General features: G+C 42.7%; 1 long non-coding RNA gene across 4 annotated transcripts; it reads left to right on the forward strand.

The window, feature by feature from the left end:
* The first annotated feature begins 43,964 nt into the window (after positions 1-43,964).
* LOC137471605 (uncharacterized) lies at positions 43,965-59,729 on the forward strand. Of its 4 annotated transcripts, none has more exons than XR_010997718.1 (5): positions 43,965-44,242; positions 44,448-44,677; positions 45,841-45,912; positions 53,371-53,518; positions 59,498-59,729. It is a non-coding gene; the product is annotated as an uncharacterized lncRNA (long non-coding RNA). The 4 variants fall into 4 exon arrangements; XR_010997716.1 differs by lacking the exons at positions 53,371-53,518; positions 59,498-59,729 and adding exons at positions 46,331-47,346; positions 47,460-49,241 and having other exon boundaries at positions 45,841-46,149; XR_010997714.1 differs by lacking the exons at positions 53,371-53,518; positions 59,498-59,729 and adding an exon at positions 46,331-49,241 and having other exon boundaries at positions 45,841-46,149.
* Positions 59,730-67,972: the final 8,243 nt, after the last annotated feature.

Genomic DNA, 67,972 nt, shown 5'->3' on the forward strand with positions numbered 1-67,972 from the left:
CAAGGAGCTGATCTTCTCCCATAGTGGACATGTCTGGTAAATAGAGAGATCCACTTAAGATTCCCAGTAAACTATCTTCTTTACACACTCTTCATGGAAGAAAGCTACTTCCCATCCACACAGCACTCAAATTCCTGACTGGTACTCACTAGATTAAGATGAGCAAGTCATAAGATGCAGTTGTGTAAACATCAAAGGAAAAACAAACATTCAAGTGTTTTGAAAACGCTTCAGAGTGAAGTCCCATTTCTCATGTGCCCTGAGTGCAGCTTCACCCCCACAAATAAGTTAAACAGCTCCCTAATAGCATTCTGAACTGTGTAATTGCAGGCAAAATGCTTGACTTCCACCCACTGCTTCCCATGCTCTCAACACGTGCCACCAATCATTTCCATTTTGATGTAAAGTTGCTTTTCATTCTAAAGGAGGGGTTTATTTTGTTGATGTTGCTTTGCAATTTAAAGAAAAAGCAACTGAAGACTCAAAGCATGGGCAGCATATATTAGATCTTGCCCTGGTACAGACTATCAAACTACTGCAGATGATGTGAGGAATCATCAGCTCCATGTAATTTCCTCTTTCACATCTCTCCTCAGCTGTGCCTCAGAACTAATGTTCCCAAAGAGGGTCCAAATACCCCCGCCCAAATTTAACCACATGCTGGTGGTGCCCAAAAGTGAGCAGCAAACCCCTGAACTAGAGGCTGCTTCTGAAACCTGCCCTGAACTAGTCCAAGGCACTGAATCCAATGACATTTTCTACACCAGGCTTGAACAGAAGGTGCTGTGCCCATTGCACTCTTTGACAACCCTTGCCTCCTGCTATTTGCAACACTGCTTAGCCAAGGTGAAGTCTGAATGTCATGAGAAAAAATAGGACATTTTCCTGGGGTTTTCCTTTCTAAGTATTCAGCTGGAGAGGACAGTAATTATTTAAGTGGTATTTTTAGCCGTATTTGTGACCCTTGGGATTAGATAAATTTTTCCCATTGCAGCAGGTTGGTTTACTGCAAGCAACACACTTGAATGATTTTCCTTTCACCTCCATTATCGTTTAAATGCCTCTGTGAGGCATTGCAGTCAGCTCCTCTGCACAGAAGTGGAAGAGTACCACAAATGACTGTGCATTAATAAAGAGGCAGAAAGCCCCGCAGTTCCTCCATTACTCTGTCATCAGAGATATCTGCTCTAGGTTGTGCTCGGAGCATTAGCCCATGTAGCCTGATATGAGTTCACGAGGCTGGAATTCAAAACACTAACCAGCTGTGGGAACCCGGGAAGGAGGCTGTCACACTAAATGGTATCCAGATTAGAGCTGTGAGAATTTGGGAAAGCCCGTCTAGCAAGCATGATCTCTCAGGGGGAGGGAGGGAGAGAAACAGTTCCCAAGTTGTTAGACTCCTAAGCCTAAAGGAAACTAGGGCTGTCTCTTTAGATACTGACACTGAAAGGTTTGACTGGAACTAAATCTGTATCAGTGGATATTTTCCCAGGGGAAGAAGTACAGCAAGCTATTTTATTGAATTGAAATACTGATAATTACCTTGAAGATGCCTTTTTCTCCACTGTGCAGTGTGGGGCTGGGTGCACATGACTACCTAAAGGATCTCACTGTGGCAGAACTGAGGGGAATCGTAGTCCAAGGGATGGACCCTCTGTGTCACCTTGCACATGGGGGAGTATATGACATGTCTGACATGCAGGTGCTTGATTTAAAATCCCCACCAACTAAGCAGCCAAATTCAAGAGAAGACTACACAGTGAGATATGGAAAGAAGAGAGAAAATGCAAATAATTTATTACTTTTCTACCTTACAGCTGATATTCCACATCGCTATTGGAAAAGGGGGGCAGGAAATACTTGCCTGTTGCCAGCTCTGATGCCTCAGGTGATGTAACAGGGAGAAGTTTCTTTACAACCAAACATTGCAAAACTTTTAAAAATAGATTTCTTTTCCAAGCCTTGCTAAGGTATGGCAGACCTGAGGACCAAGTCCCAAACTGATATTTACTTGCCCCTTTATAAGAGTCTTTCAAAATTCTCTGAGAAAGTAGGACAAGTGAGAAGTCTTTAGACAGGACCACAGGCATCCTGCTTGATTTCCTTGGATGCTGCCACACTAGCTCAGCCCTCCAAAGACAGTGCCCACACTGACAGGGCAGATTCAGGAGGGGAGGGTGCTCAGTGAGCTGTGGGCACATCCATCAGCCCGGGCCGGAAAAGCAACGCCCTGCAGGTGCTGGCTTTGGAGGAACACATCAGGGGCTGGAAGGGGCCTGTTCAAAGGCAGGGATGCCTCAGGAAGTGATCCTGCTCTGCACACCCCCTTAGTGACCCTGAACGCAGGAGCCATGCAGATGGTGTCAGACCCCTGTGGGACCCCGGGAGCAGGGCACACAGCCTGATTAATGTCACACCTGTAGGGCTTGTGGGAGCGACTAATGACACGTGTCTGGTGAAATCCCCACTGCAGCTTCCTCTCCTGTGCCACAGACAAGCCTATTTATCTGCTCAACTTTGCTCCAGACTCAGAGGGGAAAAAAAAAATTCCACAAGTGGTTCTCTTCTGTCAACATGTTAATTGGTCTGATTATGAAAGTAAACAATCACAGGGACAACAGGAAAAAATAAAACAAACAAAAAGGGGCAAGACACAGATTCTGTACTATGTATAGCGCTGAGGCAGCAAACCAAGTGAAGACAAGACCACAGCTTTCTTCCTCTTTGTTAATTAAAGTGACTGGCAGCAGTCAGGAAAGTGTTGATGCTCTTTTGTCTTCCAATATATTTTGTTTCTTCAGCAGCAACATCAATGGCAACAGCCACGATATGACACATTTTTGTTGTTGAAAGTTTGCTTTGTAGAAAATGGGCACTACAGTCACATTTTCCTTCTCATCAGAGGGAACTCTAAACTCCCATTACTAGATGCTTTTTTCTCCCTTTTCTGTAACAAAACACTAGACCAGAAGAAATCAGGGAAGAGAATGGCCATTGAGTCTTCTGAAAAATTCTAAGCATACCCTTCCTTCCCAGCTCAGAAGAGCCTCTCTGCAGAAGTGACAGAAACCAAAGTAACTTAACTCACACATTCCCAACTCCCTCTTCCTAAATGGGGAAGTTCACACTTGCAGGGATAAGCAAGTCCTGGCTGCCATGCCTGTTTTTACCTCCAGCCCAGCTGAACTCTTCACTTGGGATACCCACCTCAAATGTGGTTTTAGCTGCTTCCTAGGTGCTGTAACACCAGGTCCCAAACACTTTCATATCTTGCATGTTCACACAACAGAGCCCCTCATGCCATGGGAACCCCCAGACCAACCCAGGGCACTTCTCCAGTCACACAAGAGACAAAGATGCTGGGTTTTTTTACCCTGAAGTTTCTTTCCCCTCTAGGTAAAAACAACACAAGTTCCTGCAGAAACCCATCTGGCAGTCCTCACTCCTGCAAAGCCTTCCCCATCTCCCAGCCCAGACACAGACTACGGAAGGATGTGCAGGATTAGGCTGCAAGATTTAACCTGAGGGGAGCTAATGTGACTCATGAAACGAGACATCAATTACTGAGCATGGGAGACAGATTAAGGGAGAAGTGGAAACTGTTTCTTTTCAGTGACTCGTTTAAGCTGTGTTTGATTTAAGAGGTCCTTGACAAGAAATGCACTTAAGGGTTTTAATACTTCAGCCATTCCAAGCTGCAAGTGAATAAACCCAAAGGGCAAAGCACCTTGACCCCTAAACAGCAATCAGCCAAAAACCAGTCAAGATATAACATGTCCAGCCCAACATCCTTTTCCCAGATTTCAGCTGGAGTACTACAAAGATTCAGGCTGTCATGATAAAAGATGGCCAAGCAACTCTTCTGGCTTTCTCTGAGCCCACTGCAATGATTAGCAGCAAAACATCTCTTCCAGTGACATAGTCAAGACAAGTTCACCTTTCAATCTGAAATCCTGATTTTAGATGGTTTTCAGCTGCCCAGTATTTATTACAGGAGCCTGCAGACACTTCAGACATGCATGAGGACCCCATAAACTTAATATTAAATACAAGAAGCTTGTAGGAGCCTGTGCAGAGCACGCAGAGATTTTCTGCCAGATTTGAGACAGGAAGGGTCCTCCAAGATGAACAGATAAGTGGATGGGAATCACTGTCATTCGAAAGGCTCCATCCTGCCTCTGTCCCTCATCTCCAATATATCTAGAAAGATTCACTGATTCTACACTTCCCCAGAATGCTTCAAGTGAGGTCTAAAAGAAAATGAGCTCTAAAAATACAAGGATGCCTCTGCCTGAAAATATTCACATACATCACAAAGAAGGGCCTGACCAGTGTTTAAATAAGTCACTTGAATTTTTAGACACTATTACATACGGGGGTTTTAGTTGTACTGCTGCTTTTGATGTTTATTTACTTACTAGCAAGTAATTTTCATCTGTTCAACATTTGCATCTTATATGAGAAACATCAAAAGCTTCAGACCTTTGATGACATTTATCCCCACCAGTGCACAGCAAATTACAGTGAGGAAAAAGAAAAATCCAAACACAAGGCATTCAAAGCAAACGAGCATGGAAGGCAGAAATGCATCTAGCTCCAAGCAATTATATCTTAATGAATAAACATTGTTCTCCACTGCTACCTCTTGCTAAGAGATATCCAAAAGGCAGCCAGCACAAGCTTAATTCTTTCCATTCGTCTTCCTTACAGCAGCCTTGTAACTATTGTTACAGCCTGAGCTCTGCAGCCCTGATATCAGCTGGGTGTACCCAGCACTGATGGGAACATGGGAGAGTTTCACCCCCAGGAGCAAAATCCTACAAGGTGGGAATTAGAAAACCTCATCCACAAGATATGCAAATATGAGACACTCACTGTTCAATTTGTAGCATCCACCAAGTCACACATTTCTGAAAAGCCCTACATGTAAAGAGGGACATATTAAAACCAGTGAGATGTTATGAGAGGGGCAGAGGGGAGAGTAGGGGAGAGGGAGGCAATTGAAGTTCCCATTAAGTATAAAAGTGCAAGATTTTGTACTTTAACTAGCTCCAAAAGTTATGTTAATGGAAATTCAAATATTGACATTTACCTCCAGTGTGATACCCAAAGATGAGAAATGCTCAACTAGTGATGAGCACAGCTTCTCTTTTCTAAGCTGACCTTAAAAAAAAAAAAAAAAAAAAAAATCAATAAAATCACTAATCTTGCACATACTTTTGCAGTTTATCAATTCAACAGAGGTGTTACTAGAAGCCTCTAGCAGCAGCTTGAAGCTTGTCTCTGGAGTTCCTCTGGTGACTCTGGCAGGTGGAATGCATTAGCTAAGTATTCACCTATGTTAGGCAGGGAAAGAGGAATTATTTCAAGTAAACAAATGTGGCTTTCTCCTGTAAGAGTATTGTAAGCTTTAGAGTTCCCTCTACCTCCCAGGGTAAACACAGGTTTTTGTTGTGCTAAACCAAGCCTTTATTTTATCACTTGTACCATGAAAGCTGCTCTGTAAGATGAGTAGGAAATTTTCTTTTCCACCTAAGGATTGGTAAGCATCACTTGGTGGCAATCCCTCAGCAATATGTAGAGGTAGATGTAATTAGGGAAATACACACAGCATTCAATCTCAGGACTGAACACTACAGGACCAGAGTGTGGAAAGAGACAACCACTTTATTCTGAAGCAAAGGCACCACAGTGGAGAAAACCCAAGTCTCTAACCCAGGATTTCCTTCATGCTCTGCCCAAACAGCAGCAGCAGCTCCACACACCACTCTTCAGTGAGGTCAACAGCACAGCTACAAGCTTGCCCTCCAGTGAAATAAGTAAAACAATAGTTTCAAAGTCTCCCAGGAAGTTTAAATCCCTGGCATAGCTCATGCACAGCAAAGAGTTTGCACTGGCACGAACATGAGTTCTGTCCCTACATAAGTGACAACAGTGGTTGTGTACTCCAAACCACCCTAGCTCAGATCCTGTCACTTCTTTACCCAAATGTTCCATCATTCACATGCTCAACAACCCACAGATTCAATAGGTGGAGGGTTAAAATCAAAACAAACCCACCAGACAAACTGCAGGATAAGTTTTTTTCAGCTTTCTAATGTTCATTAAAAATCAGAGTCAATAAAAATGACTACATTTTTAACAAACATAAGAGGTTGTCTTCAGCATTGATCTAATAATTTGAGTGAAATATTTCTAACTGCAGTTTCAACACAGCCTCCTGAAGCTGTGTTTTGCACAGGTTTATGCTGAATTAACAGTATGATGAATGCTTAAGAGCAGTATTCCTAAAACTACTCATGTTGAAGAAATTAACCTATGGATTGAATGTCTTTCAGTTGACAATTAATGCAATCATGGAAAGAAAAGGAGGAAGCATGAGTGCCAAGGGATGGGAAATGGGAGGCTTGATTTCTTTTGCAAAATTAACTCTTGGGGCTGAAATAAAATTCAACCTGTTGGCTTAAATCTGCCTTTTTTCCTATTCAAATACCTTTCTAATCAGTTCAACATGTTAGATGTGTCTCAAACTGGACCTTGCACCTCTGGGGGGAAACACCACTGTTGAGGTCTTGATCTGTAGGGTACTACCAAGAATATTCTATGCATCCCAGCCTTTTTCTGCTGTTGATCCAAACATAGCATTAGTACACAGAAGCAACACTAACAGATAGTGCCAAGTCCTGACAAACAATGTCTAAAATATTTTTCTAATTAGCAAGTAGTGAGGTGTCCAAAACTGAAGTCAGCAAGAAGCCCTTTCAGCACAGGACAGGGCAGGAATACAGAGGAGGTGGAAGTAATGTGCAGAACTGTAACTTGGGGCAGACACATTTGCAAGGGAATAGAATCTCACAACAACATTTTTCTCTGATGAAGCATTAGAGCACTTGCTTTTAAGCACATACTTAAATCCAATCAGCATTAAAAAGCATTAAAGAGTGTGTTGAAATTCTTTGCTAAACTGGGCTTGAGAAATAACTCACTTCCATAAGTTACTCTGATACTGGGGTATGATACAAGCTGGAGTTGTCCACACATTCCTGCCTCCAGAAGATGAAGAAAGGCTGAGAGAAGTGGAATTCTGGGAAGCCTGGAAAAGAGAAGGCTTTGGGGTGAAGTAATTGCAACTTTCCAGTACCCAAAGGGAGCCTACAAGAAAGGTGGAAAGGGACTCTTTACAAGGACAAGGGATGAAGGCTTTAAATTGACAGAGGGTGGGTTTAGATTGGATATCGGGAAGAAATGTTTTACTCTGAGCATGGTGAGACACTACAAAGGGTTCTTCAGAACAGCTGTGGCTGCCCCATCCCTGGAAGCGTTCAAAGCCCAGCTGGATGCTGCTTGGAGGAGCCTGGTCTAGTGGAAGGTGTTCCTGCTCCAAGCATTCTTCCTCCAATACCAGCTACTAGCCAGGATAGCTGTACCACTGCAGTCACTTCATCTTTAGGGGAAACAAAAAAAAACAAAACAAAACAAAAGCCCAAATCAAAGAGCAGAAACTTTCTGTTTCACAGCCTGAAGAGCTGAGGGAAAGCAGGGAGGGATTTGTGCTCAGCAGCGTGGCAGTGAGTCACGCTGCCTCCCAGGGCTGCTCCTTGGGTGGTACAGTTTACACACCACCCCTTGCTCAGAGGATGAGCCTTGAGTCCCCATCCAGCTCCTTGGGAAGGAAACAAACACGGATTTTACATGCGCATGGTCACATGCCCTGTGTGATGTTATCCAACGTGCAATTACCAAAAGGAAATTATCTAAAGCTGAGCCTGTTTGCTTCCAAAGGGATCCCAGTGGAAAACATTTCTACTTCCACATTTCCCTACTTTGACTATCTCCTTGACTATTTCTTCTTTTTCTTTTTGCTTCAGTTTTCCAGGTCCTCTTATAATTTATCCCACCTACTCAGCAGGTTTCAAAGCAGTCAGTGCTGACTGACCACAGCCACAGAGCAGCTCTATGCTCACGCCAATTATTTCCAACAATATATGGATTAGATTACACACACACTGCCAGAAAAAACGATCTACCTCAGATTTAAATCATTAAGAATGGCCCTCTGGAGACAATAATCTCTCCTCAATGTGAAGGCTACAGACAAATGTCAGAATTCTGTCTGGCCTAGGAATGTTTCCTCATAACAAGGCTGGTTTGTGCAATCAATGAGGCTGACAAAAATCTCCGATATGCTCTCAGGGCCTGATCCAAGGCACAGGGAAGTTTATAGTAACACTCCCATTGACTAGAGATCTGTGGGAAACCTTTTTTTTGACATGACCCATTAAATTTTTGGGATTTTGAAAGCTTTTTTCCCATCCTGACCACCACAGAAAAGTTGAAATCTCAAATTTTCGCAGCCTGAATATCTACTTGCATCACTCCCAAAAAACAGACAAGATTTAAAATAAAAACCTGATTAAAATATTTTGTTCAAAAGTGAAGGGAAACAACTGAATCTTGAAATCAGATATCATTTTCAAAATCAATGACTTTGTATTAAGAAGTTGGCATTTTTTTCAACAAAACTGAGACATCAAAAAATTGTTTAACAATTCCAACATTCACCTGAACTGTAGAGCAGGTCTTTCCTGCATGAGTGAGTTCACCTGGGATATTTTTCTCTTTAAAAGCAGAAATCCCTTATACACAGGGACACTATTCGTCTTCCTAACAGGCATAATTTATGTTCCAGCCACTGAAGAGGGATGGTCTCTCCTTACACACCAAGAGGTGGAAACCATTTGATTGCAAGGAGAATAAAACCTCCTCACAGGTAATTGCAAAATGTAAACACCACATCTCACTTTAAATCAATTACATTTCCTCCTGCAAGGTGATAAGTGCCAAATCATCTGTTTCAAGGCTGCATTTTCCATCAGCCCCAAAGGTCTTGAACCCCAGTGAGGCAAGCGCCACATTCACCTTATGGCCAAAGCCACTGGATGGAGCTGTTAGAAACAGTCTCACAAGCCCCAGCAGTAAGCTGTGCTTAGTCTTCAGGAAACCTGCATTCATATTATCTCCAAGACATTTCCAATGGGAAAGGCCTTGCGAGCAGCAAGGAAGGTTTCTCTCTGTTTACAATATTTGCACATAGCTCTTGCTCAGCAGAGAACATACACAGGGACACCCTCCAAAGGCCCTGAGATATTTTGTGGAATATGAGCAAGTAACACCAAGAACGCATAAACACACATCTGCATCCCCACACCAGTTCCATTTCTTGTGAGGGGAAGCTGCCCTGGACCCTCAATACAGATTAGCATTCAAAAAGGTAAACAGAGCAGGACAAAGCCCACTCCAGGTGGAGAGCAGAGAGGAAATGGAAGAAAAGACCAATCAACCTACTGCAGTGCTAAAAAGAAACTTGCAGAAAAAACGGGAATTTAAATGAAAAAATCCTGATAGCCAATGCTAAGGCATTCTCCTGTGCATTAAACAGTTCCTGCCAAGATTTGAGTCATTGCAATCCATAATTCTTAAGGACAGTAGTTTCCCAGACAAAGCATCACTGGTAATAGTCATGTAGAGCTGGAGTTCATTATTCTTCCTATGCGTGTGTGTGTATAGCTAGAGAAAAACACTGACAATCCAAGAGCTAATAATAAACCAGGTGACAACACCTGCAAATAAATCGTTCCTCCATGGGAACTCCTGAACTGATATTTTCCAGTCTCTGACTCCCAGGGCCACGTGAACTGTCTCGCTTTCAGAACCTGGAGCACGCTTTTCCACAAGACACAGAGAGCAGAGCACCCAAGGCTTCAGCCAAGTGTCCAAAGAGGAGCAGGCCACATTCAGGGACCCCTGGAGCAGCACAGTGTGCTCAGTGACACCAGCCATCAGCTGTGGGATGTGCCATTCTTGGAGCACCTCTGCATTTACCAGGCAGTGAATTCCAGTGCTCCCCCATGCCACTGACTGGGACAGCCAGCACAGTAAGCTCAGCTTTGTGTTTTTCATAATAACTTCAAAATAAGAGCCTGTGTCAGCTCAGTGAGCCATCTACCCAGGTATCTCCCCCTCATATCTCTGGCTCTCAATGAGCTGTCAGGAAATTCAGGATAGCAGTCAGGTCCCTCACTTCTAGTCAGAGCCTGAGGGTGGTTTCACAGACACTCCTTTACCCTCCCACTTCAAACCTCTTGCTGAGTGGGCCATGTTTTCTGTCACCAGCCACCTTTCCTTGGCTATCATCTCAGCTCCCAGAGTAGGCAAACCCAGCAGCTTTCCCAGCACAGGAGCCCTTGTGCAATGCTTCCTGGACAAAGTAGCACTTGAGGTTCGTGACTGCCCCAGCCCCTTATCCTCACATCCTTGCACCTATTCACTCTTTCACGTGCATCAGGCCAATTCACCGTCCCCTCACCCAATCACCAGCCAAATGCAAAGCCTCATCTGTTGCCTGAAAGGTTTTCAGATGGTGCAACAGATGGAAAAAATGCTTAATTTGTCTCCAGTTTGTTGTATTGGTGCTATGCATTACATTTGCTGTTAAAATAAGAAATGGGGGAGTCAAAACATGCTCATCTTGATCCTTCATGGGTTGTGGGGTCCTACAGGGCACAGGAAATACTGGGCCTCTCCTGAGAATAACTGCATAAAGTCAGCTTGAAGACTCCAGAGAGCAGGATGGGTCCAGCTAAAATTGTTAGACAGGAAGCAAAAAACACAAAGAGAAGCCGGCAGACTCCTGAGAGGAGTGGGAACTCACCTATTGGAAAGACATTTTAATAGAGCTTCACTTGTGGGATGGTGTGAAACACTGAGACTTCATAGGGACTGCATGGAACTGGCTACAACCTCAACAGTCACCAGCAACTCAGATACAAAGACTGAAGGGCATAAAGCAAACTGAAATGTTGCAGTAGGGGAATAAGTGAGTTAAACTGGATCCCTCTTGGAAGCTGTGAGCTTCCAACACCAGTGTTTTCTTGTCATTTTTTTAAACAGATGCAAGGCCAAAAATAATGAGGTTTTTGGTATCTTCTGGCACATGTGTAAGACAAAGTGTCATAGTTCTGCCTCAAGAATAATGCACCATGACATTACAGAGTGGCTGGATAGATTATACATCTATGAAGACTAAAACAAAGCAGAGTCAAAAAGCCACCAAGAGGTCTGTCCCACAAAAGATGGAGAGAAGGTTAATGTATGTACCTTATTCAGCAGGTTAACTGATGTTCAAAATATCCCTGAAAGAAGCACTTCCACTAATGGATAATCTCAACTTTGTCTATACAACAGATGGGGTTTTATTCTCAACCTGCATATTCCCATGCATAGAAGATGGCTGAACTTGAAAGACAATGGATAATAAGTCTATCACTTCTCCATTAAACTTGGAAATTAGATGCCTGTTCCATCATTGGTATTCCTCATTTTTTTGGGTTTATTCTGGATTTTGGCAGGGCTGAGCTTGGGGCTTTTGTTAAGGAAAGCCAACTGAAATAACTATATTGTTCTACTGTGGAGAGAATTTCCACACTGCCATCAGAGCTTTATGAATATGTACATACATACAGCTGCTCATGCCACCAAGAGCATGGAAAAACTTTCTACCCAACTTTGGAAAGCTTTTTTTTCCCCTTATGGAAATGGTAAGTTAAAGTTCCAAACTTTGAAAGGCCCTTTTATTCTTTCTGTCTCCAAGTTGAGACTAAGGAGAAAAGGCTAAAGGGTGACAAGAATAAAAAACAAAAAGGAAAAGGAAAAAATCAGGAAGGGGACAAAGTTTGAAATCCGAACTCAGAAGTTCTGTCAGCTATTTTCCAGGTGTAAAGAATTCTTTCCTGAGCTTATTTGAAAAGGAAAAGTACACTGACATCTCTTAATTTTGAAGGCTTTTCTAGTCTGAACTTGCACTATTAGTACTCTTATGCTTGTTACAATGCAATCTATCACCAAAGGCTCAACAGCTATTAAGTTATTGACATAAAATCATCCACATATAACAATGCATGCTATAATAAAAGGCATCTTCTTAGGAATAAAGTACATCTGACACATGAGCACTGAGTCATTTGTAATGTGTGTTCTTGGTTCCTACCAATTCTGAAAATGCAAGAGGACAGGAAGATTCCCCCTAAAATACATCAGTTCTGTACGAAAAATTGAAAGTGTCAGTGAAAGCATTCTTCATCCCTGAAATAAAAGGGCAATTTGTTTTCTCTGCTCTTTCCTCAGACTTGCACTCCAGAGGACTGAGCAATGCAGTGAGTTTTGAAATCAGAGACACCAGAACCTCTAATAGTTTTTAAGGCTAAACTCACTTTTTTTTTTGGCAGGAATATAAGATAGCCCCATTCCTGATGATTAATGATCAAAAGAAAGTCAGCTAAAGAAAAAAAAAAAATTAAAGTGCAAAGTCTAAACTTTATGGACTTAGTAACTTTTCCTGACATGCTGGAGGAAAAAGGAAGTCAACTCAAGCCACTGAACTCTCTGGATTGCACAGGCCTGTGACAACAACCTGAATCTCATCTCTGGCTTCAAATGTACACCAGAATCATGATGAAATAATGTATTCAACACTGACATTCTTGAGAGGGCACTTGAGGTTAAGGCCAAACTTCACAGGTATTGAAGACATACAGAATTAACTAGGATTAAAAATATCCTGGGTTTTGTGTGTAAAACTGTTCCTCCAACATCCAAGCAGCAGACAGGCATAGATGCATGCACTTGCTCCTTCTCTGCTGCTGGGAATTCTGCCAACACATAGGATTAAACCACACATGCATATCGTTCCCAGATGTGCAATCAGGAGAACATCCTAGAGCATCACCTCCATAGCTTGCCCCAGGAATCAAAGCTGTTCTCCATCCCACCCACCACTAACATCTTCTCATAATTCATCAGCCAGCGATAAACTGAAACACTGCACAAACTCAGCCCTGATTTATTTCATTTAGTGGGTTCTGTGACTGCAAGACCTGCCTCTAATTTACCATATTTTAAACCAACTACCCCAAAGCAGCATGTGTTTTCCCAGGCTCCAGCCACACTGTCTGGGGCCATCCATTCCCTGCAGTATTTTCCACTGGGAAAAGGAAAGCAGAGGGATGCAGCTGGGAGGTTTCAGCCCATGCCTGACCCTGGGTCAGCAGCAAGAGCCCAGGAGGTGCTGGAATCCCTCCTAGCCTTCTGGAGGATTTCCACAGCTATGCATTTCTGCAGTGGGACTTTCCTCCCCGCCCATCCCAGGGAGCATCCCTGGCATGGCCTGAGAACAATACACCAATGTGATTTCAATTAGGGCAATAACAAATTCATGGCGGTTCAGCCCTCACCATCTGTCCAAAGGGAGCAAGGCTCTGGTTTGGGGCTTGGGGCTTTCCCCCCCTCTTCCCATCCTCATTTCTTATGAATCATTTGACAAAGCCATCTACATAACAGATTTAATGGGGTTTGTGGCAAAAAAAACAAAGGAGAAAATGAAGGCAGTTCCACTATTAATTCCCACCACATTGGAGCATTATGTAGTTTATCACTTAACATGTACATAATTTAGCATAATTCAACATCCAAGCACATTAAACAAAGACAGGAAAACAATAGTGAAAGCTTATTAATAAGACTGATTCTGTCATTCCAGAGGAGTAATGTCTGTCTGAAATCACAGTTCCACTAAAACTTCAGTTTCAGAAGCTTAGGTGCACTTTGCAGTGGAAGACAAAAAGTGGATCAATCTATCTGAAGCAGAATAATGAACAGGAGGAATTTTATAGGTTACCACATAGCTGTCTCAAAATCTTTACTTCCTGTACCCATACATAGAGGCAGTAAATTAAGATTTTAAAGCCATTTGAATCCTGAGGGACCCTGCCAGACACTTGCCTTGTGCTGCCACTTTCTAAGGCAAAAGGTCAGGCATGGTTCTGCCCCAAAAACCAGTGCCTAACCCCATGGCTATTTCACATGTGGCAACTACCACAACCCCACACAACTGAATTAACTGGGGTTGTTTGTGGCCCTGGGCCATCACCCAGGGAACTGCATGTTCAGACCTCACTTCTGTCCTGTGAGGAGAAGAAAATGAAGTGCCACAAACCAGGATGCAGCAGGGAGTCCAGGGCACACTTACAGTGAGGGATGGAGGGAAGTACTGAGATAAGAAGGCACATCCAAGGTAATCCCAAACACCTGGCTCCAGGTGTGTTTTGGGAAGCTTTGCAGAGCCTGGCCCATTACAGAAACTGCCAGAAAAACATGTGGGAAAGGAGGGGGAGGGTGGGGGAGAAGAAAGATCTTTCTTCCAACGAACTGAAACAATTAATTAGAGCAGATTTAATCATTTCACTCATGTTGAAGGGAGTAAATTCATGCTAAACTTGCCACGCTGAGGATACTGGAACAAGTCATGGGAAGGAAGATGTTACTGAGTTAAAGAGCAATGGAGAAGAAAGCAGCAAAATTCTTTGCTTTGTTTTAAGATACTCTGTAAGGTTATGTCATCACACTGAAATGTAGGGATGAACAATCTAGTCAGAGCATGGATTTCCCACCCAGATCTTTTCTAGCTTTGTCTCAGTCAATACAAAAAAAATTGTATTTCAACATCATTTTTCAAAAATATGGCGATTTTCTATATTAAGAAACAGCTTATTATTCTAAAAACTAATACTCTTCTACATGGCAGCCAAAACTCACTGTTTATTTCCCTTCTTCACTCCACATCTGCAGCCTGGAAGGCACCTTTGCACACTGACATGGCTGTCTAGAAAGTGGGACTATACCAGGCAGCAGAGCTCTTATATATTATCTGCCATCTGCAGGAAAGTAAGTGGACATCACCCTTGCCCTTTCATCACCCAAAATGATGGTTGCATACAATCACAAATGGAGACAGACTAAGAGATGAGGAAGCAGAGGGGAGCAGAAATCAATTCTTCCACCTACAAACAATTAAGACACAGAAGGATTGACCCCAACTTGTAGTGATATCATTCAGTGCAAATACAAGCAACAAAAACCAATTAGAAAACATGGAAAAAGTATTGACAAGTATTAGAGTGAAATGGGCATAAAGGAGCTTTAGTATGGTCTTCATGTGAATCATGACTGGGTGCAAACTGGTTTTGAAAACCTGTTTCTAGACCTGTATTTCAGCAATATTTAGTAAGTCAGGGAAATCCATTCAAACCCAACTCCAAAATCCACCTCCCTGACAACACAGCACTGGTGACTCATCCTGTTCTGGATGACTATAGGACCAAGCACCACAAGAGCTGCAAATCTATAGTTTAAGAACATTCTTGCCTTGATTGTTCCTGGTCAGTGTGAAAGGAGAAGAGTGAAGAATGAAACCATAGCCTGTCCAACCATATCTGTCCACATAAATCACTGAAGTGGGCCAGACCTCTCCAGGAAAAGGTGCCTCCAATTTATTTTAACCCTTCCTTTGTGGGAATAGGAAGCTCTCACCTCAAATGCCTTCCACCAGTTCAGTTATTCCTCCTTTTCACCTTAATGACTTCCGAAGGTACCTTGGAGTATTGGAAAAGCCTGCAGCCATAGCAATGAGAAAATATGTTCCTAGAAACCAAACTCAGAGTGCTACCTTTAAGCCTTGTAACAGAATATTTCTCTACAGCACTCTGACCACACTGAATTGTCACAGTTGGCCACAATACACAGAGCATCACCACACAATTTCAGAAAGCGTCAACTCAAACAGAGTAACACCACACCTCATCAGAAGGCTTCAGGCATCTGCCCAAACAGACTAACATCATCCCACTTCAGGAGGCTGCAAGCATCTGCCCTTCTTGTTCTTTAGTCCAACCTTTTATACCCTCACTTTCATGCATTGCACCTGTGTGCCCTCTGTTCCCTGCGTGGTTGGTCCGTGCACCTGGGCACTCCATGGCTCATTACCTTCAACACTGCTCACCTGTCCTGCACAGCTGTACCCATCAGGGATGAGGCTGGGCCACAGCCCCACTGCCAATCACCACAAACTGTGTGCCTACACTGAATATTAACCAGGAGGGATTGACTTGAAAATAAGAGAAAAAAATCAAATTTTTTAAAATAACTTTGTGTACTGAAGTCAATGTAAGTTTTGTTGTCAATTTAGAGAAAGCAGAATTCCATGTTTGGATTGTATCTAAAGGTACAGATCAGAGTTCAATGACATTTCATGTTTTGACTACTGACAACTTTTATCAGACATTTCTTATAATTCATTGCATCTACTGTCTACAAATATCTTTTGCAATGAAAAAGCCTGTTTGCATAAATTTGAGGATGCTTCAGTCCATGGCACCACTTGAACAACAGCTATTTATGAAAGCCTATGGAAGAATTTATTTCACTACATTTTTTTGTCAAATAATGAAATTCTGATGCACAAAAAAAATCCCCCAATTTAAATTTGTGTCACGTTTTTCAGAAGGTGCAGAAGTCTGACCACGTCCTGGAGTGCTGTTAAATATAGCAGGCCATGATGAGAGGTCAGGTCTGATACATTGTCAGACAAGGACAATTTCATACCTTTCCAAAGTATTATTTTAATTTCTAATGGGCAAAGTCAGCAGGGCTGAAACACACAGTCTGTGGGATCAATGTCCAATTTTACTAAAGGAGCTTTGAATGCTTCAGAAATTATTATGCAAAAATTTTAAGCCTTCTGGACTTAAATATAGTGGCATTTGGATTGATTTGACAAGTTATATGATGCATCTTCTTTCTGATAAGGCCAGAAATTAAATTTCTTCAGCAAAATGTTTTTGCACCTGTTTTAACCTGACAGAGCACACAGGTATATGAAGGCATGACACAGAACTGCTTTCTTCTCAGATCTTCTTCAAAATATTCCAAGAGTTCACATAAATTCACTGAAAGACATGAATGAAGTTCTAGAACAATTCTGATTTTCTTTAAGGCTATTCACACCACTGCCACCCTTCACTTAATCATACTGTTGTTTAAAAAAAAAATCAGAGTGCCTGAAAATGTATAGAATTTGTTATGTGGGAACATGTTTCAAATGACACCCAGAGACTGGCTTTTAAGTGTGCCTGGCACTCAGAAGCTTCTGGCATAAAATTGAACATAAGTTTTTCAAAGGAAGATGAGCATTCAATACTCAGCAGTTTCTGAAAAACAAGCCAGTTTGAGCCTTTCTGAAAGTCTGTCCTTGGTTATGGAAACTCTGTAATATCAGTTCTGAGAAGGGAGACTCATCACCACTCACAAAACTCTGCTACTGGACCACATCAGGACTTGGCAAGAACAGCCTACATTCTTCACTGTCAGCTTCAACCAGGACTAAATGGAGACAAGCCTTTCAGTCAAGGTAAAGGTTGGATTTTTAATATTTAATAAAAGCACCCCATTCCTACAAACCCATTAGCTAATAAAAAACAGCTCTGCTTTCAGAGTTAGAAGATAAAGGAGAGGAGTTTAAACTTTAAAGAGGATAATGCTGTAAATTATTACATTCAGGAATTATATCCTTAACTGATGCAAACTGGCACAAGTTCAGCAGGGCCCTGTTGATTAACATCAGCACAGGATCTGGCCTAACCTGTTCAGCACCCACAAAAACATGCACCCCTGTGCTGCTGGCCCCAGAATACCTAAGGTTTGCTTTCAGCGGGGACTAGTCAAAGAGAGAGACAATCCATAAATTGTAAAGAACAATACAGAAGTTTTTCTTCATTTTGTATGGACTCCAAAAATTTATTTTCCTTTTCTTGTACTTTGGTTATTTTTGCTTGTGGAGGTTTTGGGACAGCAGCAGTGGAAACTGAAGCTGTCTGGTTAATCTGAGGTCAAATTTTGTGTAGGCAGCTGCAATCCAAGCTTCCCCACCCTGCCCTACCACTAGACTGAACTCCGACCTGCTGGGACCACCCCCTCACTCCTGCAACAGCTCGAGCCACGTTTCTACCAAGTGAGCACAGCCAGTCAGCTAAAATGCCAAAAGATCTGTGTGTGAAAATAACATGTGCACACTGTCAGGTCTCTGTGACTCTCTTGTTTGGAAAACATCCAAGACCACCAAATGCATTTGGCAGTCTGGAATCTACTGATGAACCAAGGCACTCAGTGCCTGTACTCTGTCCTTGGGAATGAGTTAGGTTTTTGCACTGAAGCAGTGCTTTACAGGAAAAAAAAACAACACATGCACACAAAACCACTGACACCCCGCAACCCCGAGCATCTAGAGCAAGGCTCCCAATCTATCTAAATCTGCCAAAATATTAAGCCCCCAAATTCATATCTGCCATATTCACAGCAGACTGCTGGGTGGTGAGCACTTCTGAAGTCGAGCCACTGATTCAGGGGCCTGAATACAGATTTAAAATTTGAATGTCCTAGGCTGTCTAAGTGATCAATTTGTTATTGCCCCGATACATAGACATGGCCTTCAGGAACTTTGAAAATCCCACCCTAGAAACCTACAGTAAATTGTGGCTTCTGAGCATTTAGATTACACACATATCTTTAACTCTGTAGCTCGTGATCAAGAACAGCCTCACTGATTCCAGTGCTGCAGCAGAGCACAGAGAAGGCCAGCTGTGGAGAGCCAAGCCCCTGAACGGCCAAGCCAGAGGAAGGGCAGCAGGAAGTTTGACCATCCTGATTTTACAGGTGGGAGACTGAAGCACAAGGAAGCAAAGGAGGGGCAGGAAAGATGTAAGTGATATGCTCAAGGCCACCCAGGAAGGCTGCTGCAGTGAGTGCATGAATCCCCATTTTTCACTCCACCCCGCTTCCCTCCTCTCTGCACACACAGCCTTCATCTCAGAGCTGTGGCAGAGGTTCTATGGGACAGTGCTACTGTGGATGGTGGTCACCCAGAGGAGCCCATGGCTTCACAGGTGCAGAAGGGTCCAAATCAACTTGCAGCTCTTGAATCCATCCAGCAGAGAAAGGAACAGTGTGGAAATGAGTACTCACATCCTGCTCCTGAGGCTCTAGGAGACAGAGCTGACAACGGAGTCCTCAGTAAGGACCACACTGAAAAATTGCAGGGAAGGATGGTCAGTGAGAGTTTCCTGATCAACATCACCTGCTGCAGACACTGGAGGAAAGGAGGCAGCCTAAATAAGCACTTTAAAAGGCCAGTTCTGATGATTTCAGAGAAGGGAGAACAGCATAGGCCAACATGAAGACAGTGCAGCTCAGAGACAGAGAATGAAGGATTTAAGTGCAACTGGGCAGATGACTCCTTGCACTGCTTTTGTGCAAATCACCCCAACCCTTCCCCTTCACTGGTTTTAAACTATAAATGCCTTGAAGCAAGGATTGTGACCACATCTGTCTTCATTTCACACTCAGCTGTGGACAGTCACCACACTTGAGTTTGAACCTTGTTACCATTCAGATGAAAGTTTATAATACAAGTCTGGAAGCTTTTTAAGCCAATAACAGCTTTTGAAGCTAGAGGGTCGATTTAATCCCTAAACATATATTAAAGAGTCAACCACAAGAGCAGGCAGAATGGGAGGGAGAAGAATCACTGAAATACTTGCAACTTGTGTTTCCTAAATCACTCCCCAAACAAGAAAGACATTTGTCCCTGAGTGGCAGGGGAGAGCCCAAGGATCAGATGTCCCCAGGTACACACAGGTGGAGGCAGGCACAGAGGGCAGCTCCACAGGCTCTGCTGTGGAAGCACTCACTGCTGGCACACACAGACCCAAGTGCTGGCTGTGCAGGTTCACAGGGGAGACACCTGTGTCTCTGTACAAGGGAGCCCCAGCAGCTGTGGCATTCAGGAATCACTATTACAGGGTTTTACAGCCACAGGAAAAGAGCTGCCTTGGTTGTCTCCCAGCTAACTGGAAACAAGGCACAGGATCCCAATTCAGAGACATCCAACCAGTCTTCAGGTAATATCTGCAGTGCCATGGACAGCCCAGCTGTTTGACAGAGCTCCCTGTCTCTGACAGGCAGGGAGGGATAGCCTTCTAGAACACTCAGACCAGTAAAGCCAAGATTAACATAGTCTGGCTTCTAGAGAACACAGAACATGACATCCACCTCTAGGCTTTGGTCTACACAGCCAAGGCTGCCGTTGTGAGAACCAAACATTGCACCCATCCCAGCATTTGTACTCAGAGCAACACAAATTGAGCTTTGAAGTTTTGAAGCAAACCCACTGTCCCCACGGATGATAAGGTGCTGTTAGGTCACAGGCTGGACTTGTTGATCTCCAAGTTCTTTTCCAGCCTAGTTGATTCTGTGATTCTGGAACACATCCAGGCTTGCTTCAGCATGGTTTAGTCTGGCACCTTCTCTCACAGGTTTTGAACCACAGGCACTGGGATCTATTCAGCACAGAGCACATCTCCCCAGCAGCACACACAGCTACAGGGGCTCAGCTCTGATCCACTGATGCTGCACCAGATTAACCACCAACAAAGTCAACACAGCTTGGGAATTACTGAGAACTAATTGCCCTGTTGATGGGAGCATTTTAGTAAGAAATAATCACCACAAGCAAAGAGATAACAGTGAAAAGCAAACTACAGAATGATTCCTGTGGTCAGATAAGAATGGCAATATGTGTAAAGCTGAAAATGTAAAATCCAAATCACATCACTTAAGCCTTGCCTGAACAACTATGAAAATAGTTTTCACCAAGAGGTGGTCTTCAGGCAACAGCCGAGTTCTCTTCATAAAACAGAACTTAATTCTCCCTCTGAGAAACAGGTTCTAAATGGATGTTTCCTCTAGAAACACAAATTTCAATTATTTTTGTATTTTTTTTCTTTAGAAATAAAAGAACCACTGAAGGCATGAAGAGTCTGAAGTCAGAAGATGAACACCGAAACACAATTTTCATTTTATCTAGATCAAATGTCAGGCTGCTTGAATTTTGGCTTTACTAACGTTTCAAGTTTTTGTTCCATCTTACTGGCAAGGCAGCCTAAGAAAATTAACCTCTTACAGGAGGAATGGTTATCACCTACACTCCCAGGAGAAACAGAGAGTAACTATCATTCCTTATAAAAGTGTCAGCTGGTTCAAAACTTACCAGTGAGCACAAGATCCCCACACACTTCTTTCCCCCAGGTAATTGACCCAAATTCTGAAAAAAACAAAGCCAACAAGAAAAAAAATTATTAGGTAATTAATTAATAATGGCCTCAAAATTCCCCCAGCAGCAGTTTGTCAATATTAGCCTCTTAAATAACAGCCAGTCCACACAAAAAGCAAGATAAGGAGAAATTCTGGCTTTCTACTGATGCCACAGTAGTGAAGAAGGCAGAGTACAATTCAAGAAAACAAAAATTAAAAAATCTCAGCATCAAACTCCATGCTCATACTTCAGCCAAGGAGAAGGGAGGGTATACTGCTGCCCAGCAATTCTTGATTTCACTGAATTCTGTAAATACAGACAGAAAAATCTCTATTTCAAAAATCCTTCGGTACAGTACCAATGTGCAGCAGGACAAAACAGCACTCCTGAGGCTTTCAGTCCAAGCTTTTCACAGGCTGTAATGAAAACCAAAAGTTTCTTCCATTGTCCAAATCAAGAGACATTCCCTTAACCCACCAGCAAGTAACAGACTGAGGAGGCATTCACAATGATGAATCAGCTCTTTTCCAGGCAGTTTATTGGGATTAAAGGAGTGCCATACAAACCCCCAGAACATCGGGATCCTCTTTGGGCCTGTTTACCAGTGAGAAGTTTGTAAAGGTTTGAGGTAAAAACAGACACACAAGCAATTCTAACTCTACTGAACAGAAGAGTTACCTCTGCATTTTCAGGCTGGATGGAAGTTCCAACCCAGGAAAGAAACACCAAATATTAGAACAAGCCACCAACTTGATCTGAGTTAACACAACTGGCATGGCATTATGTTGCTTTCTCTCAGGCCAGGGAAAGAGTTTTCTTTCATGTCCCATTAATTTTTGTGGAAAGCCCAGTCTAGAGGTGACAAGGAGTAAAATGAGTATCAGTCAGTTGCACAAAGCAGAGCCTCCAGCCAAAATCTGCTTGCTTAGAGACAGATGGCAAATACAGCCAGTGTTCAGAAACTACAGCTGCATGCCTCAGCTCTCTCAGATCTATGTGTGTGATCATTAAAGATTTTCAAATTATCTAATAGACCAGAGGCTCCTGGAGATTTGTGTTCCCAGTCTCTTGTTTTCTTTACAGAGGACTACATTGAACTTACCCAGAACAAAGTCAAAAGAAAACAGTTCTCAGGCTTTTCCATTTAAAACTGTTATGCACACACAAACATTCTGAGTGGGCTTAATTTTGTCCTGTGAGTGCCATTTTGCTCACACTCTGCATGAGCAGGAATAGCTGGGAACAAATCACAGCAGGAAGATTGAGGAGTTCTCCCTGCACCTCTCCAGCCTGGACACCACAGGTGGGATCACCCTCCTCCTCCTCCTCTTGCTCTGGGGGACAGCTCCGGCCTTCCTGGGTGCCATGGGGCTTGGCACAGGAACATCTAGCTGCCTGCACATTTGGAGAGCTCCACAGAGCCTCTGGACTCATTCCCAGCCTGCTGCACACACAGAGTTATTGCTGGGCAGGTCCTGCTCAGCCCAGCTTCTGTTTAACCAACATCTTATGGCCAAGAACATGTCCTTGGGCAGGGCTCACAGGGCTCTCAGTAACTGCACTGAGACTGAGAAAACATTTATCATGTGCCTCTTCAGTGGTGGAGAGGATCTCTCTCACGGGCTCTCCTAAATATCACAAATATCCCCTATTTTGCTCTATTAAAATATTTTCTTCCTTACACAAATGCAAGCTCCTCAGTGCTAAAAGCCTGACCAGCATCCAGTTCCCCAAGCTGAGGAATCCCACCAGGCTCTTTGTTGCACCCAAGCTGGCAAAAATCTGGCAGTACACCAGGATAAGTCTGAACATATCCTGTTGAATCTCATCGAGCATCTTAGGAAGAAATATCTCTCTGGAAAAAAGAGCTCTTGTCTCTCAGGTAGGAAGTACCCATTCTGACAGTGTCTAATAAGAAAATCTTTAATTGTTTCATTTCAGTTGTATCCTCCTGACTTCCTATTTCAAGATATTCTTTCAATAAATCCAAGCAAATGCAGGCTTTGGCTGCTAGCTGCACTGAACAAAGCAAAATTACTTTATTACTTTATGCAATAAAGAGCTTCAGCACTCCTGAATCAATATTTTTACTGAAATATATGTAGCAAGAGTTAAAAAATATTCATTTGGAGAATGTAGTTTGTATTTTTAAAGTTCATATTACCCATGGTACGAAAATCACACTTCCACAGGTAGGGATACCTGTAGTTCCATTTCTTACTACTTGTTAGATCTATGATGGTTGTTTGTTTGTTTGTTTGTTTATCTTTAAGTGTATAGGATCCTCATGAGGGCTGTTGAAGGTATGTTTCTAAAATGGCTTGTGACCCTAACTTCCCTAAAACACCACCACCAAAAGCTTACTTCAGAACATGTTCCCTATGAAATACTACAAATAAATGCAAATTATGGAGGGAGTTTCTCTTGTTACCCAATTTGTGACCGTGATTGACTCTCTTAAATTTCTGGTATCCAGGCCATAAGTCAAATTTTCCAGGCAGAAATTAATCTGAAAACAAACAGTGCAAAAAGAAATGGTTCCGTTTGATACCTGGACAACCAGTTCAAACAAAAATGAGTGTTCAAACGCCAACATTTGGCTGTGCAAAGGTCCTGCCATCTTCTAGCCTCACAACGGAACAAACTCAGAGATATTTTTATATACTTGACCACAAACAGAGAAGTCAGTGTGTCCCACACAATGAGAGCCTTGGGCGAGGAGTCCCCAGGAAAAGGTGTGTTTACTTCACAGAAACAGAACAAGTAGGTGAGATTGCAAAGCAACCTCTCTTTCTGGCTGATAAAAACTCATATGTATGCAAATGGAGGGAGGACAACAACAACAGAACCCAAGACTTTTCCAGGCTGCAGATCCAGAGCAGCACCCCATCCGATAGCTTTGTTCTGCACAATTTCTGAGCCCTGTATACTACAGACACCCTGGCAGAGTGGCTTGCAAAGTAAACCACTTCTATGTAAAGTTTATGCAAACAAGAAAACCAAAACAATCCACCTCATTATTTTCTTCAACCAATTAAGTCAAATACAAACAAACAAAGATATCACTTATGTGCAGAAAGAACAGCCCAATGCTGGTTTCACACAGGAGTGACCGACTCCAGTAAATTAAATGCCCAGGGCTTCAGAGGCTTCATCTGGTCCTAATTTTCAATTGGTAGTAAAACAATATGTTTTTTTCACTTTCATTGTAGCTTGTTTTCACCTAGTTTGAGTTCCAAGATGTCCTGTTCTGCAGGCTCTGATCTGCTACATTAAAAAAAAAAGGACTTGGAAAATGCACACTAGCCGACGCCACGGGAGCTAAGCTGCTGCTCTCCCAGCTGGCTGAACAATCCCGGGCTCCTGAGGCCAGCAGGAGGTGGGAACAGAGCTGTACAGGTGGAGGAAAGGATGTGGCATGGTGGCAATGTACGGTGCTCAGGCTGAGCCCCGTGCTGGCCCAGGAACACTGTCACCAGTGCCGGAGGGACGTGGAGGTGCACGCTGCAGCACCACACCTGACTGTGGCAGAGAAGCATTCCAAGGATCCATTTGTTGCCCATAAAACCACACAACAGTTTTGCTGCTCCCGTCCAGATTAAATTAGAGCATTTCTAAAAGTCTGTTTTGCAGAGGTGTCCCAAGTACCCTATCTCTGAGCAGCAGGCCAGGCACAAGGACAGTGATCCAACCTTTCCCTGGAAACCTAAACTTCCTCTCCACCCAATTAATGGAATGGTCTTCACTGAAATAGCTGGACCCAAACCACGTGCACATATATTTCATATGAAAGATTCCACTAGAGCAAATAAACACTGTTATTCTTCAGCTTTCCCTCCTCCCCCTTGAAATGAGGCAGTCTAATTTCACATCCTCTGGTCTGAAAAAATAAATAATTAAGAAAGCAACTTGCAGCCCCACAGTCAGACAGATTTCCCAGGGTAGGATTGCTCAGTGCTCCCATCACAGCTCTGCCTCCCACCGTTTCTAACTTTAAATCCTGCTGCCAAAACATCTCTCACTGCCCCTCCATACATCCCTAGTTTTCTTTCTTCACTCTCAGGATCACATATCTGCAGCTCTCTCAAGACCCTGCAGGACCTTTCTTGGCTGGCTAAAATCAGAAGGAACTTTTTTTATCCAAGTAATAGCAACTGCAGCCTACAACAGCAGAGGATTTGGCCTCTCCCTCAGCCCCTCCAGCCCCACGTTCATTTTGTGAGCCCATGCCACTCGTTCCCTCAAGGAATTCCGTATCAGGACTCAGATTTTCTTTATTCACCACAGACCCCAAACACACAGAAAATCACTGTGAAATCTGACTCTAATCAGTTTCCAGGAGTCACATTTTAGGTTTTGTTTGGTTTTATTTTATTTTTTAAATTCTGGCTGCCCATACTCTGCTCATCATCAGTCTATATGATGGACAAGATAAACTCCACAGGAAGCTGGTACCACTGTCCTTTTTTGTAACTCTTGCCAGGAACAGGGAGACTGGAAAGAAAACAAAAGCTGTAATATCTGTCAGTAAGTGTCTTTATACTGGCTCTAGAAGGATCTACATGTTTTAGGAAAGTGCTGTCTCATCTAAAAATATATCCTGCCACTTATCTACCTTAATGGGGACAACTTAATTTTTGAGGTAGCTGGGCATTTGCCTCTTAAAATCACAGTGGTTGCTGCAGGTTCACTTAATCCTGTTTTGTCTCAGCTTGAAATGCTAAGGCTTTGCTGCTCATTTTAATACTAACTAAAAAAAGGCAAATAAAAACAAACAAACAAAAAAAATTACTTAAATTTCCCAAAGAATTCACAACACAGAACTGTAAGAAGGTTGTGTCATCTCTAGCAATGCTATGCTTTAGTCATTTAAAAATATTTGCCTCAATTATTTTTTACAAGGACTCCTCTGTACATGGGCAGGTACACCTACTTAGAGGTGCTAAGTTTCTTATTTTAAAAAGGAATGTAAGAACAGCTGCTCCATTTGTACCATGCTCTTTCTCTCTTTGCTTACAATCAGATGGGTGAAAGAGGGGGTGGGAAAGAATTCCACAACATAATCATTTGGTAACTTACATTATTTTCTTTCAAAGGGCATTACAATACAATTCTCTCACTTGGAGAACTTCAAGAGAAGATAATTATTCTGGTCTGCCTTGTAATATATATTAAAAATGTTCAAATGTGGCTTTCCAGGGAATTCTGCCAAATATTTTTAGGCACCAGACCCAGCTTTACTTAATTTCATGTTGCCTTCTTAGTCTATTATAAAATACCCTTCCATGCAGTTTGAATTTGGTAAAAAGGCTGAAGCCTACTCATTTATATTAGAAACATAAAAATCCCTCTTTCCTTGAAATAGAGATCTTTAACTCCTAATGTGACAGCCATTCATATGTATAACTAAAGTGTCTCTACAGATCTTAGCACACATCAGTGAGCTTTTACTGCCACAAAAACCAAGCAGAAACAGAGAGGGTTGTTGGGATTTTTGTAGGAGACAACACACCAAGAACAAAAAGTAGCTTTAAACAATTTTGTTTCATGAGCACTTTGTTAGTAGTATGACAGTAGCACCTTGAGACTCCAAAAAAAAAAAAAAAAAAAAAAAAACACACAACCCTGCTGCATGAAGCATAATAAAAGCTTCAAAGATGCAAATCCTAAACCTTTAGTGTTGTCATCAGCTACAGGAAAGTATGGGATTATATTGTAGCAGGGGTAAAAAAAATAAAAGCTATTTAAGGTAATATGAGGTTATTGTTACCTCAAATATTAGCAATATTTTTTTATTGCAAAGGATAAAACAATGGCTGTGGGCAAAGCAATCTGCTCCAAGGATTTTACAGCCTAGGCCAACAAGAAAGCCAAGCACAGACAAACAGGCACAGCTCGTGATGCAAGACCAGAGTATGTAGAGTTGGGGAAAAACAAGTCAAGTAACAGAGATGGAGGGATAAAGCAAATAAACAAATAAATAGTACTGAGCTGGCAGTCTCAGGCCAGAGAGCAAATGGGAAACAGAGGCACAGAGACTTGTGAACCACACAGAGCAACTTGCAGGGAGAGAAGCCTGACATCCAGATCCTCTCTTCAGCATCCACCCAGTGAATTCTGGCATTCCACTTTGTAAAAATTCAGGTCTAGCCTAATACAGCCTGGGGAGAAAGGCCAGGCAGCCCTCATCCTGAACTTCTAAAGAGTCAGACATTATTTACACTGCTGATCAGGATAAAGTCTGCAGTATTTCCAGCAACCTTCTGGATATGTCAGTGTCTTCCCCCCCACCCTTTTACAAACCAGCATCAGAAACTGTAGATAATTAGCACAAAAGTCCATGTGAAATGTTGTAGTTGTTTGAGTGTTTATTTTGGCTTTCTAAAGTGGGCTGGAATCCAGCTCTTATGCTCAGCCCCACCTCAGTTATATTTGTGCTGTTACACACAACCAACTTGGAGCCACATTTAAATATGAAACACTTTAAAACTATATTAATGCTATCCCTTTATCATTATTACACACTTCAACTCCCCCCACAACCGTCCCTAAATTCACTGGTTGACCTAACTTGTTTTAAAGAGTTTGTTTCACAGAGTAGCAACACTGTTTTACTTTTCTTAGCTTCCCTGATAATCAAAGGAAGCCAGCCCAGGCTGCAAATTGAAAATTGAAACAGCTGAGCAGACTCCTCCTACCTCCCCTCTCTTGTGTTTTCATCTTTTATGGTGGCAGGCCAGTCTGTGCCAGACAAACTAGGATTTCTTCTCTTCAGTCGCTTGGCTGCTCTTTCCCATAGATATTCCAACAGCAGATTAATGTCAGGCCATGCTGAGCCAAACACATGAATCTCTGAAGATTTCTGCCCAGCAGGAATGCTGCTGGATAGGCTTTATTTTTTTTTTTCTTCTTTTTCTTTTTTTTTTCTGTTAAACCAAGAGATTGCAACTGAACATGGTCTGGTGTGTGTAAGTGCAGAGGAACTCGCCCCAGTACCAACTAACTCAGGTGTTTGGGAGGTCAAAACAGGGACTCCACACAAACTTGGAGGCTGGAGACAGCACACCAATGAAATATCCAAACTCACAAGCTGGTGAGAAGCCTTCAGGATGCTCATTTAGGCCTTGCCTTACCTAAAGAATTGCTTGGGCCAGTTTGCAATAAGCCTATCCTCCCCCAGGGCAGGATCAGCAGCCTGGGACACAAGGGCCCGAACAGACACCACTGTTTGCTGGCCTAAGGATACCAGGGAGGAATTAGTGGATCAGGACAATGCCCTCCCCCTCCCACCAGCACCAAACTCAGTGAGATCTGCTGTGTCTTGCAGAAATACCACATTGGCATGTTCTTACCTCTAGAAGGGGTGGCAGCTCCCACTGGGTTTCTTCCCTCATGCTTAGTCTCTAATATGGGAAGGAAAACTTTGAGACTTCCCTGCCCCCCTAAAAACTATGATAATCCCTTGTTCTAACACCTCTAAGTCCATCACAGACACAGATAGGGGAGGAATTTCCCCTCCTCACAACAGTTACAGAGGAATAATAGAAAGGGAGAAGAAGTAAAGATGGGCAAGATGGATAAACACAGCAGAGCAAGCATGCTCCTCCTAACGCAGTTTCTATCCTAGAGTGTCTGGCAATTAAGCACACCAGAGGCACCTGCTGCATCTTTTTGAAATGAGACCCCAGCATTCCCTTTAAAAAAACAAAAGCCTTGCTAAGTGTCGAGCATTTCTGTCAAGGCTGTTGACCTGCAGTCACCGTGCACAGCCAGGCAGCAGCACTGACACCTCCCCAGCCTGTGTGTGGAGTCTTGGCAGATCTGCTCCTGATGCCCACCAGAGCACTCTGAAGAGCGTACAGATCCCACTGAGGAGTCAGGGACAGTCCTCAGAGGGCCAGCACCTTTCCTGGCAGCATCCCAAGCTTTGGAGAAGGCGTTGAAGACCAGCTCCTTGCAGTTGCAGGCCAAGCTGATCCCAGCCTGCCCACAGCCCCTAGTCTGCCTCTTGGCAGCTGAGCCCGTCAGCCAGCACAGAACCCACAGCTTCAGTGTAAACCACACAAGGAAAAACAAACAAACAAACAAGCAACACACAAAACCACAAAATAACTAATCTGCAGCAATTCCAGACACAATACATACAGGCTGTCAGCTTCTCTCCCCCACAGGTCAGTGAAACTACAAGACATGTCCCATCTATTCCAGCCATGGAAACTGTACCTTCATATCTTAAAAAAACTTAGTTGTGCAAGAAACTACCAGGCTGAAGGCTACTAAATGGGACTAAATTCTGATTTTCTTCAGGAAAAAAGGTCAGTCTATCATTAAAGTAAAGCAAAGCTGACAGGCAGTTGATGGAAGAGATCACAGGGGAGGTTTTTTGACTGGAGACATTAGAACCCACTAGCAGATAAACACGATTGTCTGCATGACTGACAGAAATACATGAATTGTTTGTGCCATCAGGGAGGGGAAAGAAACCTCCAAGCTCATATAGCTCAAAATGTGGAATACGAGTGCTCGAGTAGGTCCATAATCAGCCCACAAAAATGCATGAAAGAACAAAATCTATAAATTCATTTCTATGAAGTTGTGCAGGGGGTCTGCAAGATGGATCAAAGGTTGACAGTGGTTTGCTCTCCAAAATGTTTGGAATCCAGGGCTCCAAGCAGTACAGCTTATGTTCTTCATCTATCAGCAGCTTATGTTTCTAAAAAAAAATCCAAAAATTTAAATGCCAAATTGCAAACTTCTCAAAAGGCATTCTTAAAGAGCTAAAGGAGAATTGGATACCAATGTTTTGCAGTTAAAAGTGCTGGCACTTTATAAAGAGAAGCCTTTTGTTAGAGACAGGAAGTTTAGTTTATTGCCTGGTGTATACAGTTCACCCACCACATTATTTTGGGCTGTTTTCATTCTTCACAAAGTAAAGAGGAAATTCTAAGAACGTTTCATTACTTTTCTTTGTTTGATGAACAGCAAAGGTTTGCAGTCTGCTGACCACTGTAATGCTTTGCTACTTTTGACACACAATTTCACTTCACATAGATCCTCGGGAGGAGAAAACATTTGTTCTTTAGCAAAATCAGTTGTTTCTGCCCCATTCACTTTAAGTCCATCTCTCACCCTCATCTTTCATTACTTCATAGAGAGAATTACTGAATACAAAACTAAGAAAAAAAAAACATAAGTTGCCTTTTTGTTGTTGTTGTTGTTGTTGTTGTTGTTGCTGTTGTTGTTGTTGTTTTTTAATATGAGCAAAACTTCAGTCTCAGAAACTACTAGGAGGCAAATTATGAAAACTTTTCTCCTTGCAGTTTCCACAGATCTTTTCCAGTACACAATTTGTAGCAGAGGAATAAAACCACAGCTATAGTACAGCACTATTATTTAATAGTGAGGTTGCTTTTCTCATGAGCATTAATTTTCACCCAGATAGTGCATCTTATAAACTGTTATGATTCTCTTTGCACAACATGGTTCTGTACAGATGAAATTATAAAGCAAAGAGGTAGAATATATGCTTGTCCATTTGCTCTCTCCCTTTTCATCAATTCACAAGGTTATCCCTAAATGTTTTTATACCATTCTGGCCTAAAAGAAAAAAAAAAAAAGTATTCCTCATAAAAGGCTTGGTTTCTAAAAAATGCTAAGCATTTAAACATTTATTGGAATTGGGTTTAGTTCCTCATTAATCGAAGATGAAGTATTATTGATTTACAATGAGCAATTCATCCAATATCCATCAGCAGCGTATAAAAACAGAGCCTGAGAATTAAAAAATGGATGATGCCTGTGTCCTGCCAATGGCACAACCTGTCCAACTGGATGGAAAACAGCTCTGCTCTTTCTGTGTGTGTTCTGCATGCTTGAATTTATATGTCCCACAGATCATAGGCTAACCTACATTTATTTTTATATTACAGGATCAGCAAGTATACATTAGATCAAGGCTTTGGGGACTTTACATATTGCTTAACGTCAGTTACCCAGGCCCTTAGTCACTGCAGCGTGGAGCACGGTGAAAACAGATAAACGGCACAGATAGATAGACACAGAGACATGCACACATCTGTGCACACAGACATACATATCCCTAGGGCCTGATGGAACAACTCCAGGGCAGCACAGGGAGCTTTGGATCAGGCCCAGCTCAAGTACATGAAGGACTAGATGCCTCTGATCTTTGAAACCAGTTCTAGAAAGCTCTTATGGGGGTGATCCTCCATTCCACGAGCCTGCTTTTCCACCGCTGGAACTCTGCTGGCTTCAGTGGTGTGTAAAACCAATGTAAAGAAGTGGAGAATTATGCTCACATTATGTTTTTTAAGTAGCTTATTAGCCTGCATGTTACACCCTGTTGAGTGAGTTGGCAGCTGTGCAAAGGACTCTAAGGACCTAATTCACTGAAGCTGATATGACTCTTCCCACTGGCTTTGGGTCAGGACCCTAAATCATCCTGAAAATTCTGGGAAGAGATATTACAAAGCAGTGCAGTAAAGGTAAAAGGGTGTTAATGAAAGTCCCTTGAGGAGATAATGGATTTTATTAGTTTGGAGAAGCTTTCCACCAGCAAAATGAGTTTAAAAAAAGAAAAAAAAAAATCAGAGTGGGCCAAATGTCACTGTACATGACATTTTCTTCCTTGTTACCATTAAAAAATATTAACGAAACCCATCCCCATCTCAGGATGGAAAAAAAAAATCTATTTCAGTCTAAATAGGCTTGTTTACACCTTGTAACATGCAGTGAGCATATGGAGTGGGAGTGGAAGGTAGAGATAAACATGTCTGTGCCACCCCCAGCTCCACTGCTGCACATTTGGCCCTCGGGTTGATTTTCCTGCCAGTGTTGCTTGATCTTAACTCTTCCCTCTCTCTCCTCTCCAGGCTGCCTGCCTCTCAGGAGTACCAGAGCCACATCTCTCAGCCTTTGGGGCTCTTTTCCCCCCTCTGCTGCCCCTGGCTGTGCAGGTCTTCCTGGCAGACCCTGCCACCCCAGCCGTCTGCCTGCCCAGCCTCCCATGCACACTGACAGCAATTCTTCCAGAGCATTCTTCCCAGAACGGCATTTCTGGGTTTGCTTAGGCAAGATGTAGTGCTGTGCTGCCAGTTCCTCGAGCCCTGCCTCAGCCTAGATTCCCTCACCACTGTCAATATGTCCTATGGAGACAGGCAGGGAGAGCTGGGCTGGCTCAGACTGGAGGAGGGAAGGCTCTGGGGACACCCTAGAGCACCTTCCAGTACTAAAGGAGGACACTAAAATTAAGAAACAGACACTTAACTAAAGTTAAGAAACAGAGGGAAAGCAACTTTTTCCTTTTCCAGGTACTGATAGGAAAAGGAGGGACAATATTAAACTGGAAGTGTAGAGATTTAGATGAGATGTTAGGAAAAAATTATTCCTTGTAGGGTGCTGACGCCCTGGCACAGGTTGCCCAGAGCAGCTGTGGATGCTACATCCCTGGAAGTGTCCAAGGCCAGGCTGGATGGATCTCTGAGCAACCAGGTCTAGCAGAAGGTGTCCCTGTACATGGCAGGGGAGTTGGAACAAGATGATCTTTAGGGTCCCCTCCATTCCAAACCATTCCATGATTCTGTGACTATTGACAAATCCCGGTGTTTTGTCCAAGGAGCAACTCCTGGAGCCTCAGCTACAAAGGCTTGGGAGCTGTCAAAGATCAGGTGCAAACCCTTGCTCCTGCACCATCTCCGACCACCTCTTTGTTCCCCAGATTTTGCAGAATGGGAATTAACAAAAGATCTTTACCCTGCAGAGCAAATATGGGAGCAAGTGCATCAAAGTTATGTGACAAGCAATGCTCACATCTACCCAAAAGCCCCAAAACACAGCTAAAATACAAAAGAGCATAACCAACAACTTCCTGAAATTATGTCAGTTCTTGGCCAGGACTTCGAAATAAATCCTTCAAAAGAAGATGGGCCAGGTTCCACCTATCTGATATGTCAGGATCAATGTGGAGACCAGGGGGAAATGATGGATTTCAGTCAGGAAAAATCCCCTCTTCTTTCTCAGATACTTCTAATTTTCGATTTTTCCTATTACATATTTTTTAATCACCCTACATATTTTCTTTTCTAACGATTGAGTATAAAACTACTACTCCATTGTCATACCTCAGAGACTCTGAATAATTTGCAAATGTTTAAAATTTTGACTGCATGATTTTGAGTAGAGATTAATGGAAGGAACAGAACTATCCAAAATGGTTTATTTCAGAATACTTACTGGATTGAAAATATTGAAAATATTTTCAAAATTGGAAGATTAGAAGATCTAGTCCAGAGACGCCAAAATATCTCATTTAGCCATACTTATGAAAATACAAAGTAATGAAATTTCAATGTATTTTCATTTCAAAACACTACCTTTTGTTTCAAAATATTCTTAGAACAAAAAGAATGTGCAGCGCAAAGTCATACTTTAATCCAAAATATATATTCCACTTCATGCCAAAATATGGATGTAATTTGGGAGGTTCACATATTCTTGAAAGACATGGAAAATGTCTGCTTCAGTTCCTGCTCAATCAAATTATTTTCTAATAGTTTGGTTCAGTTAGCAAAATACGAAGCAGAGAGGCATCCATTCCTTCACCTCTAAAAAAGAGATTTATGTCCTCAGAATGTGATGGTCCGAAAGCAGCAGCCTTATGATTGCTGGAGCCATGAGGGAGTGCACATGGCAGACATGTTCTGACAGCACACACTGGAAACGTGTTCTTTCTTATGTGGAGCTGAAATAAGTCAGTGCTTGTTTCCATCTATGAGAGTCAATGCTTGTTTTATGTCACCAATGCCACCTACATCACTGACCATATGGCCATTTCTTAAATGAAGATACAATGAGGGCTGGAGAATTTTCTCTCTGTTGGACTAAAAAAGTGACTAAGCCCATGTAATAATATACCCATGTATCAATATCAAAATACTTAACAAAACCCTCCACACTTCTCAAATTGATGTGCTTGCTAAAAAATCAGAAGAAAAAAATTACTCAGAATGACAAAGCCTCAATTTTTGTATTTTCTTGATGAACCTCCAGGATTGCAAAACTCATGAGGGTTTTCATTAGGAAAAGAAAAATAAAATGTCCAAGAAATACTTTTTGATAGTATTTCTTGCATGTTTGCAACTTCTCTGCAACAATTTTAGGTGAAATTTCTTAATGAAATTGCTCTTAATGAAGACGTTCCTGCACCAGCTTTTACACCTCAGCATTTGAGTCCTTCTCCTCCCAGGCACATGTCACTCTTCACATGATGAAAAGCAAGGGATAACCATGCTTAGCTGTGCCAGTAATGTATGAGGCAACTGGTGAATGAAAACCTTGTGCTCCTGATTTGGGATTATTCTGAATCAACTGCTGCCATTACTCACCCACCCAACAGCAGCATTGCAGTGAAGGCTTAGTGAAGACAAGAGGAAGGAATTCAGCCTTGAAAAGGTGAGTCTCAAATGCTGACAGCCCTCAGTGAATTTTCTGGAGGTAATGACACAGAACACACTGTGACATGTCTTGGCCACGCTACGGATGATTTTCCGTGGAACATAAACATCCAACCGGCATCTCCAGACCCTGGGCCCTGCAGCACCCGTGAGAGTGTGGGCTGCTCACATCCAGGAGGGATTTAGGCTCCACTCAGCACAGGGCCTGGAGAGCCAGGTGATGCCTTATGGAGGTGGAACAGAGGCTAGACGGAGCTAAGAGGAATTAAGAGGATCTTTATTGAAGAACCTTCAAAGGCCACACCCTGGCAGTACCAGAGCCACAGTCGTAGTTCTGCCCGGATGGCTCCAAGATAGAAGCAAAGGAGTGGGTCACAAGATCTCACATTCTTATAAGTTTTGGTCCGTTAGCATATTGGAACTAATTGCCCAATTACAGCCCCAGCCCATGAAGTCCCATCCTTCTTGTTTTTCTCTCTTCAGTCCACGTTGTTTGTACTCTTGGGCCTGAGATCTGGGTCATTTGTCCTTGGGTCCCCAGCTAGAGAAGGAATTGTTTTGTCTCCCTATTCTGTGAAGAGAGCTTACCATCCCTTAATATGAAGCCCAGACCTACACACTAAAGCAGCACAGACTGAGAAATATAAAAAGCTTAAACCCGAGACATCACTGGCAGTGGGAGACATGATATGATAGCGGAGCCATTCAAAGCCAGTACAATTAGCACACTGGTGTGTGAGGTGTTATTGGGATGGAGGAGCAGAATTTTCCAGCTGGGGCAGGAAGGAATCACACTGTCCTGATGCAGCTGTGTTTTAACTGAAAATGTGGGGGTTCCTTGAAAACGGCCCCTGGACAGTGCTGCTGCAACAGGGGGAACTTTATTGCAATGCAAAATTTTAACTGGGAGGATAATTATGAAGCAGGCCCAGAGGTCAGTTTACACTGTTTTCACAAAAAAAAAGGATTACACATTTTTCTAGATCCAAGGTTTGGCATCCAATTATTACTGCTGAAATTATTATGAAGCATGAACCTACAGGCCAAACACAAGACCTACTGTGGCTATCCCTACCATTTCTATCAGCCTTTTCAAAGCAAATCAAAATGAAAAACTAGCTGAAAATAATCTGTGCCAGAGTTATAGACAGCATCCATCAGCTCAGGTCTGATGTTTGATTTCCATCTATTGAATCAGCCCAGATTTTTGTGTCAAGGTGCATTTCCCAGTGGTACTGCATTGCTTCAAGGGTGGCTTAGAGAGTTCAATGGTCTCTCTGCTTCTGAATGATGCAGTGTCCTGTCCTTGGCCCTGCTAAGAACTGCTTTCCCCTTAGGCAGTGAATTCTGGAGGGAAAAGCCTCCTTCTTTCTCTGCACACTGCTGCTGTCCTACTAACTCCATCTTCCGTCACAGCAAGTAAAAAGAGATTCCATGACAAACTTATCCTAAGACAAGCATAAAACAGGCTTGAGTTATCATAAAATTAAATTCCTAAGGCCCGCTTAATCCTTGAGCTCAGAAATACAATCAAAAGCAGACACTGAAATTATAATCATATTGACCAGTATTGAAGCAAATAACGTCCTGTCCTATTTTGTTTTTATTTTGAATTGAGTAACCTGGATATGTGTTAGTTCTTTTGCAATGTGCCAGCAGTGTATTGGGCACTGTGTAACCCAGAATATGCATTCCCCACTGTTGGTCTTATCTAGCATCCCCTTTGTTTCTGTTAGCTCTTTCCTTTCTCACAGGGATCACCAAAGAAGTGGGACTTGAGCAGGATTCAGCAGCTGTGGAGTCTGGACTGGTGCATACATTCCCATTCACAAACTAATTACACCTTAAATTGAGAGCCTGAGCAACCCAGTTTGCTTTCAGTGTTATCAGTGGGTCTGCCAGAATATTTCTACTCTCCTAGATTCACCTGAAACTCCAGAATGGCTCTCAAAGCTGGAGGCACTGGCAGCAGTGGATGCCTGGCTGTCCACCCTGAGGGATAGGTCAGGCAGGGGCAATGCAAGCCCTTTCCCCCATGCCACGGTGTCCCCTCTGCTCTTTGAGAGTTTCCAGCTCCCCCTGACAATGTTGTGTACATCCCACTGGGCCGTGTCATGGGCAGTCAAGTGCTCTAAGTTGTCCTCCCTGAGGATCTCCAATGGTCTGATCTTCCCAGAACATTTCGAATTTTGTTGTTGTTATTAAGATGAACAGTTCCAGGCCTGTAACCCAAGCAGTTTACTCACTATTCTATGTAATTCTCTTATTTCCAGGTTAATATAATCCATTATTTCCCCAATACGTTGATTTTGCCTTCAGTCAGCCTTTTTCACTTGTTCAGACTAATACTGAAGACATCATAAATCTGACATAGTGAACAGTGCCTTACTTCCAATATTCTAGATAAAAGTGTGTCTCAGCAAGGCAGTTTTCTGTTCATAGGAAGAATTCGAGAATTTTTTTTTTCTTTCTGTGACACTAATCATTAAACTTTGAAAATGGAACAGACTAAGCAGATTCCTGCTTGATGGTAACTATCTTTTTCATGATCTGTGTTATTTTGGACCATCTATTCTTCCTCCATGCTGAAAACATCCTTTACTTGGAAGGCTTCCTATGTGGCGCTCTTTCCATCTTACACTAGCTGCTTTCCTTTTGGACAGTCAGGGCAAACAGTAAATATTTGCAGCTTTGAACAAGCATCCGGGGAGTAGTCACTACGACTGTCTGAATTACCTCAAATCAATTGGCAATCAATTTACCTGAGGGAAAATTATCCAGCGCAGAGTAGCTGAAGAGGAAGAACTGAACTCCCTAATGGCCCCAAGTGGTTCAGTAGTCAACAATCACAACCACTCAGGAAAACAATGGGAATTCGACCTGCTCAGTCTGTTAAAGCTGATTTAAAGAGCCGGACCCCAGATGTGTTTAAAATGCCTGTGCCCATTTCAGCGATTCTGATAGAGACATTTGTGAGAGGATGAGTCAGTGGCTCTGCTGGGGGAGTTGCTGATGACACCGAGATCACAGTTGTCTGAGTCAGGCACGCGCACACACAGTAACGGTCTTCGCTGGAAGCACAGCACCGGCGGGTGCAGATAGAGCCAGATATAGACGCACACAAATGTTGGCATGGGGTGGCACAAAGGCTTGGTTGGCAAGGGCTTGCTCACAGTTATGCAAAATGTCCTCAAGGAGTGATGATGTTCTGTGTTTCAGAAAAATTGTTTATACAATTACTTCAGACCTGTGCTCTTCCCCTCACCTCTGCCTTTTAAGCCAAACACAGACTTGGCAGATAAGCAATGAGGTTCACACTCTTCCCACCATAATTTCAGGGCTTTCAATTCCAGAAAACCCCTCTAACAACATCAGCAAATTGCTTATTTTATGGGGTTTTAAAATTAAGAGCAAATTTTGGAATTAAAGGTACAATTTGGTGGCCAGCATAGGAAGAGATCATCCCAGGAATAGGAAGTGCTCTTTGGAAGAAAAGGAATTGAAGAGTGCAAAATTCTCTCCAAAGTCAGTTGCTGGAAAATCTAACATGTTCAGTACCACTGAAATTATCACAAACTAATTTCCAAAGCTGAAAAAATCAAATGCTTGCCAAATTTTTTTTAACAGGCTTGCAGGGGATTAAGACTAATTACAGCTGTATTGTTAAGGGGGCTCCACTTAAGTGCAATCAATTTGATTAGTTTATGTTTTAAACTTACCATCATTTTGCCATCAGTTATTATGTCCTGCAGATTCTAAATGCTGATAGATCATCTCAGCTCCCCATTTTTTCCATTACCAAGGTTTCATTATGCACGTTAAGCATGTTTCCATTTGCCTGAGGTACACCAGGGGCAGGGAAGCATTTTTCAAAGATAACTCATTTAATATTAAATGTCAAAATATTACTCACTTCTTTAGCAAGATCATGCAGCTGCAACCTGGAGAATTAATTTGGGATGGTGTCTCTGTGGAGTTCAGGGCGTTGGTCTAAGCATACCTTTAGCTAAACAAAAAAATCATTGACTTACCCAGAATTTAAAGCTTGTATGGAACTGACTAAAGGGCAATAATGAACAGCTGAACATATGAAGGAAGTGGTTTATAAGCCAGAAATGCTGCGATTAATTATGGCTAAAACAGCCAGGGGAAACTTCTCATTACACAAAGTAATGAAATAAGTCCATTAGCATGATAACAAAAAAAGTGGAAATGGCTGTAGGCTTTGTTTTGAAGATTATCACCATAGCATTTCCCTTCTGCACAAGCAATCAAGAATCCATTGAAGAAAAGAAACATGAGTACCCCCTACTTTACAGACAGAAAATCGATGTAGAGGAAAAAGACAGGCTGTTTATACAACACTTGCTTCCTGTGTTTCATTGGAGGCAATTCCTGATTTACATTCATGCAAAGCAGTTTCCAGACAGCCCTTAAATGACATGTCCAAGGATTTCTGTCAACAGAGGGAACTGTCACCAGATCCTCCCCATCCTAGCTCTGAGAATATGCAGCAAAGGCTTCCTCTTCATGAGAAGACTGAAATTATTATCTGACTTCCAAGAAGAAGGGTTTCCCATGCCTGCACAGGTAATTGTTCCTGGAGCAACAGGCATCCATCCCTGAACTATGCATTTGTCAGAAGAATAAACCAGAGTTGATAACTGATCAGTCCTTATTGTGGGCTTCACTGTTTTAGTTGCTATTTGGGGTATAAAGCTTGAGTGTTTTGGGGTTTACTTCTAAGCCTTTCATTATGTGTTTAGCTAATTCCTTTCTTCTATGCAGTATGAAACAAGGAAAAAAACCTTTCAGGGTGTTTGTTTGGGTTTTTGGACTCACAACCTTTAAGGGACTTTCTACACATAAAAACTATTTCATAGGAAAGGCAGAGTGAATTTTAAACACATATTGGTGAACAAAACCATTTACAGATACTTTGATTTTGTATTAGAAATGTCCAAACTGGATGTCAGTCAAAAGCAGTAACACTTCTTCCAAACTGCAGCCTTTCTTACCTTGAAAAGTTCCACGAGTCTTTAAACCCTAACTAACCAAGCTCTCCACAGTGCAGTGTGTCAATACAGTTTGTGGTACTCAAAACGTGGTCAGTCTTTACTGGCTCGCTCCAGCTCATTCACTACAGAAGCCCTATGAAACTGGTTTTGCTAAAAAAGCAATGAAAAGGAGATAAATTGAGTTATTCCATGTTCCTTAAAAATAGCATGTGAATGTGACAACAGCCACTCTTTTTCTTGTAAAACAAGACAGAGCCAAATTCCTCTTTTAAATTATATGCCAATTTGAAAGCCAAAGAATCTTAGTCCCTCTGTTTTGTTCTCTTATTTAGCAAAACCGTTAAAGTCAGCCAGGCTTATTCCCAGGACCTAAAGTTTCTCCCTGAAAGCCAAGACTTCCAGTATGGCTTTTTTAAATGTTCTATTCGGTCTTTCCTCCAAGTGTCATTTACCAGATCACCTTTCAGCATGGGACTAAAACCCCAGGTTTTCCTCTCAGGATCTGTATTTTGAAAATTGCTGCCTTTGAGCTATCAGGTAATTTCTGGTGCCCCAAACCAGCCTTCACCACATTCTTTGGGGATCCTGTGTATTTATTTCTTTGACCCTCTGCCTGCAAAGAAAAAAAAAAGCACCTCAAGAAGGCTCTTGAGATTTGCTCTACAGCTCCCCTCTAGCACTGGCTATAGGCCAGACTTCTTAGGTGGGGCCTTATAACCCCAGGATGAACCAAGATAAATCTGTGGCACCAGCAAGAAGCTGAGAATGCAATACTTGCTTCCATTTCATAAAATGGCAAACAGAAATAAAAATGGCTTTCTTGTGGCTATGTGCAAATCCAAGATCTGAAGATGTACCTAATAACTGCCTGGTCTCAGCTGCTGTGACTGCACAGTCCTACATGATAAGGTCCTGAGACAGCACAACAATTGCTACAATAGAAATACACTGCTTTTCCTACAAAAATCATAACCTTTGGGCTGGACATTGTGGACATCATACCTGTCAGCACGATCACTTGCATGCAAGAGATGAGTTTCTTACTTTTGACAGGTCTCTGTTTTGTCTTTCACCATGATTTGGCTCTCATGAATGTTGCCATTAGATTCTCCAAGCCGTAAATGTTTTTTAACAAAAATGTTCAATTTCCAGAGAATCCTTTTCCTCAGTACACACTAATGATGAAATACAGAGACCCTTGTAGTTCCTCTGTAAAGACTAAGAAAGGAAATTGGGCAGAGGAGAGCTGCTCTTAACACAGCAGAAATATTTCCCCACTCTCCTCTCCTCTGTCCAACTGGCAATGTTCTCATTTATGTCCAGTCCACAGATGCTTCTAGAGGAACTGATTGCAAAATTCCTTAAGTTGAGACATATCTGGTTAACTTCAGTAATAAAATTAACATACTTTGGGGACAGGCACACAGAGAAAATGTTTGGTCTGAAGGGCTGGCTAAAGAGTTGTGGGTGTATAATCAATCCAGCTTTCCAGGAAAAAAAGCTACATTTCCCAAAAGCCAACACAACCAAAACAGATTTTCCCTTTGAACTGGTTCAGTACTTCTTTATGCTGATCTTTCACACAGTTTTGCAGGTCATATAAGGAGTGAAGAAAACACAACTCTTTACTAGTTTCAACGGTGTTAGGTGGCTGCTCATGCTGGCACTGCTCTTCTGGCTGACAAGGAATATAACCACACCCTAGAAAATGCATTACACAGTACAATGATTATGCATGTTAAAGAAAGAATCATTGCTGCAGGAAAAAGTAAGTCTTAATTAGAGACAAGCAAATAAACTCATAATAGTGTCTCTCCCTTTAAACTTTCACATGGTGTTTGTTTCCAATTTTTAGTGCATCTTTCTTATTGTGGATGAGGAAATTTCTAAGTTTCTCTGACAAACACCTCTTTGCAGTACCTCACCTTACTTCACTGCTAGCTGGCAATGACCAGAATTACCTGGGATAGTGTTTGTTTCCACAGGGAATTATTTAAAAACAGTTCAGCCACCCCATAGGATTTGATCCAATCGGCTTGGCATCATATGATGTCTCTTAGATGGGGCCAGCATCAGATCTCCCTGAGGAACTGATAAGGCCTCAGTTGCTGCAACATGAAGCAGTTCAATTCCCACAGAGGGCTCATCCTTGTCTTTACAGTCAGATATTTCCTGTTAAGCCTGGAAGTTCAGTATTCCTTCTCTAATGTTGTCCTGATCCATTCTAATTCTGAAGTCTGTTTTGTCCATACAGGTAAGCAATAGGCATGTAAGTTGAAAACTCCACGTGTGGAATATTAAAATCAAATAGATGTGCTGGTTGGATTTTGGTTCAGACTTTTTAGTTTAAAAATTTTAGTTTAAAAGATAACATTTTTTGGTTTATTTCCTTCTGACAAATATTTTCCCTGGCAAACTCTGGGCACTAAACATTGCAGAACCCAAATACAAATGAATTGTGGATACAACTCAACTCAAACTCAGTTCTGCACATGTAAACTAGTTTTTAATAAATTTCTTTCCCTTTTCTACTGATTGTCTAATAACCCCATGATTTTATTGTATTTATTGGACTTTTTGATTGATACTTTTCACCGTTTGACACGTCATGGCAAATCTGACTACCATATTTTGACAGGGTGGCCCCACTGAGAATTTAGAGCTTAAACAATAGGATTTTATTCCAGCCATCATTTTGTTTAATCGAGAATTAACATGACTTTTCAGCTTTCACCAATTCTATGCTGTACACACCTTCCCAAAGGTTTTTGCCAGATTAATGAACATGTGGTTTGGCCTGAAGTACTGTGATACTCTGTGTTTTTTGACTTGCCTTTAGTTTTCTGTCATGTGTTGCACAAGCCTCTTCTAATATCAGGGCTCTTGCAGGCACAAAGATTGATAACTTAAGATGATAAGACAATTACTGTGATACGAATACCAGGTTTATATTTTCTGTATCTCCATAAAACTTGAGCATTTAAAGCAGAAAATTGCACTGCAGAAGATAAACTCTCTTTTGGATTCCATTACACAAATCACAGTTGTTTATTACCCACAGAAGTGGTAGCAGAGGGATCTTTCTTTTGTAAAAGATATAAGAAATTTCTGACACTTCCAAACCTTTTAATTAAAGCTGTTCTCATGACTCATTGAAGTCACTTTAAAATGTAGACATATATCAAACTAGGTTGTGGGTGTGCATGATACTGTGATTTACTCTCCATTTCTGGCCAGATTTATCAGTTAAAACAATTTAAAACACATGGGAGTTTTGTTTTTCTCAACCACAGACTAACAGGCATAAAGCAAAATGGATTTAACCCCTCCAGTTTGAGTGTTGTGTGGGATTTAGCCACACAGCTCTCATTAAAGTCAACAAAGGTTCAGTTCCATGGGTGTGGCATGGCACCCTTCCTCCTAACTCCTGCAAACCTGCAGGATTCGTGCGTCTGTGGGAGCAGGATGGTGGGCAAAAATCCCTTATCTAGTGGGGTCACTGCCCTTATACTGACTTCAGTGGAGCATCTGACCAAATACCTCAGCCAGCTACAACCCAGAAGGTGGACAAGCTGGTGGGCCGATATCCAAACAGTGATTTCTGACTGAAAATACGGAGCAAGCAGAGTTTGTGCTACTTCAGAATATTCCACTGCTTGTGTCTATCCTCAACACAGGCCACCTGTGACATGTGAAACCTGTGAGGGATCAGTGTCACCCCTTTGTAGCAGCAGCAGTCAAAGATTCAGATGAACTTCTTGAGGTCATTAGCAGAGTGCCAGTCGTGTGCCAAAACACAGGAATTGCTGAGACCATTTAGTTGGCCAGCTTGGTCGTAACAGCTGCTATATTTATGCTCTGTAACAGATCTGCTCCTTTACATTTGAATGCAATTCAAGGTGTTGGGTTGCTGCTCCTTAAAAGCCACAGATGGAATCCTGGGTCCATGTAACAACATGGGAACGCTGCCATGGAAGACTTCACCCAACATGTGGTGGTGAAGATTCCTAAAACAAACTTTCCTAGAGGGCAAAGACATTTTGAACCATTTAAAAGACTTGCAGCAATGTTTCAACTTGTCCCAAGCTCTATTGCCTTTTGCATATTTTGTCAGTTTTGAAGAGAGCTTGGGAAAGACTTCCAGGAACTGATATGTAGGAACAGGCTCTGACTCCTGCATTTCAGCATCTCCAGCACTTCTCGCTGAGTTATCGGAGCACAGTTCTGGGCTCTGCCTCAAATCCTCCCTGTGACCTGAGGTAAAGTTGCTTATTCTCTCTCTTCACTGGTTTTCCAATCTTGAAGCCCAGCTGATAATGCTTCCTTTCTTCTGTGCTGCATCCTGTCCCCAGAGACCCTCACTCAGCTCCCAGAGAGGGTCCCTGCTATGAGGGGCTGTTTGTTCTGTACCTACAGAGCAGGGCTGGGATCCCACTGAGGGCTCTGGGGGTACCGGGCTCCGGGCCAAGACTCGGATAAGCTTGGCTTTTGGCTCAAACAGAGGTTCTCTCTTCTCGCAGGCCATCACATTCATTTATTTTGCCCTGTGGTGAAGTTAACGCTCCATCTGTGATGTCACAGTTGTTCCCATGACAACAGGTTTATGACTTCAACGTAAAGTCAAATGGAAGGAGAAGCTCAGGGACATAAAGGAAAGCTCTTATTCAAATCAGAAACATCTGACACAATAACACAGAAGAGAAATGGCCAAGAAGGTACATTTATTTTATTGTTATACACGTCTGTGGTTTCTTCTTAAGTTTTCAGCAACGTGTACTTCTTCCATCACATGTTTTAATAGCTACTCTTCCACTTAGTTTCTTTAGTTAAAGATGTCTTCTTTCTTCTCTTAAATAAAAAAGTAAATTTAATGCCGTTTGTTTAACTAGTTAATGAATGTCTTTGCCTTTTTTAAATTAGGTTTAATTTAATAGGAGTAAATTTGAGCTTCAGTGTAGTCTTCCTTCTGATGCCAAATATGAATGATACTATTTCTGAACAAACAGGGGATCTGTTAAAACTGTGGCTTTCCATACTTAGCAAAATAGGCTTTCAAAGAAGAAAATTAAAAAAAATAAATCCACATCAAAGATTATTGAAACATGGATCAAAAAAAAAATGCAAGAAGGCAAAACTGTTATGGAATAGAAGTAAGTATTTGTCAGGGTAACGTGCAGACTCAGAAGCTTTTTGTTCTGTGTTTTTTTCTTTGTTTGCTGTTTGCTTTTTCCTTGAACACCAATCTGCTTAAACACAAAAGTCTCCCCACAGATTAAGGTGTCACCAAGGCACGGACCACAAAGTGCCACAGATATGGTTCAGTGTTTGTCCAGCGTGGGAACTTTCTCAGGAGCTATCATTCCTGTAGTCTCAGTGAGAACTCCCAGGAGCATCTAAAGGTGGAGATGGTGCCTGAAGAAAGCCTGTGAAGTTACCATCCACCCTTGTTAGCAAATCTAAACATAAAGCAGTCAACTTAAGGACCCTGAGAGCCACACTGAAAAGAGGATGGATAGCCATGCTGAAGTTACACATTGCAGGTCGTTTCACTGAAATTACTGGATCATGTTTGCCAAAAATGAAACCTTTCAAGTTTCAGTTGAGAAGTGTTCAGGTAGCTCCTGTGCAACCCAAACTGACTGGATTTAGCATGTTATGTCTCCACTTGATTCACAGATAGTTGATTGAATTAGTTAATTAAAGTTGGAATTTTCAAAGAAGCCACAGGAATTAGGTAACCAAATTCAATGAGATTTGGGTACTTAACTCCCTTAGACTCCTTTGAAAAGGCCAGCTATAAATGTTCACCTCTTCAGTTGCAATTATTTGTACTTGCAGGATTATGAGTGCAGCTGTTTATAAATGCAGAAACGAGGTTGCAAAAGCAGACATGGCATGAGAACAGAGATCTGTCCATGCATAGCACAGTACATAAATGTATACAAGCAGTGGCCATACATTTAAACCATCCTTGAAGTGAAAATACCAGTAGAGCTAGTAATAACTCTGAAGCCAGTGAAAGCTTCTTAAGCTTACCTAATTAAAATCACCTAGATATACACACTCAAATATACATGTGCACAAACTTATATATATATGCATGTATACATAAGCACATAGGAAAGTGTATGCATGTCTATAAAGAGCCAGATGTGAACATGGGCGCAGACAGTTGTTTGTTTCTGTGTGGAACTTTTTCTTTGCAAAACAGTAAATTGTAATAGTATTTGCTCCTGGGAAAAGGGGTGGCTCATCTGCTGTGGCTACGTCCACGATCTTATGCAAGTGTATGAGGAAACATCTTCCTTAACAGGTATAATCCAGGCACCATTGAGGCAACCATCTTTAAGCAGCACAGGAGGAAGCAGAAGTATCAGCTGCAATGGTAACCATCTGATTAAGAAGTAAAAATAACAACCTACAAATTACATAACAAAACAACCTCTTAATCAGCAAAGGTGGTCACCCTGTCGTTGTACCTGACTGCAAGGCCAAAGGACAAAACCAAGGGCTGTTTGATAAAGGCTCTGGGTGTTAATAACCAAAACATGGCACAGCCAGCCCATACACCCTTGGTTCTGGCTCCCCTAAAGCCATTGGGGCTACCCGGTGGCATTTTGAGGTGAGCAGGTAGACCTTGACCTAGCTGAGGAGAATGACACAGTGTGGGATTGCTTTCCCTGAACACAGCCCAGGGCTTTCATCCCACAGCTGCAGCCTCCCCCCAAGGCCGCTGCCCTCACTACTGCTGCTAAAGGGAAAGTCCATTTGGCCTAAACAAGACAGATGAGCTTCTTATCCAGCAAAACACCCTTAGACAGGAGTAACCTTAGGCCTACAAGTGATGCTGGGACTATTCACAAACTCAAAGATACACCTGGGCTTTGTAATGAAGGGAGTCTCAAAGAGGAAGCTATATCCTGAGACCAAACGAGTGAGAATGAAGAGCATCCGGCCAGATCCTATTTGTTGGGATCCAATTGTTTTTCTACTAAAAGTTGCCAGGGCTTTATTCCATGTGTTCACAGCAAGAGTGTTGGCCCATAAACAAATTCAAAACATACAGAAGATCAATTTCTTCATATAAGGAGGGTCAGTGACTTTCCATTAGAGGAGTCACTGAGGTCTCCAAACCCTGAAGGTGTAGTAGAGCAAATAAAAATGTGGTTAGCTGAGGAATGCAAACAGATATACAGCACATATAAAACTTTAACTTCACTCCAGCATCCATATGTGGCCATAAAATACGGCCTCTTAAATGTAAAATGTATAGATTTCCCTCTGCAACAAAGGCATAAAATATTTCACTCCCAAACAAGTATTTGAGCATACGAACATGATCTTTCACTTCATCTAGGACTACCCACCCAGTAAACCAAGCTGTATTCTTTCTGGGTGGCTCAGAGAATAGCATATTACAGTGGAAACACCCATTTATTTCATTTACTGCCATTTATAATATTTTCCACTATTTGCAGATAATGAATTCATCCACTTTTTGCCAAGATTAGGCAGCCTGTTTTATAGCCAAAATTATCCAGAATCCTTCTAAAAATGTGTTACTCTTCATTTTCCATGATTGCTTAGTGGTTCTCTTGGAGCAGGACCAAGATCAACCACATTAACAATGAACAGCAATAACTGAACTGTCATGCTCCCACTCCCCTGGCAGCAGGAAGAGTGCCATCGAGCTGGTCCCTGAAGTACGCACGGCACCAGAGCATAACTGTTCAGGTTAATTAAAGCCTTTAGATGAGAAATGAGGAATTACTTTTGGAGTTCTTTCCTCTGCATGTCCTACACTGGTCTTCTCATAAAGGTAGATCCATTTCAGATTTTCTGATGTCCTCCTGGCACCGCTGCCTCTTCAGCTCTCCGGGATGAATTGTGCCTGCAGAGCAGAGCACAGCAGAGATCTGCGGTGTGTAACAGCCCTCCACAGACTCAGCTGCTGGCCCTGTGAAGGTGGACACACATCTGGAATATCACACACCACCAGGAGCATTTTCCAATCCAACAGAGGACAGAACAGGCGCTCCAAGACCGAGCCCAAGCACAGGGCACCACACTAAGACACAAGCGAGGCAAGCAGGAAAAGGTGGAAAGGGACAGGTCCTTTGTGAAATGATGTATAGTGGGTCAGTGCTGATTTCTTAGCAGAGAGCTTCCCGCTCCCCTCGAGGGCTCGGCAGTGCTGGCATGCTGTGGAGGGTGGAGCTGCAGCAGCGTTCCCTCCCCGATCCGCCAGGGAAGGGGAGAAACAGGCCGGCCACATCTGCTCTTCCCTTGTGCAGGGTCTGGCAGCCTGCATGTCCCATGCAGGGGAGAGAGAGGGCTCCTTGCCATCACCAGGCTCAACAGCTGGGCCCAGCATGTAAGATGAAGCACATGCGAATCTTTGCAGGAATTCCTCACTGCTCAGCCAGAGGGTTTGATCTTGGAGTCAAGGAAATGTAGCTCAGGACCTTGCATGAAAGAAGCAGTGCCTGCCCAGAGGTTCCAGTGGTCAGTATTAGCAGTGATAACTGAAGAAATCACACTAAAATTAGAAAAGAAGGGAAAAAAGCTAAACAAAACAAACTTGTGTTCATTTTTCATAATTTCACACAAAAAATAAAATGAGTGTAGTAAATCTCCTAACAGCCAAACTGTCCTTGTTTCTTAGCATTATCACTATTTTCTTTGGCACCGCTGGGAATCTCTTAGTGGGAGCTATGAGGAAGGAGAAACTCTGTCTCGGCAAGAGGCACTGTAGCAGCCAAAATCTGTTCTTCAGCCAAATCAGCTGCAAGACTGAAGCTGAGCAGCCAGTGCTGAACAAGTTAACCAGCCGCCATGTGTGACTTGGGAACCAGGGAGGCAGGGGAACCTCACAGCTGGTTGAATTATGGCCACTGGAACAAAAACAGGTTGTCATGGCATAAGTGAAGATTCTCAGCACTGACAACTGACAGCACTGCAATAAATATTAATGCTCCAAACTCCTACTTGGATTCTCATAAATACTCCAGACTTTGCCAGGAACTCCTTTCCCTTTGGCCACTCCATTATTCAATTTTACCACACGTAGATGGTTGGGGCCTTTATAATTTCTCCCTTCCTCCACAGACAGCACTACTTTACCTCTTCATCCAGAGCAGGCTCTGCCACATCACCCAATCTGGCCGAGACTTCTCCAGCCAACCCAAAACATTGATTTTTTTGGGCTCCCTCCCAGTAACATCTTGAGGCCCTAATACTCATCCAGTTGATGTCAATGGAGCAGGATCTCAGTTGATTAGCTTTATCCAGACGGGTTTGTTTAATCTTAATCTCTCACTCTCTTTCTCTCGCCTTATTTCTTTTTTCTTTTTTTTTTTTCCCAGGCTCTTTGATTCCCTCCCTGGTTCTTCTCAGGGTCTCCAAGTTTCAGGCACTTCTCTAAACACCCTCTAATGTTTTGATTTTTGATGGTTAAATTTAAACAAAACTTAAAAGCTTTTTCCAGCTATTTTTACTCAATCTCGGAGTCATTTATCAATCCCAGAGAGAGCCTAGATTCCCCCTGTATGAATGGATCACCCTCTTTATGGGTATTTGTAACCTCCTTTATTCCACAAAGATAAGAGTCTGGCCTCTTCCTTCTGGGTAAAGCAACTAGAGGCCACTGAATCCTTCCTGCTCCAAACATGACCATGTGTAGGGTATGTCCTGCCAGCCCCACCACTGAGGTTACAACCAGCTGGGCTGTCGAGGCAGTTTGTGTGTCCTTGAGGATGCTGCAATGTACTCTGGCTGCAGGGGTGACCATCTGATTTGTCCCGGCCCCAAAGGCCCCGTGTGGCTGACACTTCAGGCAGGACAGCTGCACTCAGGCACTCCCCATGTCTGAGGTGTGCTTCCTTTCCAAGCCCAGCCCAGGCTAGGCTTGTTGCTCCTCCTGTCAGTCCAGCTCCCCTGGCAGGGAATCTGACTTGCACTTCTTGCACTTACGGGAATTGCAGAGGCACATGAGAAGGAAATGTGTGGCCTCTCAAATCCTCTAAACATTGTCCAGCTGCCACTAAAAAGGTACCTTAACTTGAATTTTTTTTTTAATTTTGTTTTTTAATAGGCAGCTACTCCGTGCTTTTGTACAAAGCCATAGGAATTTTATTCTTGGACCAGTAGATAACCACAGCACATCTCTCCCAAGTTTCCAACCCCACAACCATTTTTCTTAATTTTGAAACTTTAAAGGAAGAATGCTGCTTTGGCTTCACAATTTTGCACAACTTGTTAGAACCACGGGAGAATGTTACAATACCAAGCCACATGAAATGGAAACATTTGAACAGACCTTTGGGCTGGATCCCTTGCTTCCACCAAGCTGCATTCAACCCATGACTGAAGAGTGTCTGGCTTGGGTAAAAGAGAGTTTTCAGCCTCAAGTCCTGGTAGCCAGAAGGAATGGTTTGACCTCCCAGAGCAATTAAGAACTGCCTCAAATCTACTCAGAATGGTGTCCCTGACTCAGGGGAGCTCCTGGGGACTTCCTGAGAGCTGCAGATAGCTGAAGGTCCGCATGCTGTGCTGTACTCAGGGACCTCACTGCCATGAGCAGCTCTTTCCTGACACCTTTGGCAAGAGGCTCCATGGGATTCACTGCCAGCTTAGCAATGCAAGGAGGCCACAACAGTTCCAGGGAACTGTTTCCCCTAAGGGGAAATGAAAAGAGAGCTGAAGGCACTGGCAAGCCATACATTAGACATTTTGGTTAAAGCAGCTAGACTGCACTTTGGAACAGATACTTTTTGCAGAGAGCTTTGTTCTCCTTCTGCACCCACCGTATTCCCATTATTCATTGCTCTAGCTATAGACAGTGCTTTTAGTGCTTTACAATCCTCCAAACTGTACTTTTCTATCACAAATTTGAACACCACAACAGGGCTTAAAATACAAAAGAGGTATTTAAGTGATGTTCTTCTCCTGTAGACTAGCTGGCTCAGACACTGCCTTTCAGAAGGACACAGCCCAGTTATGAGTACAATAAAGGAAGTGCATGAAGAAAGTCATGGTTAGCAGGAATCAAAACAAGATATTCAAGAGAGATGGACTTACACATGACAGAGCTGTACTGGCCCCTACACAGCTCAGATACTCTTAGAGTGGAGTTGCTTTTGTGGGCACAGCCCTTGGCCACGTGAGGTTCCCCATCTCAGGCTGATCCTTCCTTAGGCTGGGCTACTCTGCTTCCCAGGGCAGACCTAGTCATTCCCTGGTCCCTGTTTCCTTGAGAGGAGTAGGTAGAAACAACCCAGCATGAGTTAGGTGAGGAGCCCTTGCCATTGTGCTCATCCTCCAACATCACTTCAAATAAAATCCCCCAGGCCTGGTTCTGGAAACACTTTACAACATAACTGCTATAAATACAGAGAGAAGCCAAAAGCAGGAGCAGAATGAACCAATGAAATGGAAGCAAGGAAAGAGAGATACAATTTCAGCTGAGATGGAGGTTTGATGTGTAGATAAAGAAAGGCTTCACAGGTGATTGGAGCTGTAAGAAGACTCTTGCTCTGAAGTTGGTCAAAAAGAGAGAAAAGGTTTGGGATGATGTCTGGGATTCACAAGGACTCAGAAAAGTTCTTTCTAGCACATCAGAGATTCCTCTCGTGGAGAGGAAGACTACAGGTGAGCCCTTAGATGGTGTTGAAAGTGAGAAAGACCTTGCCTTTAAACCCTCTTGGAAATTTTCTGGTCAAGTACTGATGGACACAAAAAGGCAGGAACAGCACAAATCCTCCTGCAGGATCAGTGCCTGAGCACTTACTCAACCATCTCAAGTGGGTTTTGCAGCCTTGGCTGAATCTGTGTGGCCTCTACTTTGCTGTGATCCATATCCCAGTCTGACCAGTCTAAGTGACCTCAGTAGTGTCCCTGTGGTTTCTGTCACATCTGTAAGTAACAGCACAGATGTACCAGTGGCTTTGCAAATTCCCCCCAGAAGTTACTTTGTCTTCCTTAGCTTTGCATGCTTAAGAATGGCTGAGGAAAACCTACAGGATAATGCCTTCTGAAATTTGCTTTTCAGGGCTCCTTTTTGTCAGACTCCTCACCTTCTCTGTCAGGATGTTCTTTCAATGCCTCTCATATTTCCTGTGAAAGACCATAAGTTCCCAAAGCCCCAGCATATCTGCCATCCCATTGCTATCGGGAAAGAGCTGATGAGAAGGTGATTGTCAGGGATGATTACAAGGAAACACAGGAAAGCATGTTCTGCATTAATTGATCATGTATTTCAGCCAATTTGGCACCATGACAAATGCAACTGGTAGTATCTAACCAGCCAGGGGATCAGGAATAATTCTGTTTCAGTACAGTTTGTCCAGGGAAAAGAATCAACCACTAATCCCAGGTGACCAGTTCCTTTATAAATATATTAGCAACATAATGGAGGGCTTTTTAATGGGATTATAACCACACAAGCAGACCCCAAGCAGCTGCTCTGCTACTCAAGAGCAACATGGCTGACAATAAGATTTAAGGAACTGAATGAGGGGGAAAGGAAAAACCTCTGGTGTGGCACTTTTAAATGACCTTGCTGCTTAAAAGGAATTGGAATGTATTGCATACATAAAAAGAAAATCAAATATGCTTAAAGCAATCTCTTTGGGTGTGCTCATCACTACTTTCTCCCACTGATCCTCTATCAAAAGCAGAGAAAATGGCCAAATCAAGGAGATCTCATCTTTTCATATACAAGGGACAGATTTTAAAGCCAAAGAGATTCTGCTCAGACACTGAGTAACCAAGGGGTCATTGTCAAGGATGGCAGGGCCAACATATTGTGGGACACCTCTGCAGGGTAGAGGTGTTAGACCCTCTGCAGGGTATATTTCAGAGCTGAAATAACTCTTCATCCTGAGTGCAATTTATCACCTCAGTGCTGTGGCTATGAAAATGTGCAAGAAGGTCTTTGGATGTGTTGTGTGAGTGTGTGTACATGGGTTGGACTCCATGATCTTCATGACTGGACTAGACAATCTTTAAAGGTACCTTCCAAGCCCACTCATTCTAGATATAAATATATATAAATGTGCATACAAAAAAATACAGCCATGAAGCAGCCACTGGGAATGACCCTGTTGTGTCAAGAGCAATAGAAGACACAAATGTCATTCAGAAATCCCTCCTGACATATTTTACAGGACTGTCAAAATCACAGCTTGAGAGTCAATTCATGATAATACCTGGATTATCTTTCTTACCATCACTTTAACAGAGAGGTATAAAGATGAAACTTACTAAAGAAATCTTTGTTTCTTTTAAAGTCGATGAAATAATGAAAGAAAACTGTGTCTGTATAAATGGCACATGCACCACAAAATATAATACTTGCCTGGTTTTTTGAGTCCTCACTTGTTTGCAGTTCAATGGCTTGAAGCTGAGGCTGGGATTTGGCTCTGTGGCTTTGAAAGGAACACAGTATGTTACAGGACATAATATGGAATAAAAGCATTTGCAACACTTAAATGGAGTCCCTGCTCCAGCAAGGACTATTTAGGCAGCTTAACCTCAGCAAACCACTTCTGAAGTCCAGATATAATTTGCGCAGCTCTGAAATTCTGTTACCAGAAGCCCCTAGTCAGGGTGCCAGAATGACCTGCAAGAGCATCTAAGCATTCATTTACTACCGAAGTGCACCTTATATGCCTCTAAAATTCTTTTGTTAGAAGCAGCTAAAACACGGGCCAGTGACACACCAAGGCTGACAGACCCACACTGCTTGTCTGCCATCCACTGGTACCAACAAAATATCCCCAGTGATTGCAGTGGCTTGGGATCAGACCCACACGTTATTCTTGAACACTTCTTTAACTTCCAGGGCTTGACCTCAGGATGCCCTGGCAGCAGTCCAGGTGATACCATACTTCCTTCCAAAGAGCTGCATGGAGCACTGACCTTGATCTCCTGCTTCCAGCACTGCTGAGCCCATCGTGGTGGCACAGGAAGTGTTTAAGGTACATATTTCTGTCCATGTGCATCATTAGCAGGGTACCAGGGCATGTGAGGGTCCAACTGTCCCCAGTTTTCACAGCTCTGATGGAAAGTTAACGAGGTTCAGTGAACTCTTTCTATGCTTTGTGGGTTCTTCATGCGACACCAGATGTTGGCAAGTACCTAACTGTGTCTTCCAAAACAATTTCCAACTGTGAGAGTGCATCACTTCCAGCCAAGTAACCTGAGTGTCTTCCTGCCTTTTCTGTAGGACATTAATCACAGTTATGAAAGCTCCTCATCTTGAGTCTAGCGGGTGACAATGCTTCTGTAGTGCCCATCCACGATCCCCTGACACATTTACATTTTGCTAATGATAAGCCCTGGATGCCGTGTGCTAAAAATACCGTGACTGTGGAGAGAATTAAGTGTATCTCTAGTGCCTGATTCAGAAGAGAAGTTAATGCTGTGATTAAGTCCATGGCTAGTCAGGACAAGACAGCTTATGTTAAAGAGAGCTAAGTATGTCCGGTGGTACCATCCTATAACACCAACTTCCAGAACTGGGTATATACCAAGACTGTGGAAGGATATCCTTAAGGAGGTAAATGACACCAAAAACCCAGCTGTCTGGTACTCAAAGGATAAGATGCCCTTTATCACAAAATGTAACTTTAAATTTATATAATTTTTAAAATAATCTAAACACAAAAACTACACTGCACACATTCCCTCCTCCTAAAGAAAGAATGAAAAAGTCTGCATGAACTATTAGGCAAACTGAATAACACACTGCTGGCAGGACACTCAGAGAGGAGTTATAGGTGCCTATTAGAATCCCTACAAAACCGAGTCAAATGCTGGAATAAAAATGCAGGCTTGCAGGGAGACAGGGGCTTTGAGCAGCACAGTATTGCAGATCATCTTACTGAAAGCTTCAAAATGTCATGGGCTTTCAGTCTGAAATGCGTCAGCAATCGTTTCATTTTTATCAAAACACAATTAGGCTGTGGTGAATGACAGCATAAATCTTAAATAGGAAAGATACAGGATGAAAGACCACCAGGGTGGAACATAACTGTAAACCTCTCCATAAAACTGCATTTGAGTTCTGATCATATACACAGGAACTCCTTTAAATGATCCAGCAAGAATCCTAACTCACTGACTTCCAAAGAAAGTGTTACCAATTAAGCGGGACAAACTTTAACAGTCAATTTTAATTACGCTGTGAGATTCACCAATCAATTGCCAGCTCGAGCTGAAGTTTTTACTAGCAATGGCTGGAACCAATTTACATGCTTTTATGTTGCGTCTAGACTTTAATAAATGGTCTAAGCACAGAGCAATTCTCTGCCAGTATTGAACAGTTTTCATGTACACTAAGAAATGCACCAGGTTCTCTAAAATTCTCCAGCCTTTGTGCCTTGAAACATTCCCCTGAGGAGCGGGTGCAGAGCTCACCAGCACAGTACATAAACACCACCCTGGGCATTGCTGACAATGCAGAGCAAGGTGGTGATGGCACACAGTGTCCTGCAGATCGCTGCTCCCATGCAGCAGGCACAAAGTTTGCAGGGCCAGCTCTTCTCTTCAGACTGTAATGGAATAGCTTTGCTGGTTACAGGACATTGTTCCTGTTGGTATTAACCCAAATTCATTAGACTGAAAAAGATCTAAACAATATGGAGACACCCAAGACAGCTAGAAAGGATGTAGCTAACTGATGGGCCAGAAAGGTACATCCAGGCAATCATTCTAACACCTACAAACCTTATCTTTCTGTTCTGACACCCCTTCTCTGGACCTCTCAGGGTCCTGGTTAAGCTGTGGGCTGCTGTGCTGAGGGAGCTGAACATGCAGTCAACCCAGCAGCTCTGATGCAGGAGAGTGAAGCACCTGGTTGAGAGATGAAACCTGGTTTAAGCATGGCAGAGCCTGCTGCAGCACACTCAGCAGTGCTCTGGCTGTAGGAGACTCACCACTGCGGCACCACTTTGATCATTGCTGTAGGTCATGGAATCACTCTGAAGCCAAAACAGTCTTGTTAAAAAATTAAGTTGAATTACCATTTAGGGAGCTCTGTTGCATTTTCTTCCCCCTTCCCTCTCTTCCTCCTTTTTAAACATGCCTGTCAGGAGTGTGAAATTTTGTGCATTTATCACTACCCTGCTGAGCAGAGCTTGTTAAATTAAGAAAGATTTATTTAATTAAATGGATTGATAAATAGTCCTATACTTGTATTCAGAAGCCACTGTATACAATTTTAATTTTTAGAAACTGAGAAGTTACAGTAGTTTAGCAGAGCCTCTTAGGTTGTCTCTTGCTGGATGATGTCAGACTAATAAACCTCCAGGCAGTCCTGCATGCCAGAGGTCTGACAAAGTTGGGCACCTTGTCTTCAGGAAGAAACACAAAGCTTTACCTGCCACTGTATTTTCGGAAGAAGCAGCAAACAGCTCTGGAAGTGCTGCACCAGCTTGGCTGCCACCAGAGGTAACAGAGCTCACTGGTGCAGCAAGGAACAGAGGGAGCCCCATCTCTGGTGGCCCATTTACCAACTGGGCAAAGAGGTCCAGGCTCTGGGCCCATGTGCACTGACACAGCAGGCATCTGCGGACACAGCTGGGCATGCTTTGGAGACCACTCCTTTGGCTTGCACATCTGTAACATTGTGTCTGAAGCTATTCTAAATCTGTGACATGAAGTAGGACTCTTCTCTTAAGTACAGTAAGAATGTATAGAAAAAACCTCTGCTTCAGGGATGGGACAGTGTGGGCAAACAGGACTTAAGGATGGAAGGGAAGGGAGAAACTAATAAATGATGTTACACATCTAAGATCAGTCAGCAGGCTGGTACTGGCGCTCAGAGCAGCACCTGCCAGCCTGGTTCCCCGCTCTGTTCACAGCAGTGGTTTATCCAAGGTGTGTGTTGCTCACAACTGCTGCCAGAATGAGCAAAGCAGACTCATACTCAGGCAGCTGGAGCCTTCACTTGACAAAACACCCCTTGCTCTCAAGGATTAGTTTTGCTGAATGGCAATAATAGCTTGTAAAAACCAAATAAACTCCAGTGCACCACATATTGCAGGGTGCTGGGATTGGATGGGGAGCCATAAGCAGTCTTTTTGCAAAGACAGCGAGTGTTATTCATTGCAGTTGTCTGTGGTGGGCAATTTGGTTGCCTTTCAGGGAACTCACTCTAGCACAGGATCCCTGCCAACATAAAGAGCTGGCCAAAGCATTGTGCTCTTCAAAGTGGAAGGATTTTCTTTCCTTCTGAATCCTTCAGAAAACATACCAAACTCTGGGCAGTCACAGAGATCTCTGTTGCTGAAAATAAATTATTAGCAATTAAAAATCTTCTGCTTCTTGCACACTTCCATAACCCAGAATAATATACACTGTGAAGATTCACAGCCTTTTGAGGAAGCACCGTGGTCTCCAGCCCTGACCTTCCGAATTCCATAGGCCAAAGCACTTCACTCTGCGGTCGCTGCCTCCAGCCCGGATCCTGCGGCTGAACTGCAGCAAGTCATTCAGAAAGACATTCATCTTGATTTATGGCCACCAGTCCTGATGGGAGAATGCCACACAAAGCAGCTCCTGTCTTGAGCTTCATGGAATGAATTGTAGAGTTGAACCGGTTCATGGGTTTGAAATGCCTGTAATCCAGAAAGATTCTCTCTCTGATTCCAGGCAGAAACAGTGCGTAGGTGGCTTATAAGACTTCCTTTCCACAGTGACCCCAAATCCAAGAAAATGGTCAGGATCCCTTGTGTTTCTTCAAAGGCTCAATTGTTACTCAGGCCAGATAGTTAGCCATGGAAACAACTATATTCAGTCCTCAATCTCTGACATAGTTAAAGATAAACATGGTGTAAGATTGTGATTGTTTACTCAAATCCTTCCTCTGCTGAGAGAAATTGTAATACCACTTTTTAGTGCATTGGTTCCTTATGGTTCTCATGTCACAGTTTTTAAATCCCAGGTGCTAATTTCACTGGCAGATACATACATGGGTAATATGTTTTCTTCACAGGAGTTACAAAACAGGTGGAGGATATCCTGGTCCCAGTGAAGTCACCAGGAGTTTTTCCAGCCTGTGTCCAGCAGGGCAGTCAATTCCCTGTGGGAACAGTAGCGATTCCAGTACCAGCACAGGTACCAATTCCAGCACCGACCGAGGAGAGGAAATGAATCCTTTTATTAGCATAAGGAAGTTTCCTGTTTCATGACTGTAAATTACTGTCAGGTACAATCTCTGAAAGTTTTATTTAGGAGAGGCTACCTAAGTCTGCAGCCCCACAGAGCCCCCGAATGTGGTTGTTGCTGTGTATGTGCACATGCCTGTGTCTAATCACACATCTCCTCATGCTGCTATTTTATACAAGATATGAAGTATTGATAATTCAAATGCCAGAAGGTCATTAATTAAGTTACAAGGCCCTTCCGATTCAGTCAATAGCCATTCCATTTCAGCACGGGGTGTACCTACCAAAGCACACATATGCCCCATAGAAGTGCTCTTTGCAATGCAAAGCACTGGCTGCAGCTTCGTGTTTACCCTTTCAAGTGATGTAAACCTGAGAATAAATCCACCTGTCGCCCTGTCTTCAATGAGGTCACCAAAAAACCCCCCTTCTATTTGCAAAAAGCTTAGTGGCTACCAAAGAGCAGTCACCAATTAACTTATTCCAAACAAAGATTAAATCCTGATTAATCACTGAGAAGGGTCAAATCTAAAGAGAATGCCAGACACTGAAAAGTCAGATTATTCTGTAGTAATTTATTGCTATAAACTTCCGTGCTGGGGGTAACTAGAATTGAACAAAAGAAGATTATAGAAAATCTGAAAAATAAAGTGAAAGGCTATAAAACTGGAGAAACAAAACAATAAAGAACAACAAGATAGACAGGGAACCAGGAAAGATAACTATAATGACTTAACCAAGCAAAGTATAAATTTAGGTGATAACCTGGGGATGGGAAAAAAGGTCAGGTATGAATAAGTTGAATAGAGATGAATACTACTTTCCTGTGGGATTTTTTAAAAATCTGTCCAGTTGGAGTTTTGAGAGCACACAGCTTTCTCTGCGCTAAGATCTTGTAGTTTCAGGGGATGAAAATGGCTCCAAGGAAGCAGACATTGAAAGAAGAAACACCTTCTTCTCAAATTCAATGGGAAAGCCCAGCTTATTAGTGCGCAAGAGCCTGGATGTTTTTGACTTGGGCTGGCCCTTACCAGAGCTGGGTATAAAGATCTCTTCCTACCCACCTTCAGAAATGCCACCTTAAATAAACTATATGGAATATGAGCTAGCACAGATTTTAAGGAAAAAACAAAACAACTGTTGCCCCAGTCCAACAGCCTTGAGCTAAACATTCTACATAAGTAACTCAATAGAATTATGCTTCTTGACCTTATTATTTTATCAGAATCAAATGTTTTAAAGTAAAAAGAAAAAAAAACAGCAAACACAAACTAAAGAAAGAGGGGGAAATAGCCCAACACAAGTGCAAGTGACCTCTATGTTGATCAAGGACCATGAGCTGAGCTCTGGGTTTTTTTGGTAAAAGCAGTTCCATGAGCAATCCTGGGATCTTTCTCATTTTGCTGCACCACTGTAAATTGAATTGCTGGTGAACTACATAATACAGCATGGTGTTTGCAAAGCCACTGAGACTCGGCTTTACTCCACTCCTATTACATCAGTAAGAGTTTGACAATTAAATTCAATAGCAGAAAAGGTAAACTACAGTCTCATGGCATTTTCAGTAGGGTTTCCTAAATAAGAATGGCTAACACTGTAGGGACATGTATGGGATGTTGTTTGCTAGAGCAGCTACAGTGACAAACTTTTTTATGATTTGACCATAATGATAAACACATCTGTCTTAGGCAGGGCCTGTTATTTAAGGATTGGAGAATTATGCTTTTTTCTTGAAACACTTGCTCAAATGATATGTTTTTCTTTGACTTTTTCTTTCTATTTTTGATAAGACAAGATCAGGAAGAGGAGAGAGAGGGAGGGAGAGAAAAAGAGAAGAGGAGGGAGGGGAAGAAAGAAAGGGAGGATGAAAGAGAAAGCAAGCAAGTGCTAAAGAGAAAAAGAAAGAAAAAAAAGGGAAGAAAGAGAAAGGAAAGAAGACAAGCAAAGCAAGCAGCTGGTGCTGAAAGTGAGCAAGACTCTTTCTCTCTCTTTTTCCTCTGTCTTTTAATAAATCATTGTAGCAGCTTTGTGACAGGTCTCTGTTATCCATAATGCCCAAGCAAACAGCTTTTCTTTCAGCCTCTATTCAGTTGGCTGCCAGGGAAGCAGGACTGCAGGCTGGAAACTTCAGTGGCTCAGCCTGCTCCCCTGTAATTCAATTAGAAAAGCAAGCATGAAGTCAATATTCATTGCGCCCGGCCAGCACCTCGCAGCACAATGAAATGATAATGAGAAAGTTCACAAAGGAGACGGGCTTAATGATAAGTTTTTAAAGAGGTGCTGCAGCGGGTGACCCTCTGGACAACTGGCAAACACACACGGGCATATGGGTCTCTCCCCTCAGGGATTTACCCTCATCCCTCACCATCTGTATCCAGGACAGACAGCCGACTGTGAATCCAAGGGAATCTCATGATACACTGTCGTAGGTCGCCCTATTCAGCTGCTTTGCATCCCTGAAGGGAAAGAAGACATGTTTCTTAAACACCCAGGCCCCAGAGGAACACGTACAACCTGCTGGATCACAGGCAATGCGGTTTCAAGTAACACAGAGCTGTGACTCCTAAGCCCAGCAAGGATGTTTGGCCTGTGGGGCACAGACCAAGGAAATCATGAGAGAGAGCTTCCAGCACTCCATGGAAGTGCAGAAGATGAAGAACTGCACCCTTGTGCTTTCAGAACAAGGCAGCACTGGGTCCTACAACCATAAGAACTTGGAGCGTTTGTGCTTTAAACTGATCAGGACTGGGTAAACAAATGCTGGACCTAGTTCTGCAGCTCCCTCTGGAAGGGCTCTCCCACTGGAGAAGGTCTCCACAGGATTTCCTTTCTTCTCCTTTTAGCACTTTGCTGGTGACAATAAAATATATAGTTATTTATTTCATAAACATCAGTGTATTTAGTTTTAAAAATAATGACTGATTGAAGTAGTAATTAAAAAACAGCACTGTGTGTAAAACCACAGAGCTGCCTTGTTCTAATTTTGCTTTGGGATTCAGCATTCCAGATATTACTGAATTTGTTCCTTTTTAAATTACTTCTGTGGTAAAGCCCAGGGCCCCTCACAAAGAGACCTGAGTCTCATTCTTTTCAGTGCTCTGCAGAAAGAACCAGTGGCCCCAACTCTAAGCAGGCAAACATGAGAAACAGAAAGTTTTTTTATTTTCTTCTCCTTTAACAAAAGGCAAATAGGGCACACAGAGCTTATATAAGTTCCCTGAGGTCACACGGGGTGTCACTGACAGAGTCACAAATTGAATTCAGATTCTCAGGCTCTCGGTCCCAGTTCATGTCATATTGCAGTTCAGGGCACTCCAAAATTTTAATGCAATTTTCAGAAACATGTTGTAATTTCCCTAAATTAATCTCTCATCCTAATGTCTATTAATATTCCACATATCCCCAACATCTGTAACAGTTGCTTAATATGCTGGTAAATAATTAATACAATTCAGGAACAGGATATTTTGTCCAAATCAGGAGGTATTTTTCAACATTGCTGATGACAACACACCATTTTTCACTTTGGAGCCCAACAAAAAGGAAGTCAATTTTGCCATTCTTCCTGATTCAAAAAGCCTCCAACTGCTAATAATAGAAGTGAATTGCTTCATCTGCAGTCGGAAGCTCTTGGTGTGCTATTGGGCCAGTTCTTCAGCTGCTACAAACCCACATAGCTTCACTGGAGGCAGTTTGGCTTTGTCAAGTCTCACGAGCTGAGGTCAGATGTGTTTGTGTTTCACTGCCCACTGAATCTTCCTCTGAGACTGATCCAATCTCTGCACCTCAAAGGGAGGATGGAGCACTCCCCACAAGCGGAGCTAGACCCAGGAATGGAACAGGTAGAACAGGTTGGCTGGATACCTCTTACAGCCATCCCCCTTCTCCAGAAATCCCCATGGGGAAAGGCAGTGGTGCATACCAGAAGAAGAAAGCCTGTCCCAACAAGCCATGCCAATGTCCTGGCCTAGGCACCCACCCCTCTGGAATGTCACATGGGACAGCAGCAAAGCACCTTGGAACAAGACTGCTTTCTTCTGACACTGACCAAGAGATGTGAACAGAGGGAAGAGCTTCATCTCTAAAGCTGCACACACTGAGAGCTGCTTCTGCTGTACACAGTTTACAACAATTTTCTTGCCCCAACAGCAAATGGTTGTTTTTTGCCAGTATTTTGAAGGGTTAGACACTTGGTGGACATGAACTCCTTCTCCTGGCAGAAGAGATCTGATGCACAGAACAGATCAGAAGAGAACAGATGTACATTCAATGTCTGTAGGGAATTATGTCAACAAAGGGCCAGATCCCAGGACATTTCCTTTTGGTTAATGTCTAATAGACTAAAGAAAAAGGGGTAGGATAACCACATCTTTCCTAGGTATTTGTGTTCATTCTTATAATTATGTAGAAGGCCAGATAAGAAATGCTAGTCACTTCAGATATCTATACATAACATACTCTCCCTATCCTTTACCAAGCATACAAACATCAATTTTCACAACCAAGTGCAATTTTGGGTACTCTCCAAATGCCCAATATGTAAGATGTAGTCCTCACTCCTCAAAACAACTGGAAGTCAAATGTCCCTGTGTAACTCCTGCATGTAGCTGGTAGAAGTAAACACAAAAACTTCCCCTTTCTCATTTTAGAGGCAGCACTCTCACTCTTATGTAACGAAGGCAAAATCTGTTGAGGTCAGGGATTCAAAACCACCAGCTTTGTCCCCTGAACAGCCTTTGCCTGTCGGTGACAGCCCTGGGAAGCTCACAGGACACTGCAGGAATCTTTCTCCCCTCAGTTATCACTCCTCTGTGTCAGACCCTGCAATCCTGTTTTATGCTCTGTGCTTTGATGGGAGGTGTTGTCTGCACAATATCCTCAGCTGAGAATTGGGTTTTGCTGGAGACATTAATGCATGTAATTGGCACATGCTTTTCTGGAGTATTTCTATCACCTTTCAAAGATAGAGACAGCCAAATCTCTCCTCCACTCATCAAGGAGATGCTTAAAGCATCAAGTGGGGAATTCCAGGCCAGCTTAAAGATGGTACTTACTTTACATTTTCTCAGGCAGCAAGGTAATGTGGGATTCAGACTGTCATAGTGTTTATTTTGAGTTCCCTGGTGAGAAAAACATTTTACACTTGTCCTGTGTGGTTGAAGCCTCCCTCCCCTCCTAGGGAACTCAGGCTATCTCTGCCACTTGTGCAGCTGCTGATACTTGACTTGGCCCATCCCCAGTGAATACAAAACTGAAGTCAGTAATCCCAGGCCAGGCTCTAACTTCCACAAGGGTTAGGTAAGATCACACTCTTTTCTCCCCCTAGGTCATAGTGCTCATTACAGATAGGTTCAAAATTCATAAGCTCAGCTCCAAGAAAAGTACAAAGCTCCGCATCTCTCTGAGTTCCTGATGACATACTGATTTCAGCCCTGAACAAGGTAATCTCAAAATGGAAAAAGTGAGAAAAATATATTCAAAAGGGGAAAGTTGGTCCTGTAATTAAGTGATTAGCCTGACCAGGGTTTAATTTCAAACTCTGACAGCCATAAGACTGCTTTGTATGTGTGGGCAGGTGGAGCTGTGAGCTCCCTTACTGTGCCATTTTAAGAATAAATGAGAGTTGATAACAGTTTTCTACCATTCTTTGCTTTGATTGTCTGTGTTTAGAGGCGGATGTTTTTTACTTGATCAGCAAGTAACTTGCACAACAGCCCTCCCATCTTCTGAGAGATCACTGTGCTGTGATACACCTTATATTTGAGCACTGCAGAACACACCCAGATGAGAAGGAATGGAACACACCCCCAGGCTCCGTGCAACCTTCCAGCAGAAGGGGGTGAATTTGGAAGTGGAGAAGAGAGGATCTAGGTACAGGTTATAGTCAAAGACCAACAAAATTGCATGCTGAAGTCAGTCCAGCAGAGAAATTACAGAAACACTGAATGGAGAGGGTATTTATGTTATTAATAATAAAGGTACCACAAACAGTGAGCCCGGAGCTATGCAATTACAAGGAGACATGCAGTGTACACAATCAGGAATCCTTATCAGATTGTTTGGTCTATCTTTTCCATTTAAAAGTGATGTTTAAACTGTGTTTAGAGACAAAAGGTCTGATCAATGAACCTGTCATTTGGTCATGAGTAACATGGAAAAAAAGTAATCAGGTGATGAAAATATTGCTAGTTCTCCATTTGAGGAACAAAATGAATATACTTCAAAAAGATTTTGACAAAACAGTGCATCAGCAAAGTCAAATGTTACAACTTTGAAAATTTCTCAAAAAACAAACATCTCTAAAGTTATTCAGAAACAAGATTTTCTGAAGATAAAATAACTGGGGGAAAAAGCAAAACCAAAGATTTACTATTATTTAAGCTTTTCAGCTGCTCCCTAAGAAAATAAACTTGGAGTTAAACAAAAACTTTGCTGTTTTTCTACAAAATAAAGAACAGTAACATTATACCTACTACACAGGAATCAGCTGTATAAACAGTTTACCTGTCTCTGACAGCATCAACTGTAGAAACAATTTCTGGGCAACTATATTCAAAGGAGGAATAGCCCAAGTCATGGTAATCATTGTATCTCAATGTATAAGAAATCTGATGAAGTTAAATATAGCAGAAAAATACTTTAAAAAGTCATAATCTTGACTGATCTTCTTCCCATTTTATACTTGAAAATAATGGTAATTGCCACACTCTTCTCCTGCTTGTCACTTTAAACTTACCCAGTAGCTGCCATCATAAGCCTATGATTCAAAACTTTACTGTCTTTTGCCAGCTAATCTCAGATCATTCATTTCTGAAACATGGGTGTCTGATTTTCCACATTCATTCCCTTCACCCACAAATAGACAGATGTTATGTGCAATCTGAAAAAAATTTTGCAGCTTGGAAATAATTCCCTACTTCTGTCATGTATTGCCCCTGGATTCTTTGATTAATTTCCATAAACTAAATCTGAAAAGCTCATAGGCCTCACATCGACCAAGCAAGTGAAGACTTAAAAAAATAATCAATCATATTCACTGTATCATTCTCTGCAAAGCTGAGCTCTAACAACTCCATGATCATACAAATTGCAGTTGTGAACAGAAAGAAATGAGAGCCTTTGAAATATGTCAACATGGTAGAATTGTATCTCCCCCCTACTCTTGTCTTTCCCACCAGCTCAGCATATGTAAAGTTTTAGGTAGGGCATGTTCAAGTTGTTCCTACAATACAGAACTGAAGAAATGTATGCTGCTGTGGAACAGAGGCATGTGGAATAAATATTTTATGTGCTCAGGAGCTTAGAAATGGCTTGTAGGCTGCATGTGTACTACAGACTCGTGCCAGCATAGCTGGATCCATCAGATGCACAAGGAAAAATTATCCTGATGGGCACAGATGGCTTCAGGAGCTGCCTCTACAGCCTTATTTGTATCAGCAGCCCATTGGTGTTCTGGTTCAGCACCTGACAAAAGGATCTATGACCATCTCTGCTAACCATCTCTGCACTTACAGCAGGAGCACATCAGCTGTACAACATATGATATTCGCAACTGAGAGAAATAACCCAGCACAAATCTGGCGTGAGATCTAGGGACAGAGGCTGGATGTGGAGGGATTGCTTCCATTACTCTCTAAGGCAGTACGCCATGAAGAATGAAAAGGGCTTGACTTCTACCTTGCCCCAGATTTTCTGCTGTCATCCTCATCAAAGCAACCACAGCAAAAAACCTTCTGCCTTCAGCGTTGGATACTGATAGGTTTCACACTAGTTTGAGAACAGCTTTGTTTAGTAAACAAGTCCCTTGAAATAACAAACTTGCTTCCTCTCATACAATTTCACCTTTACCATACCGGTAGTCACTTGTCCTTTAGAGGATTTGCAGTAGGACTTGAATGCTGAATTCCTCCTCATGCTTCTTTGGACCAGATCCCCAGCTAACACAAACTAACTTAACACCCATGTCACAAAATATTCCCACACCTGAGCCAGCTGAAGATCCAGGATTAGTTTGCCAATGTGGGTGTTGCTCTACAGTAACACACTTTCTGGTCCAAGTAATTCCTAACATTATGGTCATTTACCACACTACCAGGCACAAAAGGGAGAGAGTAACCACCAGGAGCAAATCTTGTTTTGTGATTCTCTAGAACCTATAGCTAATATATGGTCAACAGAAAAAAAATGCAGGAATATGGCCATAAATAAATCATATCATTATCTCAGCCTGCTGCTTTAGGGCAGACTTCACTGTTCACTTCTGTCAGATGCTCTCCTGCCTCCTTCCTCACACCCCGAGTGCTGTCAGTTTGCTGTCAGCTTTATAGTATCAGGAGTGTGATCTCTCCGTGGGTACCCTGCTTAGTGTCATTTAAACTGCCCAATCTGCTAGGCCACCAAGGTCAAGGAACTATCAGGAGTAAGGTTTCTTAAGTGCAACGTGTGAGACACCATCTGACACTGTTTATAGATAGACTTAGCCTCTTATTGACCACAAGATAGAAGTTAAAAGCATTGCTTTGGGAGTTCAAATGTGTTAACCTCTGAAGTGATGTTTGAATTAGGGTTATAAAGGGCCTAAAGTTTTGATCAGAGGCATGGAGAATAAAAAGGATTTGGAAAAATGATAGAGCAGGATCAGAGTAGCTACACTGAGTGTGCCAACTACTATATTATTGTTGATTTAATTGAGTCCATCTATCAGGTCTGTGCATTATGTGATCCAGTTCCAAAGATGTTTCCCTGCTACAGCTGACAAAATACAGACTATACACTTCAAATGCAGTTGTCGGTCTCTAAAACAGGCAGTTACAAAACATGCTGGCTGCTCCAGCAATCAATAATGGGAAGGGCAGTGTATGTTGGACTAACTCCCAAACAATTAAATACTTGCCAGTGTAAAGTAAAAAACTACACGAGGCCAGGCCAAGAGCTTGTTCACTGTTTGGCAGCTCGCAGCATTACAAACACTGATGGTTTAATAATCGGGGAAAATTAACAAAGCTGGAACAGCAAAGGCATTTTCTGAGAGGTTTTCTGATGAACACACTGAAGAGGTAACAAATACACCTTCCCTTGAATTGTGTCCACAAGACACCTGGAATTCCTGATGCAGTTTTCCTGGAAGCTGACTCACAGAGGAGGTGGTTGTATACTTGTCATGGATTGCATATACATTCTATGAAGACACCTCACCACCTTCAGCAAAAGAAGAAATGCCTCTTACCCAGAGAGGAGGCACTTAACAGCTTAAATATTTTGGAACAGTGGCCTTGAATTGAGAGTGAACAATCCAGCCCAGCCCTGAGAAGCGGGGAGGAAGAGTGTAATGTCAGAGTGCAGCTAGGGCCAGTTGCTCCCTCAGGGACTGAGCATGATGACACAGCCAGGGACGGGCCAGAGAGCTGAGCAGGGCAGATCCAGGGTGACAGCCCAGTGTCAGTCCTGAGCCCAGACCACCAGCCAAGCACACGGAGAGCTGCGGCCAGCCCAGGCCAGTAGACTGCAGGTATGGCCCGGCACAGCAATGCCAGCAAGGGCACGGCTCCGACAAAACTGAAGAGCAGCATCCTACGGTGTCATGGGGGCAACAAGTGACAGCCCCAGCTGGGCTGAGCTGCAGGACCCACAAGGATCATTGAGTCCAACTCTCAGCCTTGTGCAGGGCACCCCAAGAGCCACACCATGTGCCTGAGAGCATTTTTCAAATGCTTCTTGAACTCTCTCAGGCTGGTGCTGTGACTGCTTCCCTGGGGAGACTGTTTCAATGTCCAACCACCCTCTGGGTGAAGAATTTTTCCCTGATATTCAGGCTCAACCTCCCCTGGCACACCTTCAGGCCAACCCCACAGGTCCTGTCACTGGTCACCACAGAGCAGAGATCAGTGTCTGTCACTGTGAATCCTTCCACACTCGTGGTCTGTCTTATACAGATAGAAAAGAGACAGAAAAAGTACCAAAACTGCAGAGAAGCCTGGTAGAAAGGTCTATGCTGGATGCTGCTTCACTTGCTACCATGGAACATGCAGGCACTGGCTGTTTCCCTCAACCTCCCTGCTCAAACAAGGGCTGGGCATATCTGTTCCAGGAGAGATAACCAAACTGGGTGGCTGCAGCCTCAGAGGTGTCATGGAGTCAGTCAGTGGCCATGGTTCTCATGGCCACAAAGAGAGCCTCTGACTGGCATTGCAGAATAGTCCTGAGAGAAACAGGCCCTGAGGCTCATGTCCCTGGACTAGTGCTAACAGCTGCAGCCTTGTAAATCAGCTCAGTGTT

The sequence above is a fragment of the Anomalospiza imberbis genome, chromosome 3 (genome assembly GCF_031753505.1).
Source record: "Anomalospiza imberbis isolate Cuckoo-Finch-1a 21T00152 chromosome 3, ASM3175350v1, whole genome shotgun sequence".
NCBI classification, from domain to species: domain Eukaryota; kingdom Metazoa; phylum Chordata; class Aves; order Passeriformes; family Viduidae; genus Anomalospiza; species Anomalospiza imberbis.